Raw genomic sequence first — 62440 nt, forward strand, 5'->3', positions numbered from 1 at the left:
CGCATGCGCAAAATTCACATTTTCAAACTTGGCAATTTAGAGTAATGTTTAGTACTTGGTAGTTTGTTGTCATTAAAACACTGAGCTACGCATTGCATTCAAGATTCACATGGGCCACTACTTTCTCTTTCAGGAACGCGAGATTTACCACGGGCCATTAACTGTGAGGGCAGAGCTGTTGTCCTTCCCCCGCACTTTCGATTAGCACCGTTGGCTACGTACGGTGCGAAAGAAGTTCTACATACACTGCCGGCTTCAGGAATAACAACAGCAGCAGCCACAGCCGCCGCTCGACAACCGTGGCTGCAGCAACACTCAAGGGGCACAGCCGTCTCTCGGTTGTGCCCGGGGTTGTGCTGCTCTATCACACGGAGTGCGAACGGCAACCACCACAAAACCTGCACGTAGCAGCAATATTCAGTGCATTCCATTTCAAATGCTGCATTTCAATCAATCATTCTCTTGACTACATTCATAAAGATCGCCGCAATGTTTGGGGTCGTTTTAGCCGCTCGGAGTCCAAGGTCAGCAGCAACACCGCCGCTTGAGCCAGATATGGCAGTGGTGGCAGGGGCGTACATCGCAGAGACTCAACACATCCGTCAATAGCTGTGTAGGGGGGGGGCTAGAAGGAATCGCACAAGAGACGCTGTTTCGCCTTTTCCATGCAGAAGAGCCATCGCCTCCAAGGTCGCCCTCCTACGCCGTTACCCTCAGGGTCACGGTGGACTATCTGTGAAATACTGGACAGCTGTGGAAAAAGAGCTTCTTAGCTCATCGCATTTCTCCAGGAATAAATAAATATCCTGAGTTGGAGGTCGGCCACGTGGTTGGCTCGAATTTGGATGCTCTGCTGTTGCTGCTGCTGTTGCCAGCTGTGCCTCCAGCCTCTCAGGCCGATCGACACGTGCTCCCACACCACAGTCGGTCACTAACCGTTCCCATAATCCCCGCGTCCCCGTCGCCTCCAGCGACTCAACCAACTCCGACACGATTCAGAGTTTACGATTTTCATTCGATTACCAATGAGGTGTGTTGTTGTTTTTTATTGGTTGTAGCGGCGGGTCAACGTTGCGGCGGCCTCCGGTGTCTGTAAGGGTCACGTGAACCCCTTGCCGTAGAACACCTTCCACGCACGTTGAAATTCCGACAATCCGCTGATTGGAATCATCGCTCGACCCCGAGCTGGGCACAGCGGCTCGCTCTTGGCAGTGGACTTTTAACTTACTGAGAGTCCAGGCCACTCACAAATACCAGGCGACAACTCGAGCAACATTTACATACGTTGTAAAGTGAACTGAGGTTTTACACTTTGAACAACCCACGTCTCGGACGAAAGTCATGCACATTTCATTGGCAATTCACTTAACAATTTTAACTGCTATATATTTTAATTGTACCCGGTAAGGCCCACTGAGCTATACAGTGAGGGAAAAAAGTATTTGATTTTTGCTGATTTTGTACGTTTGCCCACTAACAAAGAAATGATCAGTCTATAATTTTAATGGTAGGTTTATTTGAACAGTGAGAGACAGAATAACAACAAAATCCAGAAAAACGCATATCAAAAATGTTATAAATTGATTTTCATTTTAATGAGGGAAATAAGTATTGACCCCTCTGCAAAACATGACTTAGTACTTGGTGGCAAAACCCTTGTTGGCAATCACATAGGTCAGGCATATCTTGTAGTTGGCCACCAGGTTTGCACACATTTCAGGAGGGATTTTGTCCCACTCCTCTTTGCAGATCTTCTCCAAGTCATTACGGTTTCAAGGCTGACGTTTGGCAACTCGAACCTTCAACTCCCTCCACAGATTTTCTATGGGATTAAGGTCTGGAGACTGGCTAGGCCACTCCAGGACCTTAATGTGCTTCTTCTTGAGCCACTCCTTTGTTGCCTTGGCCGTGTCTTTTTGGTCATTGTCATGCTGGAATACCCATCCATGACCCATTTTCAATGCCCTGGCTGAGGGAAGGAGGTTCTCACCCAAGATTTGACGGTACATGGCCCCGTCCATCGTTCCTTTGATGCAGTGAAGTTGCCCTGTCCCCTTAGCAGAAAAACACCCCCAAAGCATGTTTCCACCTCCATGTTTGACGGTGGGGATGGTGTTCTTGGGGTCATAGGCAGCATTCCTCCTCCAAACACGGCGAGTTGAGTTGATGCCAAAGAGCTCCATTTTTGTCTCATCTGACCACAACACTTTCACCCAGTTGTCCTCTGAATCATTCAGATGTTCATTGGCAAACTTCAGACGGGCATGTATATGTGCTTTCTTGAGCAGGGGGACCTTGCGGGCGCTGCAGGATTTCAGTGCTTCACGGCGTAGGGTGTTACCAATTGTTTTCTTGGTGACTATGGTCCCAGCTGCCTTGAGATCATTGACAAGATCCTCCCGTGTAGTTCTGGGCTGATTCCTCACCGTTCTCATGATCATTGCAACTCCAAGAGGTGAGATCTTGCATGGAGCCCCCGGCCGAGGGAGATTGACAGTTCTTTTGTTTGCGAATAATCGCACCAACTGTTGTCACCTTAAATTTTGATTTAAAGCTTTCGGTAAAGTCACGTTGAAGGGAAACAATAAAATAATATATATAACATTGTTTTATATATATTATTTTATTGTTTCCCTTCAACGTGACTTTACCGAAAGAACCAAGAATATGTCGTCACCTTGTCACCAAGCTGCTTGGCAATGGTCTTGCAGCCCATTACAGCCTTGTGTAGGTCCACAATCTTGTCCCTGACATTCTTGGAGAGCTCTTTGGTCTTGGCCATGGTGGAGAGTTTGGAATCTGATTGATTGATTGGTTCTGTGGACAGGTGTCTTTTATACAGGTAAATAGCTGAGATTAGGAGCACTCCCTTTAAGAGTGTGCTCCTAATCTCAGCTCGTTACCTGTATAAAAGACACCTGGGAGCCAGAAATCTTTCTGATTGAGAGGGGGTAAAATACTTATTTCCCTCATTAAAATGCAAATCAATTTATAACATTTTTGACATGCGTTTTTCTGGATTTTTTTGTTGTTATTCTGTCTCTCACTGTTCAAATAAACCTACCATTAAAATTATAGACTGATCATTTCTTTGTCAGTGGGCAAACGTACAAAATCAGCAGGGGATCAAATACTTTTTTCCCTCACTGTATAGCTGTGTTTTCAGAAGCGAACTGGCCACAAATAAGAGTTCAACCAAGTGGATTATTAAGTGGACATTTATAGCAGTCAAATATATTCTAAACGCAAGTTGATTCGGAGAAATATCCACGTGGCCACGAGAACATGCAAACTCCAAATATACAGGCCTCAGGGTCGGAATCGAACCCACGACTTCCTGTATATCAGGCGAGGTCGTTAACATCTCGCCACCGTGGCGCCCCTCAAACTGAAAAGTGGAAGAGTAGGCCAAAAACACCCGCTAAAGCTCTGACTGTAATGCAGACCCTTCCGCTAGCGGTCGCTTGAGTGCAATTTCAAGGTTGCACCTTTACCTGTTAACTTCAACACATATCGCGTGTTCATACGTCACGATCTACGTAGCGGTAGCGTGACGTCACAATAGAACACCACCGCGTCACGCTCCGCTCCACCACCTGGACGAAACATCCTCAAAAACATCGCGCTCTACAAATGTACAGGACCATTATTGTACAAGTAAAGCCGTGTGCATATTCCTATCATTGCATGGGAGAAATGGTCCGCGTTGCTGGTAAGATGTTTCAGTTGTGTGGAGCGCACGTTACCCCCTCGCCCCCCACCACCACCTCACGCTTTACATGATGAGACAAGTGGGGGGGGGGTTCTTGGATCGCGCGACACAAGCCGCGTGGCTTTGACATTCCTTCAGCTTCAAAGCGATCGCGCGCGTTTATATCAAAACGTCCAGTAGCAAAGTGGTGGCCAAGGAGGCTCACAAAGGCCACCATGAATCTCTGAGGGGCACTGCTGGGATCCTGAGTTAAAATCCGAGCGACCAGCCATCCGTAATTGAACCAGCTTCCCAAACGTTGATAATTTGACGATCTCATTTCAGTTAAAACTGGGGACACAAAAAAGGCCGAGGAGGCACCATCTGGCCATATTGTCCCAGTCCTCCCAAAAACGTTTCGGTGGCCGGGAACTCGGCAGGCCAAAGGTCGAGGCCGTTGTGAAGGTCGGTCGAGGGCCGGCTCCTCGAGGCCAATTTCAGCGTCGAGATCGGGTGCCTCCAAAGCCGACCTCTCGGGCCGAGGTGACGCTCAGGCCAAGGATGTACTCGCGTCGGCCTCGAGGCCCGGGCACTGGTCCCCCCGAGGAGCCCAAAATCAGAAATGAAGCTCAAGGTGTTGGTGTCTCCGCACCTCAGGGAGCGCCGATCGCTCCTCTCATCGCAATCAGCGGCACGGACACCCACAACATGCGTCCGGCCCGTAGCTCACAAACCCGCACTGACCAGCGTTGTGAACTATTTAAACTATTTTTTTTTATTTTACCAGGTAAGGCTCACCGAACTAGGTAGCTCTTTTCCAGAAGCGACCTGGTTTCCACAAATCATAGCCTAACGGAAGTGGATTATCACGTGGAAATTTATAGCAGCCAAATACTCTAAACGCGTTTTTCTAGAGGACCTGGAGAAAAATCCACGCGACCACGGAGAGAACATGCAAACTCCAAATATACAGGAGGCGTCAGGGTCAGAATCGAACCCACAACCTCCTGTATACCACGCGAGGTAGTTAAAATCTCGTCATCGTGGCGCCCACGGCAAAGCTACACCCACAACGTTTTGAACAACATTCCTTCGTTTTTTACGCCTGCCAATCTACGGAGGGATGGTTCGCCAGGACACCCCCAATTCCCAATGCGGTTGCGTCCCTGGCCCCGAGCCAACAGTGGAAATTCTACATTCTCGTGGCGGGGACATAGCAACAACCAATTTAAATCTCGGCTTGATTCAGCAATGTGCAGGGAATCCACCGCCGGGCGCTGGGCTGCAGAGACGAGGGCTTCTGCCAGTAACTTCACAAGCTCCGTGGTGCCATCTCTGCAAGGCCGCCTCCGGACATTGCAACGCGATGCTCTGCGCGATAAGACGGGAAGTTATTCTGGTTTCTACTCGAAACTGCGTTTACGCAAGCGCGATAATTGACCGCGGCAAATTAAAAACGAAGGACAGACAAGAGCGAAGCGAGCGAGCGGACTCGGCCACCTCGCCCACGGGGGGGCTTCTGCGGGCCGCTCCGTCGCCCGTCGACAGCCACAAGCAGCACCCCCCCGCCCGCTCCCGTGAGCGCGGCTCGCCGGCGGTGTGGACCCAAGAGTTCCGACGTATCAGGAATAACCCTGGGGTAACCGGTAAGCAGACACCGCGAGCATTCCATTTGATGCCTTGCACTTTATTCAAACGAATGAAAGACGCTCGTAGACCACCGTCACGACGAGTCGCCCCGGCCTATTCAGACTGCGCACCACAAACCAAGACTCCTGACGCGTTGACGGACAGCCGTTTTGTGAACGGAGCTTGTCAGCTTCTCCCGAAGTGCGACTGTGTTCGGCTGGATATATATAGCACGTGGTGTTTACCAAGATACGTCGTGCCCACAACCACCACTGTTACTAACTAGATCTCAAAGTAAGCTACCAGATACTTTTTTTTCTAACTTTTAAATACTTGGTGAACTAAATTCCTCTGTTATTTGGCCTCGCTTCGGCTCTCATCCAACGTGAGCAGCGCGTTCACAACGCAGCCGCAAGAGGACTCACTCACTCATCATGCCTGGAAGCGTCAACATATTACAACCCACTTGACGATCCCTCCACTGGCACCCTGCTCAGTTCAGAATCGCCCTTCAAGAGTGCACTCGCCGTTTGCAAAATTATTCACGGGCCCACCTCTCCCCTCCGATTTCAGTTTACTCCCTTCCCCGGGTTCCCCGTTCATCGTCGTCAGATCTGCTCTCCACCCTAAAAACAAGACTCGAACGCATTGGGTGAACGAGTCTCGTCAGGCGGTAGCCCCTGCAGTCTGGAGTACCCTCCCACTCCACACCCGACAAATCGACTCCATCACAGTATCATTCAAATCTGAACTAGAGGCCCTTTTCATTCATCCGGGGCATACGCTGAAAAATCGGTAATCGCTTTGTGGACATTGGAGCGATTGGAATGAATGAGCCAGAACTGGTTGGTTCGCCACCTCCTGTGAGGGTTTCCTGGCTTGGTTGGGAAGTTGGGAGTGTGGTCTGGGATGTGTGGTCGTAGTCGCATACCTCGTGGACTCAATTCGCTGTTGTTGATCACTTAATTTTTGTTTTGTTTTGGTGCCACTCCTTTATTATTTTTTTTGTTAAATTTCCGTCCTTGTAGTGTTTTCATTTGCTTGTTAGTGGCTGTACGTGGGATTTGGTCCTCATATAATTAATGTACAGCGTTATGGGATGCTTTTAGCACAAATGACGCCGTGTAAAATGAAAGCGTTATTTTTGTATTCAATTTCAAGACAACTCAACGTTCCGAGGGCTCAAAAGCGCGCGCGCGCCTCGGCACAGCGCACGCCGACTCGCCAGTGCCGCCACCATCCCCCTACTCGTGCACACAGCCCCCCCCACCACCATCCCCCACCCGTGTCAATCCACTGCTGGATGAGAGCCTTCCCACAACTCAGCGGGTCGTTGGTGGGGGGCTATTTGACCATACATCACCATGACGGTTCTTATGGGTTGAAGGTGGGAATAATAGACGTGGGGGAGCATAGAAGCGTAGTGCAATTAACGATTTGGCTGCACCGCCGTCTGCTGCTGCCCACCGAGTTAATGCCATAGACGGAGTTCAGCCCTGCGGCATGTCGATGACTTCAGTCGAGGTGCACCGTTCGTGACGTTGCGACAGCGCCATGGGGCGATCGCTTTGGGCAGGTGACGGATTTTAATGACCATGGCAGAGCAGGGAAAAAAACCTCAATTACATCCCTGGGGGGTTCGTCTCACGGGGGGGCAACCCCCAACGCGCCCAAAGCAGTTTCCACGGCTGCGTGCAGCTGGAGTTGAAGAGGGAGAACGCTTCCCCGCGCGCCCCGGCTTCCTCGCACTGTTACGATGCCCGCACGGCATCCCAAGCTTGACGTTGTCCCACCCGCTAGCCGCTGCTGCCGCCACCGCGGGCTCCTCGTGTCGCGGCACGCGTTCCAGACGGTCCACCGCATCGCGCGCTTTCCAATGCGCTCCTGCGGCCGTCTGGAACGCTCTTCCTTCAGGAATTAGGAAGCCACTGGAGCTGTGCACATTCAAATCTGGATTTAAAACTCATTTCTTTAAAATTGCTTTCGTGTTTAGTTTATCCTTCCCCCGCACCTCCGATTCCCACCGTTGGCTACGTACGGCGCCAAAGAAGTTCAACATATAAACCGGAGCAACGTGGAGAACGACATTGTTCTACGCCACGTGACTCACAGCAGAAATCCTGCATCGGGTACCGTTCGGCTTAACAGGTTCAGTAAAGTGCAGCACGCGCCAGTGGGAGAGACGTCCGATCGACTGCTCAGTGGGCTTGGTCAGGAAGCGTCACGAGCGGGATGACCGCCGACGGTCAAGACTGAGAGTGGAGTGGCAGGCAAAGGCGGCGACCTCGAGATGATGCGTCCAGAGGAGATGAGATGGACGCAGCTGCTGGAGAGATCGCTACACCACAGGACCCTGACAAATGGCGTCGGCTTGGGGAGGCCTTCATCCAGCAGTGGATTGATCATAGCTGACAAATGATGTTAGCATGTATTTCAAAACACTGCTCTGCCCTGCAGAGCAGCGGAGGGGAACGCAAGGCCTCTGCAAGGCCCCCCCGTAAGGCCCCCCACGTAAGGCGCCCCACAAGGCGCTCCACCCGTCCATTCATACCACGTGGACCATGGCCACATAGGGCCGACCGTTTCCCAACAGCCCGTCAACGATATTTTTCCGTCACCGCAATAATTTCCGCCGTACTAATCTGGCACTAGAAGGTGGGGGGGGGGGGGGTATTTTCGGACTGGCACCAATGTGAGCACGCCCAGTCTCTGGATGTCACTGCAGGGGGCCTCCTTGCAGTCACAGACGCGACCGAGGTGTGGCGTGTCTCATTGTGTGGCTCCCTGCCAGAAGGGGTCTCTGAAGGTCAGATTCAGCACCTGGAGCAGGCGGCTCCCCAACCTGTCGGCGAGTTTTGCGGAACGCGTTCACAATCACCGTGGCGGTGTCCATCCGTGAGGCCGATTAAAACAAATCCCATCAACTCCACGGGGAAATTAAAATACAACAAACAAAAGTGTAAAGACCACAAGAAGCACCCCAGGCTGTATGCTGGAATTCTATTGGACTGCTTTTCCAATGTACAACCGAGCCGTACTGAGCCGGCCCCAGCTTGGGGAAGCCCCACGTTGTTTTTCCACTGCAGAACCCCAAACCGTGCCGCCGATGGTCACGCGCGCACAATGTCTCGACGCAGGTCGACGATGCGGTCACACCGCGTCCGAGTTCCGTACCGAATTACCTCACAGGGACTAAGAGTGTCATCAACCTTCATCCCTGGCCCTGCTTGGCCCCGAGCCAGATTCCGACGTAGGGTGAGGCCGGGGTGTCAGGGTTTTTGCTTCCGGCACGACAGGGAAAATAGCCGGTGGAAAACAACCCGTCGTACCATGCCGTCTCGGTTTGTATGTCTATGGAAAGGGCGTATTCAATCTCCCGCTGTTTTTGGTTTAACAATTTGAGAATACTGCAAGAACAATATTATATCAAAACATCTCCTTCATTGCAACTACAATTGGGGCATGTTAACTAACCTTTCACGTTATTTGTTTGAGATGTTGTCAAATGTTGTAAATGCATTGGCATCATTTCGGTGAAACCACGATAGCGAATTATAAAATGGCCAATTTCTGAATTTTAAATCAAACTGCGACACTCAGAGGTAAACAAAGTAACATACCACACATTATAAACGCACGTGGGTTTACGCCAAACAATATGGTTTCATGCTACGATTTTAATGTAAAAAAATTAGTCAAACATCTCAAGCTAAAGGTATTCCTGGAAGCAGTTTCGACTCCGTGAAGATTCTCTCGTGGGTAAAGGTTGCAATGTTTAGCGGTGGCCGAACTGGACATCGCGACGGCTACAATCTGCACAGCAACTAGTCGACCCTATTCGTTATCACGCTTTGCTTTAATGTCCGCGATAAAACAAAATCACCCAACATTTTATTCCAATTGTTTCTCTTGGAAGCCCTTTGGTGCAGAGGTCCCCTTTTTCCTTTGACCCACATCGTGGTCGAGGACAAAAAAAGCGCAGCCCTGCAATTTCCTGCTCACGCCACCGCTGGTGTAAGGGGCCCCCACGAGGGGAAGATGGAATCAAACCGGTGGCCTGCGGATTGCAAATCCAGCGCGCTGGCTCGCCATCACACCGCCGGCATCGTGTTGTTGTACCTTTCTGACCCCGTGCCCCTCCTAGGCACCTGTGGAAAAAGAGTTCTCAGAGCTCATCGGATTCTTCCAGCTGAAAATAACGATTCCGATTCTGAACATCACACACCGGGTTGGGGGACCTCCACGAGGAGGCGTTGAACCACCGTACGACGCAAAGTTTAAAACACGCACCACTCGAGTAATACTTCCACGGCGGATTGCATGAGCTCAAGAGATGGAACACTCGGCACAAACTGCCCAACACGTATACGAAGAAATAATCGCCGCTGTTCAAAAGCGCGCGACGTGTTCAAAAGCTCGCGGACGTGTTCATTCCAGCTGCGACACGGCATTGTAGAAAAACGATGCAAAAAGGGGGGGAAAGACGAATGGTCGCGCGGTGTAGAAAACATTACCGCGGTCAGACTCCCACAAGCACCACCCCGGCCGCGCAAACGCTCGGCCGCACGCTCGGCGAGTCGTCGAGCGGCGCAGGCGGTGCAACTGCACCAGCGCCCACTGCCCATCGCAGGGGGCTGCGAAGGGGAAGGGAACTCGGATGGAGGTGGGGCCCCGCGAAGCGTCCCCCGCGCCAGGCCCCCCCCTCCCCCACCCCCGAGCCGATCGTGCCACGCTGCGATCCCTGGGAGCGGCGGTGGGGTCACCTCCGACGGCCGCGTTCCGTTTCACCGCGGCCAATCACGAGAAAAGTTTTTACCGACACCCGGCGGCCCTGCAAAACGCAGTGGGGGGCGAGTGCAGCCCTTTTGTCAATTCACCGTTGCATGGGTCGCGGAGACTGCCTGGCCGTACTTCCGCCACTTTGGTCGGTGCGGCTTGGTGACGGCGGATAGCGCAGACGTCGCCGGAGCCACAGCGCTGAAGAGCAGCGCAGCAGCAATGGGTTTTGCTGCTGCGCTGCTCTTTGCTGCTGACCACGTAGACTGACAGCAGCGGCTACAGCCGCTAGTGGCAGCTACAGCAGCAGCTACAGCAGCAGCTACAGCGGCAGCTACAGCGGCAGCTACATCTACAGCGGCAGCAGCTGCCCATGCGATGACGGCGGTCGCCCACGCAGCAAGCGCACCGTCCGGGCTCTACCCTACTTGGCTTCGGAGTTCTGGGGGGGGGGGGGGGCGCGTTCAGAGTTATTTAGTCGACAAGCAAATAAATAAACCTCCCTGACGGCACGAGCGCACGGCGGTGCTGGTGACCAGGAGTCCGGTGCATCAACACAACATAGTACAAATTTATTGTTTAGTTTTTTTAGTTTTTAAAAAGACGGACCAAGGGAGCACCGCGCGTCAGGAGGGGCAGGGCATGTCGCTTGCGCGCAGCAGGTCAGGCACGACGCCCCAGTGCAGGTGCAGGATGCTGAGCACCACCATGACGTGCATGATCTGGTGAGAGTTGAACCAGTAGTCAAAGCGCCCGGGCAGCCAGCGCTCCGGCACGCGGCTCACGTTGATGGCGCCGCCAGCCATCGCCACGAGGTCCATGAGCACGTAGTGGCGCAGGGACGGGTCGGCCACGGCATCGGGGGACGCCGCCAGCCCGGCCACCGCTGGACCACGTGCGGGACGGGCAGACAGAGAGACACAGAAAGAGATATAAACAGAGACAAAGAGAGAGCACACATTAACTGGCGCTTACACATCAAGGCCCACTGAGCTCTATGGCGCGTTTTCAGAAGCGACCTGGCGGCGGCAAATGATAGCTCAACCAAGTGGTTCATCGTCATGTGGAAATTTATTGCAGCCACAATACTCTAAATGCGTGACGTTGATTCTAAATGGAGGAAAAAAACCTCAGGACCTGAAGAAAAATCCACACGACCATGGGGAGAACATGCAAACTACAAATATACAACAGGTGTCAGGGTCGAGCTCGAACCCACAACTTCTTGTATACCGGGCGAGGTAGTTAACATCTCCTAGCCACCGTGGCACCCAAATCACCCGGTATACGCCCGGTCCCACCAGAGCGAGAAGCTAAGCGAGGGTTTGAGCCAGGACAGTGCTTGGATGGGCGATCAGCAGCAGGCGCCAGCGTGACGTAGGCGGGGTGGCGGTCGGCAGAGGGCGGCGCAGTCGGGACACTGCTGTGCGGCACGTCCGCACTTCCACGTGCAAGCTCCGTAGCCTTCACCAACCCAAATTGACCAGCGTGGTGAAGTATGGTCATATAGCCAGTGGCCCTCATCCAGCATTTAACTGAGAAAAGGGCCAATGCTGCGTACACATTCAGGCAAACACAGCCGCTTGAGATGGAACCGGTTACGCTTTCCCAGCATATGATTTGTCCTCGTAGGTATTTAATTAGCGACCACGACGCTCACACGGTGGATCCGAAGGCCCCGATGAGACTCCCGAGCTCGCGTAGCGGATCTGCCCAGGAGGGGGCGACATGAGCGGCAGGGATGCCAAGGGGGGCTCCCCCCCCCTTTACGTCAACAAGCTTTGGGGCAAACCTTTCATCGAATTTTGTCCGGTTTTCAATGCGTGTAAATCCCTCTCACAGCAACGCAACTTCAAGTTCGAGTTTGTTCACTCTGAAGACGCACGGACGAGAGAGCTCGTGGGTAACCGCTTTCGACACGAACGTCAAAAGCGTTCCGGCCGAAGGGCGCTCATCAACGTGAAGCGCACCTCCGAGCGAGGTGGTGGCCAGGCCAGCCCAGCGGCACGTGTAGCAGGCCATGCGGAAGGCGGCCTGCCAGCCGAACGCTCGCAGGCGCGCGTTGTTGGTGGAGGCCGACACGGCCCGGTGCAGGGCGATCAGCGACAACACCGAGTATCCCAGCATGCCGAGCGTCTGCAGCACGGGGCGGCACAGAAAGGAGCAGTAGATGATGGAGAGCGCTCCTGCAAGAGAGGAGGGCGAGGGGCACAAGGGTGGACACAGCATCACTCGTCTCAGTCTCTCAGCCACGTAAAACAACGACAACAACCGCTGTTCAACACCGAGTAAACTCAACGATTTTCAGAAGCGACCTGGCCACAAATGATACAGGCCTCAGAGTCGGGATCGAACCCACGCGCTCCTGTATACCAGGTGAGGTGGTTAACATCTCGCCACCTTGGCGGTAATGTCACCACGGCTCGTGCCAAGCTAGGGGCACCTTGAGGCCACGCTGGCAGGTGGTCACGGGACAGACCCAGGTGCCTTGGGTAGTGTTGCCATGGTGACGTGCGAATGTAAACCAAGCGGTGCGTTCACCCACGTACACACACACACAGTTTAGGGAGGTGCATATTTTTGGCACCGTGGATTTTCATTCTCCCAGGGTGGAAGTTGAAACAATGGGGGCGAGTTGCGGATGGTTTACAGGTTGCCCTGTGCAGCACATCAGCAGCGTACTGGGCCGTTTATGCGTTACAACCAGAGGCACGAGGAGGGCCCACAGACAAGCGGGAAGGCGGCAGCAGCAGCCAGGCGGTGAGGAGCCGGTGCCAACAGTTGACAAAGCTCTGCGGTCCTGTCCATATTAAGCTGTTTTCAGCCAGTTAACCCTCTCCCATTCCGGGACGTGCTGCAAGTTGCAGGGTGGGGTCCCGTTCACCGCTGAATCTCGGAACGTGCGAGTGGCTTGGCGTTAAGTTTCCTTAGAGAGGTGTAGCGCCGTTGTTTTTAAAGACATTGTTCTGTACTCAGGGCAGAGAAGCGTAGTGACACGACCGCCGCACTCTATGATAGCTGGCCTCAAACTGTGCCACACGCCCTCCTGCGCGCCCTTGCGGGAGCCTCGGGACTGATAAGTTATTTTCATTAATGAGCATTTCAGCCAACATCCGTCTAGGCCAGCGAATCAGAAAATATTTCCGCACGCGGGGACCCCACATCGAGAAAAACCCTCGCCGCGGCCATCGGTTTAACGCGCGCGAGCGTACCAAGCGACGTAATGGCGCAGATGCCGCACATGTCGAGGCAGAGCAGGCGCCGGTAGACGGCCGGGCCCCCCGTGTGGTTCATGAAGAGGTGGTAGAAGACGCTGCCGAGCGGCGGGCACGCGCACGCCAGGCAGTGCGCGGCGGCCAGCCAGGGCGTGTGGAGCCGGCCCCAGGGCAGCGATGGCGGCAGCACCAGCAGGAACCACAGCAGAGGCAGGCCTGCGCCACCCGGCCGTGGCACGCGGGCGGGGGTGGGAGACGCATCAAGTTGAAACAATGGGGGCGAGTTTCTCCAAAACATTTAAGATCATTTAGAGGTTAATTCTAGATTTAAAGCGTTCGTGACTGCTAGGATCCATACTCTTTGGTTCTATTGGGTAAAGTCACGTAGGTGAAAATAAAATAACAAAAAATCACGACGTTTCGGCCAGCGCTGTCCTCCAGACAGTCTCGTCCCTTCACCTGATGAAGGCCGCTTGTGTTGTGGCCGAAACGTCGAGACTGTCTGGAGGACAGCGCTGTCCTCCAGACAGTCTCGTCCCTTCACCTGATGAAGGCCGCTTGTGTTGTGGCCGAAACGTCCTGATTTTTTGTTATTTTATTTTCACCTACGTGACTTTACCCAATATAACCAAAGAGTAATTTAGAGGTTACCCAGCGCTCCACATCAGCAGTGTACCGGGCGGTTTACGCGTTACAAAGATGAATCGTGCAGAACGAAAACAGTTTTTCTTCCATCCTTTTAGCTGTTGTCTGTTTTTTTTCTTCCCCACTTGCTCTCGAAGGGAGAGGATGAACCAGAGGCACGAGGAGGGACCACGGACAAGCGGGAAGGCAGCAGCAGCAGCAGCAGCCAGGCAGTGAGGAGCTGGCATCAACAGTTGGCCAAGCTCTGTGGACCTCTCTATATTAAGCTGTTTTCAGCCACGGGGAGGGGGTGGGGTGGTCGAGACGAGGAAATAAAAATATATGTTTTATTCTACCAGGTAAGGCGCCACCGAGCTATATAGCTCTTTTACAGAAGCGGCCTGGCCACACAATGATAGCTCAACGAGGTGACGACTTATTGTCGTGCGGACATTCATGGCAGCCCAACTACTCCTATTAAAGTAATGGTGGGAGTCACGGCGGGATCAGGAAGGAGACGTGGTCGTGGCGCGAACCGACGATGCCACCGACGTGCCCCACCCTCCGCCCGATCCCGTGGCCGCGGTGCCGTGGATGCACAACGACCTTCAAGCCCTGCCCAGCATCGCCACAATCTGGACTGGGGTCTTCCCGTTGGCCGCCGCACTCGTGGAGACCACTCCGATGCCTCTCACGACCTTCCTCCACCTTGCTCACACGTCCCACGTATTGTACGTTGAACTTCTTTTTCACCGTACGTAGCCAACCGTACTAATTGCAGGCGCCGGGTAAAGGACAAACTAAATGCAAAAATCAGTTTTCAATCTAGACTGAAGAGCATAGCTCTCGTGGCGTCCTATCGCAGGAGCGTTCCAGATGGCTGCAGAAGCGCATCTGGAAGTGCGCAATGCGGTCTTTCTTCGATGGCTCGCCAAAAGCTGCTGTGAGGATGACCGGAGTTTGTGCGATGGTTTACGCTCCTTAAAAAAAAACACTTGCCCTGCAACGTTCCCTTTCAGACTTCCGCGTTGCATTTCCTCTCTCGCCAAAAATTCCCAGCATTCGTCTCAGACAACGGAGCTCAAATGTCAGCAACTCCTCTTGGAGCTGGCCGAGTTAGCGTCCAGCTCTCCGATCCATCAAACACCTGTGGACGGTCAACATATCTCCAAACGTGCGTCATGGGTCCAAGTGGTTTAATCAGCGAGGCCAGAATGCTGCCTATCAGGCACCATGATATGGTGATACTGCGGTACATGGCACAGTATGAGCGCCACGCTCATCATATCGCCGTCTTGCAAGTTATCATTCTATAGTGACAATTGCGTCTTATTTAGGAAAAATACAAAGTAAGCAAAGTGCTCGATCAATCGTTAAGTAACACAAAGCATTTCCCGCAGGACGGCATGGCGGTTCATGACGTCATCGTTTCTGTAAAGTAAACACATTGTTCCGTGAGGCTGCTGCGATGGCAGTGATGCACAAAGCACATCAACAAGAACAACTCCACACATTCATCAACAATGTGGCCTTAAAGTAAAAATAATATATAAAGCTGACGTTTCAGGCGATGGTCATTCTGCTCAGCACAGAGAGGCCAGAGGAGTAGAGTAATATTTGTTTTGCTTATTGAAGGGCCTTGTGTGTAACAGGGAGCACGCACGTGACGAGTGTAATGTATCGTCAGGCTGCAGAGACGGCAGTGTCGTGTGAACAGCTGCTGCAGAACACTTTAAGTAATCTCCATAAGGATCAGAATGTGTATTTATCCTGCAGGAATACGATGAGCTATCAAGCTCTTTTTCACAGATGTCCAGTTGGAGTGGGTCAGAACGTTACAACAACAAACAATGGCAATATTCATATCGGCAGTAAAGCAGAGCGAGGAAAACAAAATACAATGAAAAACAAAATCTTAATGAGAACGACAAAGTTAGGAAAAACTTTTGCACGTTCACTGCCACTAGAATATACCATGGTAGTTTCCCCCAAGTGGAGCCGTGCAGGAGTGGAGTGCAACTGCTACGCAGCGCATGCGGCGCAGAGGGGGCCCTGTGTGGCCATCGCCACGCACGCTGTGGGGAACATTTCTCTTCCGACGGGAAACAGTGACGACAGAAGAGGGGGGAGGGGGCAGGAGGTGGTGGCGGCGGCTCAGAGGTCAGAGCGTTGAGCCGGCACTGCTGAGATCCTGGGTTCAAATCCGGGTTGTTTAAACAGTAACCTGTAAACCAGTAACCGTGTTCAGAATCAGCATCCGGTAACGGTTTAAAGTGGAATCTTTACTGGCACGCGCGAAACTTGCATACGACTCGGCGGCCCGAGTGACCCGTGCGGTACATTTGCCCTCGTTTCCTGGTTAAAAGGCAAAGGTGCGGCCCTGCAATCGCATGCTTGCCCCAGACGCCACTGCTGGGGGAAGGGCCTCCACTGTAGGAAGCTCTAAAAAGAGTATTTGGTCTACTCTTCCACGCCTTGGAAACGGTGGGCGTACGCCGCCACACGCGACTTTGCCAATCGACGAACCGCTGGCAGCAGGCAAGTGAAATGTGCGGTCGACAGAGCGAGGCCTGCGCGGCACCACAGGAGCCCCGTGACCGCTGGCGGTTTGCGACAGAGAGAAGCCAGGAGGATCCTTGTGTGTCACAGGCAGTGCACACCGTGCCACTTGGAGCTGTGCACACCACTGCTCCAAGTGGCACGCCGTGGCGACCCGGGGAGCGCGACGCGCCGACACCGCAGGCGCGTCGCAGCAGAGTTGGCGCCGGCTCCAGCAGCGCCGCCCGCCCGCCCACGACCCGTGGAGCCAGCGAGGGGTCCGACCACTTCGACGCCCGCCTCCGCGTCCCCTTCGCTCGCTCGGCTCTCACGCCTGCGGCACCATGGGACTATTCGCCGCACCCCATCGCCATTAGCAGCTCCACGGTGATATTCCTGCCCCTTACCTGAAGTCTGCATGTTGTATGAATGTACGTTGAACTTCTTTACCGTCGCCAACCGTGCTAATCGGAGGTGCGGGGGGGAAGGACAACAGACTCGACACCTCGCCCGGAGCACGTTCCCACCATCTCGTCACCCCCACCGACCTCAAGCCCGCCAAGTCGACCTCACGCTCGGTCGGTCTCGCGCCGCCCACCGTCGTCCACCTCGAGGGGTCCGCGCTCGTCCGGCGTCACTCGCCTGCGCCTTGGAAACGGGACACTTGCAGCGGGCCCGAACGGCAACCGAGGAACGGTGTGGACTGCGCGGCACGTTGCGGAGGATCAGGGAGGACTGTCCTCTCGAGCGCACTGGACGGAGGACTCGGGAGCCTTGAGGACCGGACCGCAAGCGCCTGGGTCGGGGGGGGTCACGCCGTGGCCTGCCCGGTGCGCGAGGCGCTCGCAGGCCTGGATGTGGGCAGCCGTGGAAGCCGTCTATCCAACACCTCCACATCTTGTCGACATCTCCTCTCTCTGTCACCGTGCCGCATCTGACTCTTCAACACATCTTCTCTCCGTAGATCTTCATGTCTTGGCTTGATCGCACCTCCAACACGTTCCTCGTTCGGCTACCGTATCGGGATGCCGCTGCACACCTCACTCCCACCGTTGTCCTCCTCGTTGACAGCCGCTGTGTCAATCGATCAACTGGTGGACCAAGGACTCCCCACGCCGTGCGGGTCGCAAGGATTATGTTGACCATACTTCACAATATCAAGGGCATCATTACACAGATGAATATCCACGAAGCCAGAGCTACATCTGAGCACCTTTGTATCCCCCAACGCTGATATTTACACACTGCACCATGTACTCCTTAAAGGCTAAATCGACCCAAGAGATGCCAAGACACCGGTTCAAATATTTCGCCACCGTTATTGCTCACGAGCGGGAATCGAACTCGGGTTGCGAGGTTACAGCCAACCACTGCGCCACCGCTCCACGCAACACACACGCACGCACGGCTGGTGTCTCACCTGCTGGTGGTGGCTGCCATTCCGCGGTGGTGCTGCTTGGTGGTGGCTGGGGCTAGAAGAGGAGAATGACTGCTGCCAACCACAGCACGTAAATGAGCAGCATGGCCAGAATGTCGTAGTAATAGACGAGCGAGCCAGAGCTCGGCTTGCTCACGGCCTTGCGTGCGTCCATGACCAAGCAGTGATCACCACCCCTCTACAAAACAAAGACAAAGACCCCCCGTATAGCCTTTTACAGACTGTTGGGGCAAGTGCTGTTAGCGAATAGCCGCTATTAAGGCCGGCACGGCACACGAAGGGGTGGGTGGCCAGCAACCAGGCCCGGTCGCCTTTGTCTCTCCCTAGCGGCAATGCTTACACACCGCACCAGGTACTAATTTGAAGCTGAGTCGACCTAGGGGAGGACCAGGACCGGTTCAGATAATTGGCACTGGTGTCGGCTGCGAGTGGGAATAGAACTTGGGTCGCCGGGGTCGTAGCGCAGCGAGCTAACGACTCTACCCTACCACTCTAAACGTGCACGGACCACACACTCATAAAACCCGCTTGAGAACCAAAGATTCCTGCGTAAGGCGAGGCACCCGAAACGTCCAGATCCTGCCTTTACTCCCAGTGACAGTGCAGAGGACTTCCACTCACCTACGCAATAAGAGGTAAAGGTGTAGCCCTGCAATGACTTGCTCATTCCACTGCTGGTGGAAGGGCCTCCACTGAATGGAGCTCCAGGGAGCTCCTCTACTGTGAGGATAATTTGGCCTACTCCAAACTACAACCAAATCCTTGCTGATAGAAGCCGCTCGGCCGACACGTTGAGCTATTCTTTTCTACTCCGGTACAGCAAAGGGAACCCCACGACACCGAACGGCTTCCTGAAGGCCCCACACATTCTGGTGGACCCAAGCCGTCAGCTGTTTAGCCCAAGGCATCACGCGGCTGAAGGCCAGTCGGCCCAAACGCCAAGAGCCGACCTTTGCTCCGAGTGACCGTCTTCACGACGTCTTCCGTCAACATACATGCGCCTGCCCCAATACAAACACTGCCCACCACGCTCAGCTGTGTCAACACACGCAGCAGTTCTGTGTGATGTCAACTTGTTAGGCAGAGTCATCTTGCCTCGCCTTCCCTTCAAAGGGACAACGCAGACCGCCTGGTTTGAGACTCAAACATCACAAAGCCTCATGGCCTTCACATTCCTCGAAGACACTCGGTGGTGGAACCATCAGCCCCATCAGAACGTCAGCAGGCCGATGCTGCACGTCTCCTTCATCAGTGGACAACTACAGCCAAGCCACAGCAGTGCGACTGCGGCAATGCGACCCATACAATGCAACAAATTGTCTCAAGATGTCTCGGACCCTGTCGTTGCAGCGCGTATCCAAGGCTCTGTCTGAAGGGTGCCCAACCCGTAGCACGCGGTGACACGTGGAGTGGACCCGTGATATCGCACTAGGGAAGCCCAGACCCCCACGAGTTACTAAAGGCTATGATGATGACGATGCCATCACGTGCGGGCCCAATGTCTCAACCATGAGCCAACACAACGTCTCGCTCACAGTTAACGCATCTCAACCAAGTTAACACTGCAGCACTCGAAGTTAGCACCAACAATATCTCACGCACTATGAGATAACACAATGTCCACGAGTTAACACAATATCCATGAGTTAACACAATATCCACGAGTTAACACAATAATCACGCACTAACACAATAAACACGAGATAACACAATGTCCACGAGTTAACACAATGTCCACGCGTTAAAACAATGTCCACGCGTTAAAACAATGTCCACGCATTAAAACAATGTCCACGCGTTAACACAATGTCCACGAGTTAACACAATGTCCACGAGATAACACAATGTCCACGAGATAACAGAATGTCCACGAGTTAACACAATGTCCACGAGTTAACACAATAATCACGCACTAACACAATAATCACGAGATAACACAATGTCCACGAGTTAACACAATATCCACGAGTTAACAATAATCACGCACTAACACAATAATCAGGAGATAACACAATGTCCACGAGTTAACACAATGTCCACGAGTTAACACAATGTCCACGAGATAACACAATGTCCACGAGATAACACAATGTCCACGAGTCAACACAATAATCACGCACTAACACAATAATCACGAGATAACACAATGTCCACGAGTTAACACAATGTCCACGAGTTAACACAATATCCACGAGTTAACAATAATCACGCACTAACACAATAATCAGGAGATAACACAATGTCCACGAGTTAACACAATGTCCACGAGTTAACACAATGTCTACGAGATAACACAATATCCACGAGTTAACATAATAATCACGCACTAACACAATATCCACGAGTTAATACAATGTCCACGCGTTAAAACAATGTCCACGCGTTAACACAATTTCCACGCGTTAACAATGTCCACGGGTTAACACAAGGTCCACGAGTTAACACAATGTCCACGAGTTAACACAATGTCTACGAGATAACACAATATCCACGAGTTAACATAATAATCACGCACTAACACAATATCCACGAGTTAATACAATGTCCACGCGTTAAAACAATGTCCACGCGTTAACACAATTTCCACGCGTTAACAATGTCCACGGGTTAACACAAGGTCCACGAGTTAACACAATGTCCACGAGTTAACACAATGTCCACGAGATAACACAATGTCCACGAATTAACACAATGTCCACGAGTTAACACAATATTCACGAAATAACACAATATCCACGAGTTAACACAATGTCCACGAGTTAACACAATATCCACGAGTTAACACAATATCCACGAGTTAACACAATATTAACGAGATAACACAATATTCACGAGTTAACACAATATATCTCACATACTTGGCGACTTCACCCGGCATCTCACGCTGTGAGTGAACCTCACATCTCACGGTGTGAACTGGAGGCTTCCACCTCGTCCACCACGGGAGAGGCTACCACCTCGTCCACCCCGGGGAGAGGCTTCCACCTCGTCCACCCCGGGGAGAGGCTTCCACCTCGTCCACCACGGGGAGAGGCTACCACCTCGTCCACCCCGGGGAGAGGCTTCCACCTCGTCCACCCCGGGGAGAGGCTTCCACCTCGTCCACCACGGGGAGAGGCTTCCACCTCGTCCACCCCGGGGAGAGGCTTCCACCTCGTCCACCCCGGGGAGAGGCTTCCACCTCGTCCACTCCGGGAGAGGCTTCCACCTCGTCCACCCTGGGGAGAGGCTACCACCTCGTCCACTCCGGGAGAGGCTTCCACCTCGTCCACTCCGGGAGAGGCTTCCACCTCGTCCACCCTGGGGAGAGGCTACCACCTCGTCCACTCCGGGAGAGGCTTCCACCTCGTCCACCCCGGGGAGAGGCTTCCACCTCGTCCACTCCGGGAGAGGCTTCCACCTCGTCCACCCCGGGGAGAGGCTTCCACCTCGTCCACTCCGGGAGAGGCTTCCACCTCGTCCACCACGGGAGAGGCTTCCACCTCGTCCACTCCGGGAGAGGCTTCCACCTCGTCCACCACGGGAGAGGCTTCCACACCGTCCACCACGAGAGAGACTTCCACCTCGTCCACCACGAGAGAGGCTTCCACCTCGTCCACCACGGGAGAGGCTTCCACCTCGTCCACCCTGGGGAGAGGCTACCACCTCGTCCACCCTGGGGAGAGGCTTCCACCTCGTCCACCCTGGGGAGAGGCTACCACCTCGTCCACCCTGGGGAGAGGCTACCACCTCGTCCACCCCGGGAGAGGCTTCCACCTCGTCCACCCCGGGAGAGGCTTCCACCTCGTCCACCCCGGGAGAGGCTTCCACCTCGTCCACCACGGGAGAGGCTTCCACCTCGTCCACCCTGGGGAGAGGCTTCCACCTCGTCCACCCTGGGGAGAGGCTACCACCTCGTCCACCCCGGGAGAGGCTTCCACCTCGTCCACCCCGGGGAGAGGCTTCCACCTCGTCCACCACGGGAGAGGCTTCCACCTCGTCCACCCTGGGGAGAGGCTTCCACCTCGTCCACCACGGGAGAGGCTTCCACCTCGTCCACCACGGGAGAGGCTTCCACCTCGTCCACCCCGGGGAGAGGCTTCCACCTCGTCCACCACGAGAGAGACTTCCACCTCGTCCACCACGGGAGAGACTTCCACCTCGTCCACCCCGGGGAGAGGCTTCCACCTCGTCCACCACGGGAGAGGCTTCCACCTCGTCCACCCCGGGTCCGCGCTCACCGCTCGCTCCGCACCACCGGCAGCTGCACCCCGCGGCTCCTCGCTAATGAAGCTGCGCCGCCTTCCCCCTTAGAGATCGCTTCTCTCAGCGCTCCTCAATAGACGATAGCGAGGGGAGACAGAGCGAGAGAGCGAGGGGAGACACAGCGGGGAGACAGAGAGAGGAGACAGAGAGGAGAGACAGAGAGGAGAGACAGAGAGGAGAGACAGAGAGGGGAGACAGAGAGGGGAGACAGAGAGAGAAGACAGAGAGGTGAGACAGAGCGAGGGGAGACAGACAGAAGAGACAGAGAGAGGAGACAGAGAGGTGAGACAGAGAGAGAAGAGACAGAGAGGGGAGACAGAGACAGAGAGCGAGAGAAGACAGAGAGAGAGAGGAGACAGAGAGAGAGCGAGGTGAGACAGAGCGAGGTGAGACAGAGCGAGGTGAGACAGAGCGAGAGGAGACAAAGCTAGGGGAGACAAAGCTAGGGGAGACAGAGACAAGAGACAGAGAGAGACAGGAGACAAAGCGGCTCCGAGGGAGAGGCCCGGAGACAGCGGGGCCAGGGAGCCGGGACGTGACGTCACCACGCGGGGCGGTGGTGAGGGGCGGGGCGAGGGGGTGAGGGGCGGGGCAAGGGGTGAGGGGCGGGGCGAGGGGGGTGAGGGGCGGGGCGAGGGCGGGGTGAGGGGGTTGAGGGGCGGGGGTGAGGGGGGGTGCAGGCTCCACGTGAGGAGCTACTCGCTAACAGCCCTTGCCCCTACCGCCTTGTGCAGGTTTTACTGTGCCGGGGGATCTTTGTCTTTGGAGGCTTCAACGTGGAGGTGAAGGGTCTGGGGGGGATGAGGTGGGGGGATGGGGTTTGGGTGGCGAGGAGGAACGGGGGCGGCGTGAAGAGACAAACATAATGAGGGGCGAGGCTGGGAGTAGGGGTGGGGACGAGGTGGAGTCGGGATGAGGAGGCGGTAGCAGGATGAGGAGGTGAGTGGAGCACGCGGGAGGAGGGGGGTAGCAAGTGGCTGCTGGGAGGGCAGTGTGGGGGCAACGAGTGCGGTGGACGGCGGTGGAGACGCTGCTGATGATGATGCTGCTGATGCTGCTGCTGCTGTTGATGCTGCTGCTGCTGATGCTGCTGCTGATGATGCTGCTGATGATGCTGCTGACGCTGCTGCTGACGACGATGCTGCTGATGATGCTGATGATGCTGCTGATGATGCTGCTGCTGCTGATGCTGCTGCTGGTGATGCTGCTGCTGATGCTGCTGCTGCTGATGATGCTGCTTCTGATGCTGCTTCTGATGCTGCTGCTTCGGATGCTGCTTCTGATGCTGCTGCTGATGATGCTGCTGATGCTGACGCTGCTGCTGCTGATGACGCTGCTGCTGCTGACGACGCTGCTGCTGACAACGCTGCTGATGATGCTGCTGCTGATGATGATGCTGCTGCTGATGACGACGCTGCTGCTGATGACGACGATGCTGCTGATGATGACGCTGCTGATGCTTCTGCTGCTGATGGTGGTGGTGGATGCATGGCTGGGCGAGTCGCAGGGACTTGATGCCGCTTCGATTCGCCCACGAACAGCGGCGACGCGGTTCGCGAACCCGCAGGGGCTCGCGAACCCGGAACCCGCAGGGGCTCGCGAGCCCGCAGGGGCTCGCGAACCAGCAGGGGCTCGCGAGCCAGCAGGGGCTCGCGAACCAGCAGGGGCTCGCGAACCCGCAGGAGTTCGCGACTCCTGCGGGGTCAGCAGTGCGCTGCACTTTGCCGTCCAGAGGTCGCCGATTCGACTCCCATCTCCCGGCGCGGCAGCTGGAACGTTGTCTCTTATTTGATCCCTCCAGCGTCATCAGCCTCGGTTGTCAATCGGCAGACCGCGTGTGGTGAGCTAAAGTGTGTGTGGGGGGGTTAACTCCCGCCGGATTAATACATTTGGAGTTTGCGTGCCGATCTCACCGTGTGGTCGCGTGGATTTTTTCTCCGGGTCCTCCGGTATTTCCCTCCACATTTAGACTCAACAACACACGTGTAAGAGTATTTGGCTGCTATAGATGTTCACACGACGATAAGCCACGTCGTTGAGCTATCATTTGCGGCCAAGTCGCTTCTGAAAAAGAGCGATACAGCACGATGGGCCTTAGCCGGTAAAATACAAAAATAATTTCGTTTATTCAAAGACATTTGGCCAGCGTTTAAGAGTCGAACAAACTATCCCGTGCGGCAGAGGGGCTCTGTGCAGCTGCCTTTGGTGGGAGGCGCTGTGCATGTTGATGATGGTCGTGGTTGGCACGTACCACTCTAGGACACTGAGCAATCCTCCGGTGTGATTCGGTAACCGAATCGCCAAGGTGTTGCAACCACACCCAGCGAGGGAGGAGGCTCTCATCTCGCATTTGAATTCCAGGACTGGAATAACCACAGTCCGCGATACGCTGCCGACGTTGGTTGGCATCGGCCGCGGTGGGGTAATCCGAGAGGGGGAGGAATTGAACAAAGAGGGGGGCCCTACGCAATCCTCTTAAGAGCCCCCCCCCCCCATCAGTGCGCCACCAACCCTGCTACCCGAGACGGCACCCTGATTCCCCATCAGCACCAGCGGCGTCGTAACGACAGTATCAGCTCAGGGGGTGCGGCAATCGGTCAAGGTGGGGGCCCCAATTTGCGGAAGCCCAAACGTGACAACTCCATTTAAAATAAAACGTGGAGCGTAAACGAAAGCATTTTCATAAACAAATTAAACGTGGTTGTCCAGGGGGCCCCTAACTCTCTGGCCAGCAGGGGGGAGGGGGCAAGGCACCCCCTGCCCCCACGCGAGTTACGCTACTGGCCACCAGCAAGGTGGTAGATGCGTCTGTCCCACTGCCACCACCTGTGTGTGTAGACGGGTGAAGAAGGTATTTGCCGCACGTCTTGGATGTAAGACGGTGGGCCTCCCCTAGATCGACTCCGCCTCAAATGGGCACAACCTGGTGCGATGTGGAATCATCACCACGAAGGTAAACAAAGGCAGCCGGGAGTGGTGCTGGCCACTAACCCGCTATCGTGTGCCGTACCGGCCTTCATGGCTGATTCGCTCACAACACTTATCCCAACATTTCCAATACGGGTTGGAGGGATATCTTTGGAGATGGCTCCTGAATGAGCCTCACCACGAGGCTCGCAACAAGCCCTGGCACGAGCTGCCGTCGACTCGAGTGGCCGCAGCGCGCGAGCCACGGGCCCCTCGGGCTTGAGGAGGATTGTCCCTGGGGTAATTGACGTTCCGTAGCGTAGCTGTCGAGCGGAGGGGCGCAGGCGGTGCAAGCGCACCAGGGCCCGCGTGGGGCAGGAGGGGGCCCAGGCTTCGTGCCAGGAAGAGGCGGTGGGGGGTGGGGGGCCGGATTGGAGATAGGTGGGGGACTCCATTAATTCCTTGCACAGGGCCCGTGATGCCAGCCGCTGTAGAGTATAAAGCTGTGGGGTGATGCAAATCACAATATTTATATGCAGGAGGAGGAATCCGATGAGGTATAGAGCGGGTAAGAACATTGCAACAACAAACAACACAAACACACGAAAGTAGTGCAAAGGCAGGTAAACAAATCACCCAAAAACATCAAAATAAAACTAATCCATCCGCATCCTACAAGGCTCGTTTACCCAGGTAAAGCCTCAGAGTCTCAAGACTCTTAATTCAGGAGGGTCCTGCCAGGTTTTCTCGGAAGGGGGCGATGATGCTGCTGCCATGCGCGCCATCCCTGATGTTCGGGGCCGATGGACCGGCTGTGTGAGCAGAGCGCTCCAGCTGGGCAATAGACGGTTGCCAAGCAACGTGAGCATCGCAACTCGCGGCCTATGCCTCTCACCTCGGCCCCTTTTGACAATAACTCGAGCACCCATAATAAATGTATTAACTTAAATTAAACTTGTAATACGCCGCCGCCGCCGCACGGTATTTTGCTCCAGAGAGAGAGAGAGAACCACAGACAAGCTGGGAAGCATGCAGCTGTGGACAGGCGCTGAGACAATGCCAACAGTTTCCCAAGCTCTGCGGTTCTCTATATAGTAAGATGCTTTCAGCCAATTAACGATTGTTTATACACACCGGAGAAAGTGCGCGCGTGCGAGTGGACAACACTCCCTGTACAGATGAAACAGATGGAGATTAGTCCGCATCTGCTGTAGCGCCTTCTCGACCCCCACGGGAAGGGAATTTCATACGACACCTTTGTGCGGTGATCCACCAACCCTTGCTGCTGCCTCGACAGCGCTGGACCGCTACAGGCAGCCACGTGTAGCAGTTTCAGTTTTTTTCAGTTTCATTTATTTGGTATAGCCCTGTGAGCCATTCGGCTCTTGAATCGGGTGCAACCGCAACAAACAAAAAACTAAAACATGAACAAAAAAACATCTTAAAGTGACTATGTGATTTGTGCAAACAGAAAATCCAAGAAAAGACAGCAAAATATTGCAGAAAAAGCACCGTACACCAACGCTGTGTGCAAAAATCCCAGTGGGATGCAAGTCAAACAACAACAACCACAAGACAGCGTAGCCACCGCCGCTGCGGAGCAGTCAAGCGGCGGTAATGGGCACTGACCCCTGTGTCCACACAAACCCGGATTAAGCAGTAATTCGTTTCCATGTGCGTTGGCACAATCCGGCGTCCATGAAGGACGTTAGGGGCTCAGGTGATGCTGCGATTAACGCCACCAATCCAATTAAACGAGGCGAGGCCCCATTTCCCGTGCCCTCCGTCATCAAATCCTGTCTCAGCTCGCAATCCCATCGGCCCGGCCGGGCATCGACAAAACCCGAGCGCTGTGCTGATGTCACCACCTGTGACGAAGAGTTTCAAAAAAGAGAAGAGCTTGGAACCGCCATTGCCCCATCCTCCACTGACCAGCGTGGTGAAGAATGGTCAAACGACCCTCAAGACCGATGCGGTATGGGGAGGCCATCATCCAACAGTGGAATGCCCAAGGGCTGTATGCCTTATCAACAATAACCCTGATTGTTGTGTCGTCGTCTTTTGGCCTCTGACCAAAACGCTCGGAATGGGCCCGATGACATCAGAGCCCAGAAGCTAAGCAAGGCTCCGAGACCCCCTCCTCCAACCCGAACTGACCGGCGTGGCGACGCATGGCGGAGTGACAAACAGGCCGTGCGTGTACGTTGTCTTTAGAAACGCACAGGAGTGGAGGGTGGCAGCCTTCAGGTGGGCCGCTCTCTTCAGTGAGAAATCGCGTCAACCCGGCGAGCGAACGCCGATCAACGATCTCCCGGTCTCCACGGAAACAATCACTCTAAACCACCAAGACGGCCCTCTCCTCCGGGGGGAGGGGGGGGGGCAATCGACACGCTCTTACATCGGGTCCTGGATCAAGGACCTTCCAACTCAACACCGAGGGACTTTCCCCGGAGTGGGCGAAGCGCGAGTATCCCCGTCGCTGCCGTATCCATGGATACGACCTCACCACTGTAGCCACCGCCACCACCAACCGATACGTGGCCCGTCCCGACGGCGCGGAAGTTCTATTACTACACTACTCTCAACCAGCAGTGGATTGGCCATGGTTGCTGATGATGAAGCGTTGATGATGACGACGATTGCCTCGTGGCAGATTATGAGAGATGATTCATCCCCCGACGGGTGGAGCACACCCACGTCTCTGAGAATCTCCATGCCCCACGTGTGGGGGCGTGATTAGTGAACGTGTCAGTAACGACCCCACTCGGCCCAGCAGTCAGGAGGAGGGGGGCTCAAGCGTTACCCCCCCCCCCCGTATCGAGTTGGGAAGGGGGGCACTGCGAGGGGGCTGAACTCACGAGCCGATCGGAGATCTCCCCCCGGTCTCAATACAGCAGCGTTGCAGGGTTTGCGAGGGATGACAAGGACCCCCCCACCCTGTCCAGTGCGCACTGCTCCTCTTTGTACCCCGGCGGCTGGGTGCTCTCCATCCCGTTGGCTGTGGTGTCATTGTTGCACCGCCTGTGCACACTATTTTTGTTGTAACTATTTTAAACTTGTGTTTTTGTAATGATCAGGTAAGACCCCACTGAGTTACGTAGCTCTTTTTTTAGACGCGACCTGGATACCACAAATGATAGCGCAACAAAGTGGCTTATCATCATGTGGAGATTTATAGCAGCACTAACACTCTAAACACGTGATGTTGATTCTATTTATGGAGGGAAATACCGGAGGACCCAGAGAAAAATCCACGCGACCACAGGGAGAGAGACAGCGCAAACTCCAAATATACAGGTGCCGGGGTTGGAATCGAACCCACGACGTCTTGTATACCAGGCGAGGCAGATAAACATCTCACCACCAGGGTGCCAATCGACAGCTAGGCCACTGCTGCTGTAATACACGACGCGATACACGAGTCTTCGACGTGATACACGAGTCTATAACGCGTATGGAAGCAGCCGTGTCTCAGGGCGCCGTGCAGACACGGGGATGTTGGTATCTTTTGGATACCAATTTTTTTACTTGACAAGGAGAGAAAGAGACAGTCAAAAGCAGAGGAGAAGAGGCAGGTCTTACGCCTGGATTTGAACAGGGAGTCGACAGCACAGATGTCTGTGCGGAAGTGAGTTCCAGACCGTGAGAGCAGCACACCAAACGAGGCAACCCTGGCCACACCACTGAACCCTGGCCACACCACTGAACCCTGGCCACACCACTGAACCCTGGCCACACCACTGAACCCTGGCCTTGACGCCATTTCTGAGCCACTTCCATCCGATGCTGAACGCGGCCTTCACCTCAAGTTTTGTCGCCGATCCCGTTGGGTGTTTGGATGGACATGCCAAGCCCTTGCGGCAATCCGCTCGCTGATGGACGAGGGCGGTTATGTGACCGTACTGCACCACACTCACTGGACAGCGGTGGGGGGGAGCACGGACGTGATGACGCCACAGACCATCGTGCAGTCCGTGCAGCGATCGGGATCGTCACGACTCGCACCCCCCGCGACGGCGCCCGCGATGCTCGGGTTCCCGCGCGGGGTCACCCCCGACCCCACGTGTCGGGCGGAGCTCTCCGGACGATGCGCCGGCCGCGCTGCCGATGCGCTTGCCCATCGGCCGGAGCGACGTCCCCTCGCTGCCGACGCGGTGAGACGCGCGCCCATTTATTGACCGGGGCAATCAAAACGGCCGACGAATTGACCAATCGGTTAATTGAACGACGGTGCCAGAATTCACCACGGGTGGAACGCAGGGCGGGCGATTCGATTCCACGGCACGGACAAGGCCCCCCCCCCCTCACCCTCTCGACTCGCTGCACCAAACGGCACGAGTCCTGCGCTAAACACGAGCGGGAGCTGTCGTGCCCACGTGTTCGCCAACTCCCGGACAAAGCAATTGAACGGCGAAATCACTTCCAACTAACTATTTTTATTTTATTTTACCAGGTAAGGCGCACTGAGCTATATAGCTTTTTTTTCAGAAGCGACCTGACTGTCAAAATGACAGCTCAACAAAGTTGCTTGTCGTGTGGAGATTGATAGCAGTCAAATACTCTAAAAGTATGTTTCTAAATGTGGAGGGAAAAAGCGGAGATCCTGGAGAAAAATCCACGCGACTACGGGGAGAGAGACACGCAAACTCCAAATATGCAGCAGGCGTCAGGGTCGAACGCACGACCTCCTGTACACCAGGCGAGGTAGTTAACATCTCGCTATCGCTGCGCCCTTCGGACCAAATCTCTCATAGTTGCGCAACATAGCCATACGAAATTATCATCATCATTATTACCGCGCGCACCATGGATCTGTAACGCTTATCAGCGTGCATTTTGCACAATCATTTCAGAATTTAATTAGCTGTACGTAATCTGACGGCTAGCGGGCAGGGCAAGGGCAAAAATTCGTTTGCGTGTTTGCAAATCTTGTCGCGCCTTCTGCTTGACTCGTATCTCTGAAGCTCGCACCCCCCATTAGCATGGTTTGCTACGTACGGTGTGAAAGAAGTACAACATACGTGCAAGTTTGAAGTAACCATTCGATCAACATGTCTGGTTTTGAATAGCGCGAGTCCCTAACGGCAACACAACTTTGTACTCGAGTTTCACTCAAGCTGTATCGTCTTTACGGGGGTTCTCTCGCCGCCACTGTATCAATACGGAAGGACAGACACGGAGACGGACGGAGTCGATGGAGTACGACTTTCAGGGTCGAGTTGGAGAGCATTTCACCAGACCCGCTGTATCTCTTTCCCACTGATTAGGTGTCCGTAGGCATGCTGGTACGCTCGTGGCAAGCGGACGCAGCCTCGTCGCGTTCCCGTGCGGTGAAATGTTAATCGAGCGTTATTCCCCTGCTGCGCGGACGCATCGCTCGCTTCGGTGCTGCGCTACTCCGATGCCGGTCGGACGGTTGTGTGTGGCGCGTACAGCGCAACGCACGCACGCAGCCATTACGTGACACCTGCTCCCACATCCTCGTCACGTTTCACAGACTTAATAACGTCCACGTTGCATCCGTTGGCAACGCTCAACCGCACGCTTCCGCAGTCTGTCGCCGTTTCACAATCGGTGACGTTCTGGGGTAACTTCCCTCGTGCACAGCGCGCAGAGAGGCAAAGCGGTGGGGCGGCCACTCTCCGTCTCTCTGTTCTGTGGACAAGGGCCATTGCCCGAAACGACGCCAATTACATGTTTGCCTTTTAGAGGCCACGCGGCGTTATATTGAGGAACGTGTTGGGTTTATTAGATGACCGTGCTTGTGCCACCACTGCCAACGCAGCGGCGTCACCAGATCATTTGTCGTTGTTTCTTTGGTTCTCGAGAGCCAACAGAGCCACAGCAATGCACCCGATAGCGACAGGTCGCAGAAGCCAAGCAGGATTTTAACAGCATCAATAGAGCTTGGATGGGCGACCACCACCATGCATAACAGGCGCTGTAGACTGCTGCTGCGATGTCAGCAGAGTTGAGTGCAGAAAAACCCACCGTTGTACTGTACTATGCTCCAACGTCTATGTTCCCCACCTTCACCAACCCGCACTAATCAGCACGGTGAAGTACGGTGAGGTAACCTCCGCAACCAGCACGACACAGGGAGGTTCTCATCCAGCAGTGGATTGGTAAAAGGGCCGTACATTTACTCGTACAAAAACGAGAGTGCAGGTCGGCCTGGCTGCGGGGGTGTTGTGTCGTCCGGGCTGCCAAGGCGTCTGAAAGCAGCACTGTACTGGCATGCCCCGTTGCCCTTGTGGGTATAAATAGAGGCAGCCACATGTGCGGACAATGAGACGCGCGATTACGCAATAGTACAGGCCCGGGGCGAGGCTGGTGGCATGGCAGTTGGTGCACCGCGAGTTCCACTCCCGGCCGCGGTTAACATCGGTGGCCGCCGACGTCTTAACCTATACCCAGTGGCCCTGCCTCTTCGCGAGCACCGCAACCGACCGGCGTGACGAAGTATGGCCGAATAACCGGCACGACGTGGCGAGGTGCCCGAGCGGCTGTGATTTGACGAGAGAGGCGGCGAGAAGACGCGTCCTGCGTGCCGCAAGAGTCTCGGCACGGAACTGGGAGGGTCGGTCGATCGGAGGACACTCGCTGTTTTGAATTCGCCAAGGCTCGGCCGCGGCACCGCACGCGAGCGGCGCAGCGGAGACGGTGCGAAAAAACCCATCGCCAATCAACAGACGCCTCCGCCCCCTTCCTACAGCTGGCACCCTGGCCCCTTTGGTCCAGGAGGCCCCAGGGCAGTCACACGGCCCGCGCGATCCATGGCGACGCCGGCTGCTTGCATGGAGCCGTCGGTGACCCTTGAATGGAACAAAATGTGAACGAAGGTGACGCGACGGAGCGTCGCGCTTCGGGGACATGTTCCAGGCACCAAGGCTGGATGCTGGGGCCTTTCTAAAAACCGACAGCCACCGTGGGCGACGAAGCTCGGGGAGGCCGTCGTCCGGCGGTGGGCCGCATGTCACAACCTGCCATGAAAATGCGTGCATATTTTTTTTTTACGTCATGACCAGTAGGATCACAATCGTGCTCCCAACATATCACGAGTGGGTCGTGTTCACGTAAATCCCTCGCTCTCCGCGCCGGCGCAAGACCTGAACCACGCCGCGTCAAGGAACTGCCTCGTCGGAGACACCGCGGTCGCGTAACTCCGGTTACTCCAACGACAACACCTACCATTCGGCACTCAGTGGTGTTGACGTCACCACGGCTATTGCGCCAGGCTATGTGCACTTTAAGGCCACGTGAAGTGTCGAACGCCAGCTGGCAAGAGGTCACGGGATAGACCCAGGTGTCGTGGGTTGACTGACTGAGATGACTGGTAGATAAACTAAAAACGCAACTCAACTTTTTATTTTACCAGCAGCAGCGTCCTTCGCCAACGCTGGAGGGCACTCCTCCACACTCTTGTGACGAGCGATCTGTGGCTTACGTAAGAGGGTAAAGGGGCACAGCCCTGCAATGTCTTGCTCACTCCACTGCTGCTGGTGGAAGGAGGGAGCTGCCGGGAGGCGGCCAGCGTGTGCGATCCGTGCCATGGGTGGGGGAGCTCCCACGCTTGTGAGCCAAGCTCGTAGCATCCAGACACAAGCCTGGCTCACGTGGGGGTTGCCGGTCATCGCCGATGGCTGCACCAGGCCAGGGCTGTGAATCTTACAAAGCATTTTTTTCCTTCTTAAAATGCCGCGTTTAAAAACCCAAATGAAAGATTATTTACCATCCTTAGGATTCATTTGGTGGATATACTCAAAACCCAAAACGAAAACATTCATGATCCGAAGGATCTGTGGGATTATTCCTAACATCCATGCTATGGGCTCTAGGAGTTCAGTAGAAACCTCCTGCATCTCAGGGAGTAAGATGAAGGTGAACGGGGGGGGGGGGGGTACCGTGGGGAGTGTGGAGGGACCGTCGTCGTTACCGTGGCTATAGATGTTGCCGGACTCGTTGTGTAGGTAGAAGAGGCTGTGGAGGCAGTCCGAGCCGGTGGAGACCGGCCGGTACCCGGCCAGCACGAACTTGTTGAAGCGCAGGTGCGGAGGGCAGCTGGCCCAGTCGAGCAGGCGAGGGCGTGGCATGGGCCCTGCGGGGATGAGCGCACCAAACACGCTCCTGCTTCAATATTTATATCGATAATCATATTCCTGTTTATTATTCATATTAATAATAATGGTGATTCTTTCACGGACGGGACATCACAACGTTTGATTGAGAACTCGGAGGTGCGAAGCCAGAGCTCAAAATTCCTCGTAAGCCGGCCTGGACTAGCAAGAGCCTGCTCTGGGTGAGAGCCTGGAACGGGGTGAGAGCCTTGAGCTGCAGCTTGAATGTGGATGGTGCTGCTACTGCTGTGCATTGGGAGAGTGAGTTCCAGACGGCTTCTGCCAGGGCAGTGACAGAGAAATGCCACTCAGCCAAGAAGAGTCCTGGTTTGCTACTCCACCGGTTTACCCAGAAAACAAAAAAAACACTTTTTTCAGGAGGGTCCTGCCAGGTCTTCGCAGAAGGTGGAGGGGGGGGGGGTCTGGGTTATGTTGCATTGTGTAATATCAATATAATAATTTGTGGGTAATCTTTCGGCATTGGGATATTTTGGGCCAATGCAGGTTGCATTGTGTGGTTTTATCTACGCAAGAAAAGCACTACGTTACCAATCACCACAGACCACGTCTGTGGCAATTGGTAACGTAGTGGTGAGCACATCGCGCTTATAAACCAATAACCCCAGTTGGATTCCCGTTTATGGCCAGCCCTCTGATGCAATGTGCATGCTATTTGACTTGCAATTATTTTATGCTCGTGTGTATATTGTTTTATGCCCGTGTGTGTATTGTTTTATGCTCGGGTGTATATTAATTGTTATGCTCGTTGCTGTTGCAGGGAAACGATGCAACTTTTACAACTCACTTTCAAGCGGCAGTCCGCGTCGCTGACAACCACAAAGTGGGGGGCTCATAAAGGATGTGGGCGCAGAGAAATGGCCAAGAGAGGTGCGGGTCCCGTCTGGTCGCAAGGGCAAACGCAGGCCAGTGTAAGATTGGGGTTTTTTTAGTGTTTAGTATTTTGCCGAGTAAGCGGTGTTGTAGATCCGTGCTGCAAGTGAGAAGTTCTGACGGCGGCGGGTTTATTGTGAATAATCTGCTGCTGCTGCTGTTGTTGTTGTTGCTGCTGCTGCTCTGGTTGGTTTGCACGTTCCCTCCTCCCTGCGATGATGTCCGGTAACCGCGGCCACTGCCCCACGATCTTGGGGCCATGGTCATCGTGACAACAGAGCTGCTTGGCGCGACGGGGCCTTAGCAGCTTAAATGATACAGCCTGAGTCCAAGTCTATGAGTCCCTATGTAACTATGGATCTCTGTGTAACTCTGTGAAACTCTACGGATCTCCACGTAACTCTACGGATCTCCACGTAACTCTACGGATCTCCATGTAACTGCGATACCGTCACTGCCCAAGGTCTTGAGCCGTGGTCGTCATGGCAACAGAGCTGCTTTGGCTCAACGGGGCCTTTGGCAGCCGAGTGATTGTAAGCTGAAGCTGTGCTGCAGAGGAGGAACCCCCCCCCCCAAGGTCGACTGGGAACATCCCACGGGGCCCCCCGTACAACCGGGGCCGAGTTGGCGCTGGTGGCTGACCTCGTCTCGTCGTGGCGAGCGAGCGCACGGTGCCGTGACTGCGCGTGAACGTCGCGTGGCCAGGGAGGGGAGCTCACACGGTGGATGGTGCGAGGCGCCGAGCCTCGCACCGCGGTGCTAACCGATGTACGCCAATGGGCCGTGTCGTCGGGGGCGACATCAGCAGCAAATATTTAAACCGGTCGCGTGCCTCCCCAGGTACGGTGTGTAAAACATCAGCACTGGGGAGACAAAGGCGGCCGGTCGTGATTCTGGCCACCCCACCCCCCCTACCTCACCCCCTCATGTGCCTTGTCGGCCTTCATAGGCGCTGCTACTCCCTAGCAGCAGCACTTGACCCAACAGGCTGTCACAGGCTACACGGGGGATCTTTGTCTCCATTGAGTGTGATAAGGGGGTCGACAATAACACCACACTTACACGCCATCGGGCTCAATCGCTCCATCTACGCAGCGTGCTCCCTTGGCTTCCACTCCGTGGTTCGTCTTACGTTTCCTAACTTTCCGTCGGTCAGCTGATGTCTCGAACTGGCCGTGTGCTCTCCCACCCCCATGTGTTCCTCGTGCCGCGTACCTCTCCATGCTTCACTGCCCACTCTTTCCAAACAAGAGGGTTATATTTTTACGTTTACAATGGAAATACAGCGAGAGAGGAACACGTGGATTGTTGAAGATTTTCCGATCAGTCCAACTGTGGGGGAAAAGTTGAGTTGGGGCTTGTTGGGCAGGGCACGTGACGGATATGGGGGACGATGTTCGAGATTAAGAACGGAGCGGCAGCCCGGGGGGATGGAACGCCTCCGAGAGGTCGTCCGCTGCGGAGGAGACGGAGCGATGAATTCAGTCCGTATCGCGGGTGCTGGATGGGATCGTCGCGTCGCAAGACCGCGAGAGGGTCGTGGGGGCGGCGACTTGGGGCGGCCTGCATCCAGCAGTGGATTGACCATGGCTGATGATGGTGGTGGTGTTTTTCTGTGCTTTCCAAGGTGAATAAGATTGTTATCAAACGCATTTTTTTTAATTTGGTCTCATATTCTGGGTCAAAAATAGGAGGGCCTCTCTGATAGCATCTTGGATGTCACGATAAGCCGCGTTCCCCTGGCTGCTAGCCGGGGATTAAGTTGTCAAGCGCGACATTTTCTGAGGCTTCGTGACCCCCTCCCTGGACCTTAACCCCCTCCCCCACCTCCCCGACAGCGGAGAGGGGGGGGGGCGGTGTATACTTTCTGGAGCTCAGCCCCGGAGAATTCCGGCTGCAATAAAGCCGAGTAGTCGACGCCACTCGCAGCCGCGCAGGCGTCCGTGAGCAATTGGTGGCTTTGGGCGGAGCGGTGGTGCAGTGGTTAGCTCACGTGGCAGCGAATGTCTGAACTCGTCCTGCGCCTTCCTCCCCTAGGTCGACTCAGCCTTGGGGCCGTCAATAAATGACGTCACGCGATTTTGGACGATTTTTGACCCCCTCTTCACACGGCGTCACAAAGTCAGACCCCCCCCTCAAATATGACGTCACAAAGCTCTGCCCCTCCCCCCCCAAAAAATATAAAACATGCTTCAAATCGCTTTAAACTATTGTCATTGTAGTGCGTATTTAATGTGGCGCTGCACTCTGTTGTTGTAAGAGAAAACATTTATTTTACAAGTCTATTTAATTAAGTAGAACGTGTTTATATTTATTTAAAGTTGCGCATTTTGATGTGACGTCACATTTCTCAAGCCCCCTCGTTACACATCGTCACAAATGTCTGAACCCCCCCCCCAGGTGCGTGACGTCATTTATGGGCGGCCCCCTTAAACGAGTACCTGTTGCAGTGTGCAAACATCGGCACTGGGGAGACAAAGACGGCTGGGAGTGGTGTTGGCCACCAACCCCCTCCGCACCTCCGATTGGCTACATACGGTGCAAAAGAAGTTCAACATACATACACACCTACCTACGTGCCGGACTTCGTAGGTGCTCGCTAACAGCACTTGCCCCAATAGTTTGTTAAGGCTATACGGGGGATCTTTGTTTTTAGTACAGTGAGGGAAAAAAGTATTTGATCCCCTGCTGATTTTGTACGTTTTCCCACTGACAAAGAAATGATCAGTCTATAATTTTAATGGTAGGTTTATACTGGTAGGAACGAAGTTGTAAACTGAGTGTACCAGCCTGCAATAGATTAATGTGTCCGTCCGTCCGTCCCCTTTCAATACTTTAACGAAGTGAAGAATTCCAATGTTCCTACCAGCCCACCCTGCAGGGACCTGTTTTGAACAGTGAGAGACAGAATAACAACAAAAAATCCAGAAAAACGCATGTCAAAAATGCTATAAATTGATTTGCATTTTAATGAGGGAAATAAGTATTTGACCCCTCTGCAAAACATGACTTAGTACTTGGTGGCAAAACCCTTGTTGGCAATCATAGAGGTCAGACGTTTCTTGTAGTTGGCCATCAGGTTTGCACACATCTCAGGAGGGATTTTGTCCCACTCCTCTTTGCAGATCTCCAAGTCATTAAGGTTTCGAGGCTGACGTTTGGCGACTCGAACCTTCAGCTCCCTCCACAGATTTTCTATGGGATTAAGGTCTGGAGACTGGCTAGGTCACTCCAGGACCTTAATGTGCTTCTTCTTGAGCCACTCCTTTGTTGCCTTGGCCGTGTGTTTTGGGTCATTGTCATGCTGGAATACCCATCCACGACCCATTTTCAATGCCCTGGCTGAAGGAAGGAGGTTCTCACCCAAGATTTGACGGTACATGGCCCCGTCCATCGTCCCTTTGATGCGGTGAAGTTGTCCTGTCCCCTTAGCAGAAAAACACCCCCAAAGCATAATGTTTCCACCTCCATGTTTGACGGTGGGGATGGTGTTCTTGGGGTCATAGGCAGCATTCCTCCTCCTCCAAACACGGCGAGTTGAGTTGATGCCAAAGAGCTCCATTTTGGTCTCATCTGACCACAACACTTTCACCCAGTTGTCCTCTGAATCATTCAGATGTTCATTGGCAAACTTCAGACGGGCATGTATATGTGCTTTCTTGAGCAGGGGGACCTTGCGGGCGCTGCAGGATTTCAGTCCTTCACGGCGTAGTGTGTTACTAATTGTTTTCTTGGTGACTATGGTCCCAGCTGCCTTGAGATCATTGACAAGATCCTCCCGTGTAGTTCTGGGCTGATTCCACACCGTTCTCATGATCATTGCAACTCCACGAGGTGAGATCTTGCATGGAGCCCCAGGCCGAGGGAGATTGACAGTTCTTTTGTGTTTCTTCCATTTGCGAATAATCGCACTAATTGTTGTCACTTTCTCACCAAGCTGCTTGGCAATGGTCTTGTAGCCCATTCCAGCCTTGTGTAGGTCTACCATCTTGTCCCTGACATCCTTGGAGAGCTCTTTGGTCTTGGCCATGGTGGAGAGTTTGGAATCTGATTGATTGATTGCTTCTGTGGACAGGTGTCTTTTATACAGCTAACAAGCTGAGATTAGGAGCTCTCCCTTTAAGAGTGTGCTCCTAATCTCAGCTCGTTACCTGTATAAAAGACACTTGGGAGCCAGAAATCTTTCTGATTGAGAGGGGATCAAATACTTATTTCCCTCATTAAAATGCAAATCAATTTATAACATTTTTGACATGCGTTTTTCTGGATTTTCTTGTTGTTATTGTCTCTCACTGTTCAAATAAACCTACCATTAAAATTATAGACTGATAACTTCCTTGTCAGTGGGCAAACGTACAAAATCAGCAGGGGATCAAATACTTTTTTCCACACTGTATGTGTGTGATCTGTGTGTCCGATTTAAGTGTGTAATGTGTTTGTGTGATAAGGGTGTGTGTGATGTGTGTGTCTGATCTACGTGTGTGATGTGTCTGTGTCATCTATGTGTGTGATCAAGGCGTGTCTGATCTATGTGTGTGTGATCAGTGCGCATGTGTAATCTGTGTGATCTATGTGTGTGTGTGATCTGCGTGTGATCTCTCTGTGTTATCTGCGTGTGCACTTACATGAGTAACTGGCACAGAGTGTAAGCAGCGTAATTAGGAAGACAAAAGCGGCCGGGCATGGTGCTGGCCACCCACCTCCACGTGTTCCGTGCCGGCCTTCAGCGGTGCTACTCGCTAACAGCACTTGCTCCTACAGTATATTAAGGCTATACGCAGGATATTTGTCTTTGTGTCTGTGTGTATGTGTGTAATTCTAACACACACAGACATCTGTCAGTCATCTCAGTCAACGCATGGCACCTGGGCCTGTGCCGTGACTTTCAGCCAGCAGCGAGCCTTCGACACTTCACGTGGCTCAAAAGGACACCTATCCTGGCACACGCGCCGTGGCCAACGTCACCGACACCTGGTGGCGAACACCCGGGTGTGTCTGTGTGTGTTGTGTGTCTGTGTGTGTTGTGTGTCTGTGTGTGTCGTGTGTGTCTGTGTGTGTTGTGTGTGTCTGTGTGTTCGTGTGTGTTGTGTGTTCGTGTGTTGTGTGTTCGTGTGTGTTGTGTTCGTGTGTGTTGTGTGTTCGTGTGTGTTGTGTGTGTCTGTGTGTGTTGTGTGTCTGTGTGTGTTGTGTGTCTGTGTGTGTTGTGTGTCTGTGTGTGTCGTGTGTGTCTGTGTGTGTTGTGTGTTGTGTGTGGTGTGTGTTGTGTGTTGTGTGTTTGTGTGTGTTGTGTGTTCGTGTGTGTCTGTGTGTGTCGTGTGTGTCTGTGTGTGTTGTGTGTCTGTGTGTGTTGTGTGTTCGTGTGTGTCTGTTGTGTGTTCGTGTGTGTCTGTGTGTCTGTGTGTGTTGTGTGTGTTCGTGTGTGTCGTGTGTGTCTGTGTGTTCGTGTGTGTTGTGTTTGAGTGTCTGTGTGTTGTGTGTGTTGTGTGTCTGTGTGTGTGTTTGTGTGTGTGTTGTATGTCTGTGTGTGTTGAGTGTCTGTGTGTGTTGTGTGTGTTGTGTGGTTCGTGTGTGTTGTGATTCGTGTGTGTTGTGTGTCTGTGTGTGTTGTGTGTCTGTGTGTGTCGTGTGTGTCTGTGTGTTCGTGTGTGTTGTGTTTGTGTGTCTGTGTGTTGTGTGTCTGTGTGTGTTGTGTGTCTGTGTTTGTGTCTGTGTTTGTGTCTGTGTGTGTTGTTTGTCTGTGTGCTCGTGTGTCTGTGTGTGTTGTGTGTCTGTGTGTGTTGTGTGTCTGTGTGTGTTGTGTGTGTTCGTGTGTGTCTGTGTGTTCGTGTGTGTTGTGTGTGTTCGTGTGTGTCTGTGTGTTCGTGTATGTTGTGTGTGTCGTGTGTGTCCGTGTGTGTTGTGTGTTCGTGTGTGTTGTGTTTGTGTGTCTGTGTTGTGTGTCTGAGTGTTGTGTGTGTTCGTATGTGTCGTGTGTGTTGTGTGTTCGTGTGTGTTATGTGTTCGTGTGTGTTGTGTGTGTTATGTGTTCGTGTATTGGTGTGTGTTCGTGTGTTCGTGTGTGTTGGTGTGTGTTGGGTGTTGGTGTGTGTTGTGTTGGTGTGTGTTGTGTGTTGGTGTGTGTTGGTGTGTGTTGTTGTGTGTTGGTGTGTGTTTGTGTTCGTGTGTGTTGGTGTGTGTTGTGTGTTGGTATGTGTTGTGTTCGTGTGTGTTCGTGTGTGTTGGTGTGTGTCGTGTTTGTGTGTCTGTGTGTGTCTGTGTGTTGTGTGTTGTGTGTTATGTGTTCGTGTGTGTTGGTGTGTGTTGTGTGTCGGTGTGTGTTGTGTGTTCGTGTGTGTTGGTGTGTGTTGTGTGTTCGTGTGTGTCGGTGTGTGTTGTGTGTTCGTGTGTGTCGGTGTGTGTTGTGTGTTCGTGTGTGTTGTGTTCGTGTGTGTCTGTGTGTCGGTGTGTGTTGTGTGTTCGTGTGTGTTGGTGTGTGTTGTGTGTTCGTGTGTGTTGTGTTCGTGTGTGTCTGTGTGTTGGTGTGTGTTGTGTGTTGGTGTGTGTTGGTGTGTGTTGTGTGTTGGTGTGTGTTGTGTGTTGGTGTGTGTTGTGTGTTGGTGTGTGTTGGTGTGTGTCTGTGTGTTCGTGTGTGTTCGTGTGTGTTGGTGTGTTGTGTGTTGGTGTGTGTCTGTCTGTTGTGTGTTCGTGTCTGTGAGGAATGGTGGCGCAGCCGTTAGCGCTACGCTGCGCTACGAACCCCGCGTCCCCGAGTTCGATTCCCGATCACGGCCAACACCAAGTGACGATTATCTGCACCGGTCCTGGGCCTCCCCTAGGTCGATTCGGCCTCAAATGTGTACCCGGTGCGATGTGTAGTAAACATCGCCACTGGGGAGACAAAGGCGGCCGTGCGTGGTGCTGGCCACCCACCCCCTCGTGTGCCACAGTGCCGGTAGCCTTCACAGGTGCTGCTCGCTAACAGCACTTGCCCCAACAGTCTGTTAAGGCGACACGGGTGGGTGTCTTTGTCTAATTGTAAGTTGTTAAATGTAAGTGGGTGATTGAGTGTGAGGTTATCGTTGTTGCCTCTTGTACCCGACTGTGTGTGTAATGTTGTGTGCGGTGCACCGTGTGTAATTGTGCGTGTAATGGTATGCATGTGTGTGTGTGGTTGTGTTTTGTTGAGGATCGTCGACCAATACGTATGATTAGTGTGTGTCTTTGTGTGTGTGTGTGTCTTTGTGTGTGTGTGACTGTGTATGTGGCTGTGTGTGACTGTGTGTGTCTCTGTGTGTGTGACTGTGTGTGTGTCTGTGTGTGACTGTGTGTGTGTCTCTGTGTGTGTGGCTGTGTGTGTGACTCTGTGTGTGTCTCTGTGTGTGTGTCTCTGTGTGTGTGTCTATGTGTGTGTGACTGTGTGTGTGTCTGTATGTGTGTCTGTATGTGTGTGTGTCTTTGTGTGTGTGTGACTGTGTGTGTCTTTGTGTGTGTGTGACTGTGTGTGTCTGTGTGTGTGTGGCTGTGTGTGTGTCTGTGTGTGTGTGTGGCTGTGTGTGTGGCTGTGTGTGTCTCTGTGTGTGTGTGTGGCTGTGTGTGTGTCTCTGTGTGTGACTGTGTGTGTCTCTGTATGTGTGTGTGTCTGTATGTGTGTGTGTGTGAGACCACGAGTGAGTCGTCTGTGAACCAGTCTCGGGCCTCCCCTTGGTCGATTTAGCTTCAGACGAGCACCCGGTGCTCTGTGTAAAGACAAAGGCGGCCGGGCGTGGTGTTGGTGTTGTTCCACTCACGCCCTCGTGTGCCGTGCCGGCCTTCACAGGTGCCGCTCGCTAACAGCACTTGCCCCCAACAGTCTGCGAAGGCTACACGGGGGATCTTTGTCTGTGTGTCCCGTACCGTTCTCAGCGATGTGTCGCGTGGACGTGAGGCAGCGCCGTGAGGGTTGAAGCCTCCAAGATCCTCGATGCGGAACCGCGGATCCCTTCCTGCTGCTCGCCGCCTTGAGGCCACAACCACCGCGAGCCCCCTCCCCAGAGGCGACAACCACCGCGAGCCCCCTCCCCAGAGGCGACAATCACCGCCAGCGGCTTCAGGCCCGGATTGCCGCCTCCAGCCACGCGAACCGAGCAAGGGGATCGGACGCGCTCACCCACTCCATAGACCCCCACCTACAGCCCCCCCTCCCCCCTCTCCCCGCATCATCCTCCTCCTCCTCCTGCGATCACATCCCGTCCGCGTCTCTTCACCCACCCCTTGCCCTGCTCTCCTCTCCATTGCTTTGCACACACACGCGCACACACGCACCCACACGCACACGCACACACGCACCCACACACACACGCACACACACCCACACACACGCACACACGCACCCACACACACACGCACACACGCGCCCACACACACACGCACACACACCCACACACGCACACGCACACACGCACACACACGCACACACACACGCACACACACACACGCACACACACACGCACACACACACACGCACACACACACGCTCACGACTCCTCCACAGACCCCCACCTACAACCCAGCTAAGCCAGTCAGCCCACGTCTCCGCTCCTCCCTCCCTCTCGCCCTGATCCTCAGGCATGCTCACACACTCTCTCTCTACCCACTCTCTCTCTCTCTACCCACTCTCTCTCTCTCTCTACCCACTCTCTCTCTCTCTACCCACTCTTCCCGCACTCTCTCTCCCCCCGCTCTCTCTCTCCCCGCACTCTCTCTCTCTCCCTGACTCTCTCCATGACCCTCTCTCTACCCACTCTCTCCCTGACCCTCTCTCTCTCTCCCCGCACTCTCTCCCCGCACTCTCTCCCTGACTCTCTCCCTGACCCTCTCTCACCCTCCCCCTTCTCCCCTCTCCAATCCCCTACCCGACGTACAGAGACAAAGATCTCCTCCCCTCTGAAGGCCGGGAAGGTGCACGGGGTGGTGGGTGGACACGCACGGCTGCCTTTGTCTTCCCAGTGCTCATGTTAACATGCCGAAGCAGGCAGTTACTAATTTAAGGCTGAGTTTATCTGGGGGGAGACCGAGGACCCGTTTCAGGTATGCGTAATCGATGTTGGTTGCGAGCAGGATTCGTAGCGAAGTGCGCTAACCACAACACCACCGCTTCCCTACACGGAGTGCACACACGGTCAGAAGGGCTGGATCATGGTCCCATAAAATCCCTGGGCACACGTCTTTTGGAGCCCCCCCCGCTGTCCTATATTGGTGTCTAGATCGTCAAAATCTAGCTGTCTGACAATGTCTGACTATATTGCCATAAGTGACAATGAGCTGAGACGTGTTTGGCAACATGCAATTCTGCAGTTCATTTTTTTTATTCTGCCTAAAAGAGAAAATGTCCGCTCACCCTGGCAGTTTGTCACTGGCAAAGTTAGAAAAATCCGAAGTGCCACGAAAACATTGGGGAACACTGACTGCAGATGAAGTGCCTGCAACGTCTCAAGCAATTTAGTTGGGGCACTTCTCACCCTCAGAGTCAGACATAAAAGACTTGAATTGGATGAGTTAATTGGCAAAGTTCATGTCCAGGTCTGATGGATATGCAGCGGAGAGTGAATTTACCTTTTCTACGATTAAATCACTGTTAGACACCTGATCTGACATTAACAGAACTACAAAGAGACTGGTCAAACGCTTGTAAGCGTCCAAGCGATGTTCAAGGTATGCCACGAGCTTATGAATAACCACATTCAATGTTTCTATTTTGAACATCTCCCTCCCCTCAAGTGTCACACCTGGCTCTGAGCTCTCATCTGAAAATGTTTTTTGCATTTCCTCTTTCGTTGAAGATTGTGCTTATATGACTGAGAAAGAGCTGTCACATTTAAGGCTGCCCTTTCAAAAGCCTCAAACTGGTCTCGCTCTCCCTCCACAAAATCCCTCAACGAAGACAAAAGCTGTGCTGCTACAGAGATGTCAATGTCACTTTTCTGTAGGTGCATGCTTGTAGCGTGGAACCGGCCATGAACACCATCTCTCAGATGTCCAATTTAGCATATCGTCCAGCGGCCTCAATTCGAGTATCTCGTTTCTCATTATCATCATTGCACATACCACCGAAGGCCTCTATCATGTGGGTGTAATTTCTCCACAGTGCATTGGTTGACTCTGCCCGAGCACTCCACCAAGTACTGAACAACGGTTTTAATGCCAGTCTGACATCTGTCTTCTGAAAGACGTTCCCCCATCTGTATGTGGATGAAGAGCAAAATATCTACAGTGACTACAACATGTTAAAAAACTCGTCAGCCTCTGGGCTACTGCCGTCTAAGGTGCCAACACCAACTAAGGTAAGTGAATGCGCTGCGCAAGGCACACACTCTATCAGAGGGTTTATTTGTTTCAGGTAGGCCTGTAGCCAATTGTATTTCCTGACATGTTGCATGCATTGTCACGTGACTGACCTCTAGAGTTTGAGAGGTCCAACCCAAGGCCCTCCACCTTCACAGTCACACAGTCTGCTAAACTTTAACCAGTGTGGCTCTCAATTGGTTCAAAGCCCAGGAATCGCTCCACCACATTCCCGCTGCTGTTAACAAACCGGAATATAAACGTCAATTGGTCCACATGTGACAGGTCTGGGGTGGAGTCAACAATTATTGAAAAATATTTGGCATCCCGAATGTCTTCTGCTATTGTTTGGCGAGTTTTCTGACCCATTAGCTCAATGAGTTCTTCACATATTGTCGATGACAAATATGACACCATGCCTCTTCCTTTTCCGCCAAACCTTTTAATATGTTCAGCTAAGAATGGGTCAAATTGTGATAGCAATTCTAGGATACCAAGAAAATTACCGCTATGGGTTGACCAAAACCGTTCATCATCTCCTCTAAACGCAAGTCCTCTTTCACCCAAGAACTTGATCACTGCTACAACTCTTTTCAAAATGTCCCTCCAGTATTTACGTTCCCCATCAAGTTGCTGAATGAGATCTGCATCTAAAGCACTGCCCTTTGTCCGCTGGTGCAAGGCAAGCATGCATGATCTGAGGTCGGCACTCTTTTCGTGTTCCCCTATTCTTTCAGAGTGTTTTTAGTACCAAACCCCTGACTAAAGCCACCGAGCTTGCTGGAGAACAGTTTGCATGCAAAGCAGTACACACCTATATTCTTAGTTTTTTCGGTAAAGTCACGTTGAAGGGAAACAACAAAATAATAAAATATATATATAAAACAATAAAAAAAATTCTCACGACGTTTCGACCATAACTCAAACGGTCGTCTTCAGGTGTGTTGGTTTGCATAAATGTATTTTTAAACGGCGCATTTATTTATTTATAAGTTATGGTCGAAACGTCGTGAGAATTTTTTATTGTTTTATATATATTTTATTATTTTGTTGTTTCCCTTCAACGTGACTTTACCGAAAAAACTAAGAATATGAATTACTGCAGTCACGAAAGCTTTAAATCAGTACACACCTGTTGAGAGTGAATACAGTAGCCACTGTCTAGAAACCTTCTGCCTATTTGGCAATATACAGTTCAGAATTTAATTGTTGAAACTTCTAGTCTTTTTACCAAGCGCTCTATCGCGGACTGAAGCTGGGTATTTTTCATTGCGGTTTTGAAAGGGGACTGCTCCTCTTTCAATAAGCACTGACTTAACAATGTCACTGGAAGTGCTTTGCCATAATGCAGGGTCAGTGACCTCAGCACCAGGAATGGCTTGGTTGCTGATTTGATTCTTGTGAACTGCCCAACTGCTCCTGAGGTGTAAATGATGGTTCTTGTACACCAATAGCTGTTGGTGGTTCACCTTCAAAGGATGGCTCTGGGGGAGTGACAATAGTGCTGCTGCTGTCATCGTGATTACTATCAGAGGGCTTTTGAAAGAAGTTGGCAATGAGTGGAACACTTTGAAGCAAAACTGCCTCTCTTGCCTCCTTTTCTTTTTTGGCTTTCCTTTTGGAAGCACCACTATTCCAACGTTTGTGGGCCATATTTCAGAACTAGTATGCTATTTATATGAATATATTAATGGCATATCTCAATACTTATTAAATAAAGATTGAATTAATATATGTTAATAATGACAAGGTCTGTATATATATCTGCGGTTATGTGTTTCCTCTACCTGATGATGATTGCTTGTGTTGCAATCGAAACGTCGTATATTATGTAATTTTATTTTTTCTTATTTCTACGTGACTTTACCGAAAAAACCAAAGATGAATTTCTGCAGTCACGAAAGCACCAAATCGAGTTTAATGACAACACCCTTCAAATACTGTTGTTGGAAAATACAATCAAGTGGTAGTACAGTGAGGGAAAAAAGTATTTGATCCCCTGCTGATTTTGTATGTTTGCCCACTGACAAAGAAATGATCAGTCTATAACACGGCCAAGGCAACAAAGGAGTGGCTCAAGAAGAAGCACGTTAAGGTCCTGGAGTGGCCTAGCCAGTCTCCAGACCTTGATCCCATAGAAAATCTGTGGAGGGAGCTGAAGGTTCGAGTTGCCAAACGTCAGCCTCGAAACCTTAATGACTTGGAGAAGATCTGCAAAGAGGAGTGGGACAAAATCCCTCCTGAGATGTGTGCAAACCCGGTGGCCAACTACAAGAAGATGCACAGCCACAACTACAATTTCACATTCAGGTTGTTATCAAGCCAGATAACCGTATCACTGTACGTCAGCAGCCGTAAGAAATAAAAAGATAAGGAAGTCTCTCTTACCGCATCTCTCGTCGCATCTCTCATCGCATCTCTCGTCGCATCTCTCGTCGCATCTCTCATCGCATCTCTCATCGCATCTCTCATCGCATCTCTCGTCGCATCTCTCGTCGCATCTCTCGTCGCATCTCATCGCATCTCTCGTCGCATCTCTCATCGCATCTCTCGTCGCATCTCTCATCGCATCTCTCGTCGCATCTCTCAGCGCATCTCTCGTCGCATCTCTCGTCGCATCTCTCGTCACATCTCTCATCGCATCTCTCGTCGTATCTCTCATCGCATCTCTCGTCGCATCTCTCGTCGTATCTCTCGTCGTATCTGCCTTTGTATCTCTCTTCACGTATACAATCAGAGCCCAGCAATAGCTTGCTAACGTCACTGTCTGAATCTTGTATTATTTGAAACCATCAGCCGCATCCAAACATTAACAGGTCGATGCACACGTCTCCATCATGAATGAACAATTAAAGACAAGCCACAACAGTGCGATTATGGCCATGTGGCCTAAACTATGGACCATACTAGTGTAGCGAGGGACGAGCGCTGGAAGGTTGTGAGTTTGTGGAAAGGTCGTGCAAGGGCATGCACGATGCAAACTTGCGCAAGTCTCTCTGTGAGTGAGGGCAATTGGGGGCAACAGGTGTGCGTGGGGGAACACGTGGTTGGCGCCGTGCAGACGGAAGCTTAAGTGGGAGCACGTGCGGACTCAGAATGAGGGGGGATATATAAGGAGGAGTGTGCGTGAGCTCTGGGTCGCCGTTGTGGGTAGAGTGAGAGAGGAAAAATAACGAGAGCCTGCGTGGACGACCTCTCAGGAAGGGCTCGAGATGTAGCGGTCCCGCCTCGTCGCCGGGCGGTGTTGGATGATCCCCTGCCCGGGGCAGACGAGTGGGTAGACAAAGGGGAGCCGTAACGGGGCGTAGATAGCTGACGGGATGTCCGCGTAAAGGACAGTTCTGACGTGCGCCATAACGGGTGTAAGCATCGAGTGCAGAGAGCGTAAACAAGCAGTGAGTGTACAGTGGCCAAAGTGTGTATGAGAGTGGATAAACGGCAAGCAGCCTTCAGTAAGAATCCTCGTCTCCGTCTGGTTCTACAATCCTCCTTGGTGTCTAGAAGTACTATTATACAATAGTAATCCCATAGACATAGATATACACGGACTCATAGAGATGCAAAGCGACCCAGAGAGACTTATTGAGATAAGTAGAGATCCACAGAATTGTAGAAATACGTGTACACTAGTAATAAACAGAGACCCATAGACATGCATAAATACTCCGATAGATCCATATTAACCTAAATGATTAATAGAGATGCATTATAGACAACCCACAGTCGTGCGATCGTGGCCACGCAACCCACACTACGGACCACACCGTGAACCCACACTGTGCTCTTCGCTCCTTCAATGGAGGAGGAGGAGGAGCAGAAAAATGACACGGACTCTTCCGCTTTCTCCTCTACTGGCTTACCGCCGTACAGAGTTAGTCCTCACTCGCACACACACCAACACTCAGCGGTTGCGCGAACGCCTGTGGGCAGTTATACCCAAATTCGCACCCGTACTAAGACTTGCTCTAAAGCGGCTGCATGAACACGCACGCTCCTGCGGGTGATTATATTCTAACACGCGCACGTACCACAGTTAACGCTACAGCAGCTGCTGTAGCAGGCGATTATCTCAACGAGCGCTCGGGCTGCCGCTCTGCCCCTCACTCTCGCCACGTGTCCGCCCACGCAGCCGCTCCACACATAAATCACTCACACCACACTGAGGCTCTGTGCTAACGTTTATTCACGGTGCAAACCCTGTGTAGTGGGTAAGCAGGGAGAGCGATACTTGCTGGAGGCAACACGTTTATTATAACTAAGGGTACATAACACAAAGGGTAACGGCCCCTTACACCCGATACCCTAGGGAGGTAGCCCTCCAGACTAAAGTGCCCTCACTCTGGTTATAGCTCTACCCTAGAATGGTAAGTTCTGAACCCGACCCTAGCCAGGGGTCCGGGTTCTGCCCTTTGGGCTCTTCGCTTCAGGTCTTCCGAGTGGTTCTTCAGATCCCAAGGTCTTCAGGTCTTCAGAGTGGTTCTTCAGGTCTTCAGAGTGGTTCTTCAGATCTTCAGGTCTTCAGGTCTTTAGAGTGGTTCTTCAGATCTTCAGGTCTTCAGAGTGGTTCTTCAGGTCTTCAGAGTGGTTCTTCAGATCCCAAGGTCTTCAGGTCTTCAGAGTGATTCTTCAGATCTTCAGGTCTTCAGAGTGGTTCTTCAGATCCCAAGATCTTCAGGTCTTCCGAGTGGTTCTTCAGATCTTCAGGTCTTCAGGTCTTCAGAGTGGTTGTTCAGATCTTCAGGTCTTCAGGTCTTCAGAGTGGTTGTTCAGATCTTCAGGTCTTCAGAGTGGTTCTTCAGATCCCAAGATCTTCAGGTCTTCAGAGTGGTTCTTCAGATCCCAAGGTCTTCAGGTCTTCAGAGTGGTTCTTCAGATCACAAGGTCTTCAGGTCTTCAGGTCCTCAGGTGGACGATGACTGCCGGACCCGTTCAGGGGTCCGGCTTTTATACTCGTTTCAGGGTCTCTCCGTGCCTAGCCACACCTTCCTTCTCGAACTCTCTAGGGGGCCCTGGAACATTACGGCATCCCCCTCTTGGGGTCTGGGGTCCCTGGTGGCCCAACGGGCCAACTCCTGTCTACCACCTTCTGTTGGCACATGTCCTCTACTGCAGGTAAGAATCAATGGCGATAACCATACCGCCCAACAATGGCACTCCACCTGCACTGCCCGGAGGGAATATTCATCGAGCAGAGCCTGTCCTACTACTATCCGATTCCCCAAACACTCACACGCCCTGTCAAGTACCTCGCAGCTGTACTCACGGCGTCGCATGGACGCTGTGAGAGTCGGAGGGAGGATGACAAAAAAACCTTGCCTATCACTGCCTCGTAGCAGCACTCGCTGGCATCACACGGAGCGGCTTAAGGAGACAAGACGGCAGGGAGTCAGTCTTAGCGGCCGAGAGGTTCAGTTCCATTTATTTGGTATAGCCCTGTGAGCCATTCGGCTCTTGAATCGGGTGCAACCGCAACAAACAAAAAACATGAACAAGAAAACATCTTGAAGTGACTATGTGACTGTGCAAACAGAAAATCCAGGAAAAAACAGCAAAATATTCCTGAAAAAGCACCGTACACCAACACTGTGTGCAAAAATCCCAGTGGGATGCAAGTCAAACAACAACAACAACCACAACAACCACAAGGCAACTTATGTTAAGGTTGGAGAGGAGAACTCTCTTGAACCGTTTCTGGCTCCCCTTTCAATGCCCCTTGAGTAAAAAAAAAACCCATCCGGGGTTACGTTATCCTGCACAGCCAATCGTGCACCTACCTGTGATTTTCAAAGTTTTTTTTCCCTTACATGGAGCGTTACGCTACGTTATTTTTCGGCCCATTGTCTTTGCCCCGTACTCATTAACCCCTAACTCAGCCGGTTTAATTTGGGAGGGCGTCCGGCTGGCGAATACACTTAGTCGGTGGCGCTAGGATCCACCCTCCCTCATTATCTGCTCTGCTCGCTTAATATTTCACCCTGGCCCTCTCCCCATGTCGTGCGTGACTCATTGTGGCTGGCCCGGTGAACCTTTGTGCGCCCATACAATTTTAAGACAATTTAGGGGCGCCGCAATGTGATTTGTCCTGGGCACCGGGAAACCGCGGGACTTCCCACCTCGGGGCCCTTCGGATGAAAACCCATTGTGCCAGGCGATCCCCCGCCGGGACACTACGCGTGTGTGTGCTGCATGTGTGCGTGTGCTCAGGGTGGGGGGGAGGGGGGAGTCGCGGCGCTTGCGGAGTTGCTCCGCGGCCGTGGCACCACGAGGCTCGAATGACGTTGCCGGGAATTGAGACGAATCCGTTGAGGTTAATGGAGCAGCGTCGCCTCCCGTGCAAGGGCCGACCAGGGGTCACATCAAGAAACATTTGACAACGCGATATTTACACACAAAAATAAATTATTTACACGTGACAAATGCAGTCGACTTAATGGAATGATAAATTCATACGGTGTATCATTTACGTGCTGCCTTGTAGGGGCAGGCAGTGTCGTGTTGAGTTGTCGATGTTGTTTACGAGGGGGTCTACTCACTGTTTTTTTTATTTAGCAGGTAAGGTCCGCTGAGCTACAGAGCTCTTTTTCAGAAGCGACCTGGCCACAGACGAAAGCTTATTTGAACACGTCGGCTATGATGAAAGTGGCTTATCATGGATACGTTTTTATCAGCAGCCAACTACTTTAGCCGCGTGACGTTGATTCTCAGTGTCGCCTGCGCAGCACGGTGCTGGTAGTGGCGCCACTCCACGTTACTCCTGAGTCATCTCCCTCCTAGTGGCGCCACTCCACGTTACTCCTGAGTCATCTCCCTCCTAGTGGCGCCACTCCACGTTACTCCTGAGTTATCTCCCTCCTAGTGGCGCCACTCCACGTTACTCTTGAGTCATCTCCCTCCTAGTGGCGCCACTCCACGTTACTCTTGAGTCATCTCCCTCCTAGTGGCGCCACTCCACGTTACTCTTGAGTCATCTCACTCCTAGTGGCGCCACTCCACGTTACTCTTGAGTCATCTCTCTCCTAGTGGCGCCACTCCACGTTACTCCTGAGTCACCTCCCTCCTAGTGGCGCCACTCCACGTTACTCCTGAGTCATCTCCCCCCCCCCTCCCACGGCGCAGCCCTGGGCTGCCGCTCTTCACGAGCGCTGTGCCACAGATTTTGTCGCCGCCCAGCGGTCGAATCAGCAGCCAATGTTGGGGCCCCCCTCGTTGGCGATGGTGGGCCCCGGGTGGATTGGTGTCGAGCTGAGCCACGCTGATGCTCTCTCTTTTTTTACGATCAGAGGAAACAAGAAGATGCTCGGTGTAGTCGGCACTTTGCTTCGTTCATCATTTCGTTTTTTTTTCTTCCAATGCTGCCCTCTCTCTCTGCCCTCTCTCTCATCTCTCTCCCCTCGCTCTCCCCTCTCTCTCTCTGCCCTCTTTCTCCCCTCTCTCTGCCCTTTCGCTCTCCCCTCCCCATGTGCCCTCCGCCTCCCGCCTTCTATCCTCACGTAGTTCTTCGTCTGTATTCAGAAAGCCTCACCGACGTCTGAACTCTTTTTTTCAGGAGGCTCCTGCCAAGCTTTCGCAGTAGGGGGCGATGTTGCTGCTGCTACTGCTGCTGTGTGAGCCCATTTGGGTTCATCTGGCTTGACCACCTGAATGTAAAATTGTGGTTGTTGCTCTGCATCTTCATCAGCCATATGAAATATGAAGATCAGAGTGAATTTGCAGGTAATCGCTCAACTTTGAGATGTTTGGCCCATACCAGATATATATTTATCTGGTCAATTTGCGGCGTAATTTTCCAATTGGGCAAATTTGGACTCGGTCCACAATGGCTTAGCCCTGCGAATGGCGCCACGGGATCTTTGACATCCACTCTGAGTGAAGCAGAGTGGCGCTGAGTGGAATTACTACGCTCAGCACTCGGCACGCCAGTGGCCAGGGTGGCCGCTGGATAGCGAAGTGCGAACCTTTGCAGCGAATAAATGGGACCTTTTTTTTGCCAGTATCAAACCATGACAAAATAAGAATAGGGTTTACTCTTTCTGGCAATAAAACAGTTGTGTTAATATGTTCAAACACCAAACAGACACCCTTTGCAAGGAACAAAGTTCGCATTAACCTCGCGTACTTGCGGTGAACATGCAAACAAACAAGCTCTGATAATATGCGAACTTGATTCCTTTTAAAAGGTTTCTACTTGGTGTGTGAACATCTTAACACAACTCCTGTTTTATTGCCAGAAAGAGTAAGATCTATTTTAACGTGTTCACTCCTCTGCAGCGAAGCGACGAACGCTCCCGCCGCTGAGCTGCATCGCCCCCCCACCCACAGATCTGACGGCTGATGGAGCACCGAGCCGGGATGCGCCCACCTCCAATTATCACGGACGGCTACGCACGGTGCGAAACAAGTTCAACGTACAACACGTGGGACGTGTGAGCAAGGTGGAGGGGGTCCGTGAGAGGAATCGCTGTGGTCTCCACGAGTCCGGCCTGCAAGGGGGGAAGACCCCAGTGCAGGTTGTGGCGAAGCTGGGCATCGGTGGCACCTGCAGCAGAGCCCTGTGGCAGCGGCGAGGCCTCGAGCTCACGGGTTGCCCCCCGCTGCGTCCTCCCTGGGGGTGGTGCCAACGCCACGGCTGGAGGCTCCGTGCCGTGCCCCAGGCTCCACGGGGGGGGGGGGGGAGGGATTTCACGCGCGAGAGTTCTCGTAGCCCGTAACACGCACGGCTGGACCCGTGTTGATTTTGGGTTGGACCACGTGGTAGCTTTATTCAAAAATGATAAACCTCCAGCACCGCGAGAACGTGACAATCATGTCGGGTGGTGGAGGGCTTTTACTCATTGGGATACTACACGCACAGAAGAGGCAATCATCGCCCCTGAGCCAGCTTGTGCCAGCACAGGGACAGCTGCCACCGGGGGTGCCCTTTCACATGTGTTGAGACGAGACGAGACGTACGTCGCTCTGGGTGACAACGTCTCCATGCCGGGCTACACCTACATGTATGCACTGTATGTTGAACTTCTTTCGCGACGCACGGCAGCCAACCGTGCTAATCGGAGGTGCCGGGGGGTGGACACCTGCGTTGACACGGCCGACGCGGCCCACACAGCGACTCGTGCGGCGCGCAGAATCGTGGGCTGAGCGGACCGTGCGCCGGCCGAAATGTCAACAGCAGCGGCAGATCGGTGCGCATCCATCTCGGCACGTGGACTGCAAATCAATGGGAAGGGCCGATCAATCCGAGAATAGAGCGACGGGAGGTGGCGAGTGGCGAACAGCGATCGATGAGCCACGCGGGGGCGCTCAATAGCCACGGATGGCCCTCCGGTGATGGCTGCGTGCGAGATATTAATTACACGTGAAGGGCCATTGCCCGAAACGTTGCCTATTCTTGTTTTTCTCTGCTATTGATGAACGTGTTGATATTTTTGTTTCTGATCGGATGGAGTGCAGGTGAGAGTCATCCTCTGTTTGGCCGTTTCACTTGCTGTGGATAATTGACAGCTCTAGTCGATCCGCTTTCTGTCAGGCGTGAGGGTTGTTCAACCATACCTCGCCACGCTGCTCAGTGCGTATTGGTGAAGGTTTTGGGACGTGGCCGGTTCAGATGGGGGCTCTCCACCGACGTTGGCAGTGGCGGGTAATCGACGAACCCCGGTGGCTGCGCTGAGCACCGCCGCCGCCGCCCATCACGCCGTGATTATCTGCACGTAGGCGACGGGAGTGGACGCTGTCTCGGCAAATGTGTCTCCGAGTTTGGCCCGTACGACTGTCACCACTCATATACCAGATGTTCCTCCAATCCCACCACTTCCTTGGGTTTCCGTTGAATGGTAAGGACGGCCACTTATTTGGGGGTTTATGGTCTTAGCGTTTAGACGGTGAGGGGTTAGGATTCAAGGTTAGGCGTTAGGGTAACTGCGAATGGGGTTTTGGGAATTATGATTGGAGATAAGATTTAGGTGTTGGGATTTAGAGTCACGTTGCTATGGCTTACGGTTAACGCTTAAGCGTTGGGCTTGGAGAGTTAGGGTTAGGGGTCAGGATTTAGGGTTTAAGGTTCGGGGTTTTATTTGTTGAACTTATTTCGCCACCGTACATAGCCAACCGTGCTAATTGGAGGTCCACGGAAAGGACAACAAACTGAGAGCTTAGTGTTAGGGTTTGGGGTTTAGGAGATGGGGTTGAGGATAAAGGATGTGGTCTAGGGTTGGCTTGGGGTGAGGGTTTGTTTGGGTCCATAGCCCCACGGTGTGCGGGATCATTCCCATGACCACACGGGGCTCTCCGTGCCATCACATCACAACCACGTCACAACCACGCCACAACCGCGTCACAATCACGGCACAACCACGCCACAACCACGTCACAATCACGGCACAACCACGCCACAACCACGTCACAACCACGCCACAACCACGTCACAATCACGGCACAACCACGCCACAACCACGTCATAACCATGCCACAACCACGCCACAACCACGCCACAACCACATCACAACCACGTCACAACCACGTCACAACCACACCCGGATGCCAATCAACGACGTCCATCTCGCCGGGGTGACGGTACCCGTTGTGTTCACTTTGACGTCGCAACACGTGACGCGGGGGGGGGGGGGGGGGCGACCCCCACCGATGCGCGCATCGCCTCCACAGTGGAACATTAAAGGCGAGCCACGGCAGAGCGATTGTGGCCATGCAAGCCCGAGTACGCACCGTATGGAAAACCTACAGAGACACGTAGACGTACCCTCGTAGAGATGCGTAGACACCCACTGATTAGCAAGGTTGGCTACGTAAGGTGGAACTTCAACGTACATACATTGAGATAAATTACAGACACTGGCCACATGCGTGTACTGTATGTTGAACTTCTTTTCCACCGTACGTAGCCAACTGTGCTCATCTGAATTGCGGGGGAAGTACAACAAGCAAAGCACAAACAATCAGTTCGATGTAAAGGTGCATAGCTCCAGCGGCTTCCTAATAACAGAAGGAAGAGCGTTCCAGACGGCCGCAGAAGCGCATCTAAGGGGGGGGGGGGTCAGCCATTTGTGACGATGTGTGACGAGAGGGGTGGGGGGGTTGAGAAATGTGACGTCACATCAAAATGCGCAACTTTAAATAAATATAGACAACACGTTATATTTAATTAAATAGACTTTTAAATAAATGTTTTCTCCTACAACATCAGAGTGCAGCGCCACATTAAATACGCACTACAATGACAATAGTTTAAAGCGATTTGAAGCATGTTGTATTTTTGGGGGGGGGGAGGGGCAGAGCTTTGTGACGTCATATGTGAGGGGGGGGTCTGACTTTTGTGACGCCGTGTGACGACGGGGGGGGGGGGTCAAAAATCGTCAAACATCGCGTGACGTCATTTATGGACGGCCCCTTTGTTCAACGGCGAGCTCGAAGTCGCCGCTGTGTGGATCACCGGAGCTCGCCTGATGGTTTATGAGCGTACGAGGGGCATCTGCGGGCATCGATACGCAGGCGATGTCTGCTTCTCACACATCCGTCGCTCCGCACGTTCAATATACAAGCATTATAATCTATTAAACAAACTATGAACAAGTTGTATTTGACCAGGTAAGGCCCACTGAGCTATGTAGCTCTTTGTGAGAAGCGACCTGGCCACAAAATGATCGCCCAAATGAAATGGCTCATCACGTGGACATTGATAGCAGCCGGCTCCTCTAAACGCGCGTTTTACACTTTCCATCAGCGCGCCACGTGGCATTGCGGGAGCGCACAATTTCCACAGCATCGATCGAGTCCAAAGCACCCGGGGGCCTCCTCAGCAGGGACCGCGAGGCTCGCGTGGATGAGAGCGGGGGAACTGTGAAGCCGGGGCGGGCGAGGGGGGAGGAAACATCGTCTGAGTGTCGACTTCGTTACGCGCAGTCTCCACGCCGACACCGCTGGTCGGCGCGGGTTGCGTGCGCGTGTGTGGCCGTGGCCACCATCGCTCTGAACCGGTTCTGGGCTTCCCCTAGGTTGCCTCAGCCTCAAATTAGTACCTGGTACAATGTGCAAACATCGGTTACGTGCGCCGTGTCGGCCTTCATAGGTGCTGCTACTCGCTCACGGCACTTGCCCCAGCAGTCTATAAGTGAGTACACGGCACGAGCGTGTGGAGTGAAAACTAATTTCGAAATTTTTTATTTAAATTTTTTGTTAAAATTGGATTTTTTTTCTATCTACGTGACTTTACCGAAAGAACCAAGAATATGCATTCCTGCATGCACGAAAGTTTTAAGTAAAAATGTATGCGTCTTGTTGTGTCTAGCTTGTCCTTCCCCAGCACCTCTCATGAGCACGGTCGGCTACGTACGGCGCGGAAGAAGTTCACCGCTCGCACAAGCGAGGCGCCTCGTCAATCCACTGCTGGTAACCCAATTAAGTTCGAGTCGACCCAGGGGAGACCCGTGGCCGGTTCAGATATTCGCCACCGTAATCCGTGGCAGGCTTCGTGGCTCAGTGGCCCCACCGCCTCTCTCTCTCTCTGTCGTCCCTGCAGACCGACTGCCGCGCACACCGAGGGGGCCTCGCTCACGCCTCTGCCCCAACCGCCGCTCGCCTCTGGCAGGCGACTCAGTCCCGCGCCGCGCGTGTCCCCCGGGGTTTATTTTGGGACCTTCCCCCCCCTCCCCAGCCTGCCTGTCCTAAGCCCCCTCCTATTTAAAGGCCACTTCCTTCCTCTGTTTAATCGGAAATCCATTACCAAATACCTCCGCCGCCGCCGCACTGAGAGATCTAAACGCGTCGTAGTCGTCGTGGTAGTCGTGGTCGGATGAACGCTGTGCCGTAGCGCGGATATCGCGTGTGCAGGCGGTGCAACTGCACCTCGGAGCGCCACGCGCCCGGAGGAGGCGACAGGCGCCGGAAGACGACTAGGAGGGGGGAGGCGGGGGAGGGGGTGCGGGGGGTCGACTCTTGGCCACGGCTAACATCAGTGGCGAGGCGCCGGTCATAGCCCCCCCCTTCCCCATCCCGGTATGATGCCTTCATTAACCCGCACTGACCAGCCTGGTGAAGTTTGAGAAAACAACCCGACGACACATCTGAGAGCGAGACGTTTGCTATAGTCCGAGAAAATTGCAAAATGTCATAAATCAAGAGGGCATCTGGCGTTAGCGCTATCGTTCTAATAGTGCAGCCACCCATCCACTCACTCAACCACTCACCCACTCACTCACTCAACCACCCATCCACTCACTCACTCAACCACCCATCCACTCACTCACTCAATCACCCATCCACCCAATCAACCACCCATCCAATCACTCACTCAACCACCCATCCACTCACTCACTCAACCACCCATCCACTCACTCACTCAATCACCCATCCACCCACTCAACCACCCATCCAATTACTCACTCAATCACCCATCCACCCACTCAACCACCCATCCACTCAATCACTCAACCACCCATCCACTCACTCAACCACCCATTCACTCACTCACCCCATGAATCATTCACTCCCTTACCAACCCACTCACTCATTCATTGACTCACTCACCCACTCGCTTACTCCCCCACTCACTTATGAGCATACGTGGTGTTGGCGCTATCGTTATCATTGCGCAGGGCTGTCACTCATCCACTCACTCAGCCACCCATCCACTCACTCAGCCACCCATCCACTCACTCAGCCACCCATCCACTCACTCATCCACTCACTCAGACACTCACTCACTCAACCACCCATCCAACACTACTCAACCACCCATCCACTCACTCAACCACTCATCCACCCACTCAGACACTCACTCACTCAACCACCCATACACTCACTCACTCAGCCACCCATCCACTCACTCAGCCACCCATCCACTCACTCAGCCACCCATCCACTCACTCATCCACTCATCCACTCACTCAGACACTCACTCAACCACCCATCCACTCACTACTCAACCACCCATCCACTCACTCAACCACCCATCCACTCACTCACTCAACCACCCATCCACTCACTCACTCACTCAACCACCCATCCACTCACTCACTCAACCACCCATCCACTCACTCACTCAACCACCCATCCACTCACTCACTCAACCACCCATCCACTCACTCACTCAACCACCCATCCACCCAGTCAATCACCCATACATTCACTCACGCAACCACCCATCCACCCACTCAACCACCATACACTCACTAACTCAACCACCCATACACTCACTCACTCAACCACCCATACACTCACCCACTCACGACTCATCCACTCAGTCACTCACTCAATCACCCATCCACTCACTCAACCACCCATCCACTCACTCACTCACTCAACCACCCATTCCACTCACTCACTTAATCACCCATCCACCCACTCAACCACCCATCCAATCACTCACTCAACCACCCATCCACTCACTCACTCAACCACCCATCCACTCACTCACTCAACCACCCATCTACCCAGTCAACCACCCATACATTCACTCACGCAACCACCCATCCACCCACTCAACCACCATACACTCACTAACTCAACCACCCATACACTCACTCACTCAACCACCCATCCACTCACTCACTCACTCAACCACCCATCCACTCACTCACTCAACTACCTATCCACTCAATCAACCACCATACACTTACTCACTCAACCAACCATGCACCCACTCAACCACCCATACCCGCACTCAACCACCCATCCATCCACTCAACCACCCATACACTCACTCACTCAACCGCCCACCCATCCACTCAATCATTCACTCAACCACCCATCCACTCAATCACTCACTCAACCACCCATCCACTCTCTAACTCAACCACCCATCCACCCACTAAATTACCCATCCACTCACTCAACCACCCATCCACTCACTCACTCAACTACCCATCCACTCAATCAACCACCATACACTCACTCACTCAACCAGCCATACACCTACTCAACCACCCATACACTCACTCAACCACCCATACACTCACTCACTCAACCACCCATCCACCCACGCAACCACCCATACACTCACTCACTCACTCAACCACCCATGCACCCACTCAACCACCCATACACTCACTCAACCACCCATACACTCACTCACTCAACCACCCATACACTCAACCACCCATACACTCACTCAACCACCCATGCATCCACTCAACCATCCATACACTCACTCATTCAACCACCCATACACCCACTCAACCACCCATTCACTCGCTCAACCACCAATGCACTCACTCAACCATCCATACACTCACTCACTCAACCACCCATAAACCTACTCAACCACCCATACACTCACTTACTCAACCACCCATACACTCACTTACTCAACCACCCATACACTCACTCAACCACCCATCCACCCATTAAACCATGCATACACGCACACACTCAACCACCAATGCACCCACTCAACCACCCATCCACTCACTCACTCACGCAACCACCCACTCAACCACCCATACACTCACTTACTCAACCACCCATCCACCCACTCAACTACCATACACTCACTCAACCACCCATGCACCCACTCAACCACCCATGCACCCACTCAACCACCCATTCACTCACTCAATTACCATATACAACTCAACCACCCACTCAACCACCCATACACTCACTTATTCAACCACCCATCCACCCAGTCAACCACCCATACACTCACTCACTCAACCACCAATCCACCCACCCATACACTCACTCAACCACTCACGACTCATTCACTCCCTCGCCAACCCACTCTCTCAATCGTTCACTCAGTCACCCATTCAGTCACTCGCTAACCCTCACCACTCACTCACGCACTCGCTCGCTCACCCACCTACTCACTCGTAAGCACACGTGGCGGGGCACCACGGTGGCGAGATGTCAACTACCTCGCCTGGTATACAGGAGGTCATGGGTTCGACCCCGACGCTGGCGCCTGCTGTATATTTGGAGTTTGCGTGTCTCTCTCTCCCCGTGGTCGCGTTGATTTTTCTCCGGGTCGTCCGGTATATTCCCTCCACGTTTATAATCAGCATCACGCGTTCAGAGAATTTGGCCTTTGTGATAGCCAGGTCGCTTCTGAAAAAGAGCGACGTCGCTCAGTGGGGCCTTACCTGTTAAAATAAAAAACACAGTTTAGTTTTGTGTTGACGCTACCTTTGCCATAGCGTGCGGCAGTAATCACGCAGAGATGCGCTGTTGTGTTGTTCCCTCTCTTCCACTATACACTGCCCGTGGCGCGGTCACGTCAGGGGGCGGTGTTGAGGTCTTCCACCACAATAATTGAGTGATTCTGAAGTTCAGTAACTTGTGTTGGAAATTTGGCAAATCGAGACCGTGACGCCGGCCCAACGATGGGGCGAGGTCTTCTCCAAGGACGCCACTGGATCTTGAACGTGCAGCGGGAAGCGTTACGGCTCGAGGCGTTGCGCCGGGCTGCCAGGCGACATCAGCCGTCAGGCGAGGCCGGCTGTCGTTCTGGAAGGCCTCGGCAAGGTAAGGTTAAAAACAGCGAGCCTACCTTTACCCTACCTTTTGCCTTGCCACAATACAATCACTCTACCCTACCTTTTTACCCTTCAGCAGGTAAGGTTAAAAGCAACGAGACTATCCTTTTCCCTATCTTTTACCTTACCACAATACAATCACTCTATCCTACCTTTTACCCTTCAGCAGGTAAGGTTAAAGGTTAAAAGCAACGAGCGTACCGTTACCCTACCTTTTACCCTTACCCCATACAGATTGCCCGATTACAGGGTAATTACTGGGGTACTACACATGAACAAGGTTTATAACGGGTAAATGCTAGGTAGAGTGCTTTATTTATATAGAATACTCTCGATCATTCCAATTTTACACGCTTTCTTTAAACTCACTGTTGTTGTATCCTCAAATCTTGTAACTCAATGTTAACCCACTTCCCAATGTGGTTTCGACTGCAAACTTGGTATGCTTATGTCATACTGATGGCAATACTATATTCTATCATTAAAAATAAAATACAAATATTTTTTTACATTATTATTTTATATGTTATGTTTCGGCTTGGGTCTAATTGTCCACTGTCAACTGACGTTGGCTGTAAATCACCACGGGCCCCTTACGTTGTGGCGAGCTTCGGGGCCACTTCCTGGAGTCGTGGAGTTCTGCCAATACTTGTAGATTTCATAACAGCGTGTTTTAAAAATAGTTTAAAAAAAATATCACTTATTAAATGGATGCCACGGACTGCGCCACGGAGTTTGTAGCGGTAAACAAGGCACCGTATTTACCGGGTTAATACTTCGCGCTACCTTTACCCTACCGGGTAATTCTTACGAGGTACTTTTACCCTACCCTTTACCTTACCCCTTGACATGTCGACACCTTTACCCTTTTACCCGGTAAAAAAGGTAAATGACCTTACCTTGCCGAGGCCTACGTTCTGGAAGGAACCTATAATTTTAATAAGCGATGCGTCTTGGGTGCGATTGATTCGTTATACACAACGACAGACGCCAACCGTATGGTCCAGCGTGCTGAGATACCTCGCATGTTACAGATGGCTTTGACACACTTTTCAACCACAGAGGCATATTTTAATACGATCAAGTCTCGTATTTAAATTAAAGAAAACATCTGACTACCAGTCATTAAATATGCAACTGACACTCGGTCCAAAGGTTACTTGATACTGTCGTACCAATGAACACGAAATTAAAAAAGTCAATGACGTAGCTCGGAATGGAGGTTCATAAGGCGTCACCCAGTACAAGCTTTGATGACGATGAGCTCAAGAACGCTTTCAAGATAAGAAGTCCGGCGAATATCGTGCGGATGTAGTGAATTCAGAACACCGCTGGCACCAGAGACTCCGATGTCAGGAGGTTATCGCTGTGAACTCGCAATGATGTCATGCACAGTCTGTGGCAGACGGGCTCTGACGCTAGGCGGCGAGTCAGGAACCTTCCGTGCTGGTGAATGTTGAAGTCGTCACAACAAAGACAAAGCTCCCCCGTGTAGCCTTCATATAACTGTTGGGGCAAGTGCTGTTAACGAGCACCTATGAAGGCCGGAACGGCACGCGAGGGCGTGGGTGGCCAGCACCACGCCCGAC

At 53.0% G+C, this 62440-nt stretch overlaps 1 protein-coding gene across 2 annotated transcripts; it reads right to left on the reverse strand.

The window, feature by feature from the left end:
• Positions 1 to 5357: 5357 nt before the first annotated feature.
• PAQR4 (progestin and adipoQ receptor family member 4) lies at positions 5358 to 42216 on the reverse strand. 2 transcript variants are annotated; one of them, XM_032967985.2, is made up of 5 exons: positions 41944 to 42216; positions 33000 to 33161; positions 13309 to 13527; positions 12067 to 12282; positions 5358 to 10982 (listed from the first exon to the last, which is right to left on the reverse strand). In XM_032967985.2, exons 2-5 carry the CDS (start codon positions 33154 to 33156, stop codon positions 10723 to 10725), a joined length of 852 nt encoding a protein of 283 aa, XP_032823876.2. In that variant the 5' UTR covers positions 33157 to 33161; positions 41944 to 42216; the 3' UTR covers positions 5358 to 10722. The 2 variants fall into 2 exon arrangements, with proteins under 2 accessions (XP_032823876.2, XP_075928601.1); XM_076072486.1 differs by lacking the exon at positions 41944 to 42216 and adding an exon at positions 41838 to 41902.
• Between the last annotated feature and the right edge of the window lie 20224 nt (positions 42217 to 62440).

This window comes from Petromyzon marinus, chromosome 38 (assembly GCF_048934315.1).
Source record: "Petromyzon marinus isolate PM22_M1 ecotype Great Lakes invasive population chromosome 38, UKy_Petmar_22M1.pri1.0, whole genome shotgun sequence".
Lineage (NCBI taxonomy): Eukaryota > Metazoa > Chordata > Hyperoartia > Petromyzontiformes > Petromyzontidae > Petromyzon > Petromyzon marinus.

Excerpts from the sequence above, each read along its gene's own strand:
- PAQR4 (XM_032967985.2), bottom strand. The coding sequence starts at position 33,156 with ATGCCACGCCCTCGCCTGCTCGACTGGGCCAGCTGCCCTCCGCACCTG. Across the intron at positions 13,528-32,999 it reads CGGCAACATCTATAGCCACG|GCCTGCCTCTGCTGTGGTTC; the intron begins GTAACGACGACG and ends CGGGTGGCGCAG. Across the intron at positions 10,983-12,066 it reads GGCCACCACCTCGCTCGGAG|CGGTGGCCGGGCTGGCGGCG; the intron begins GTGCGCTTCACG and ends CACGTGGTCCAG.